At 38.8% G+C, this 72,089-nt stretch overlaps 2 protein-coding genes across 7 annotated transcripts in view; one reads left to right on the top strand and one right to left on the bottom strand.

The window, feature by feature from the left end:
* The window catches only part of LOC101172155 (protein FAM19A2), a 124,960-nt gene extending 119,350 nt beyond the window's left edge, over window positions 1–5,610 (top strand). The window contains exon 5 of one of the 2 annotated variants that reach the window (XM_004068798.3): window positions 3,337–5,610. In XM_004068798.3, coding sequence (XP_004068846.1) covers window positions 3,337–3,348 — 12 coding nt within the window. In that variant the 3' untranslated portion in view covers window positions 3,349–5,610. Of the gene's footprint in view, window positions 480–3,336 lie in introns of those variants that run through there. The other variant, XM_020703220.2, reaches the window with a different exon arrangement.
* A 29,017-nt stretch (window positions 5,611–34,627) lies between these two features.
* LOC111946275 lies at window positions 34,628–42,305 on the bottom strand. 5 transcript variants are annotated; one of them, XM_023954944.1, is made up of 6 exons: window positions 41,920–42,291; window positions 40,747–40,807; window positions 36,991–37,955; window positions 36,680–36,838; window positions 36,182–36,277; window positions 34,628–35,367 (listed from the first exon to the last, which is right to left on the bottom strand). In XM_023954944.1, the coding sequence occupies exons 3-6, from the start codon at window positions 37,504–37,506 to the stop codon at window positions 35,047–35,049; spliced, it is 1,092 nt and encodes a 363-aa protein (XP_023810712.1). In that variant the 5' UTR covers window positions 37,507–37,955; window positions 40,747–40,807; window positions 41,920–42,291; the 3' UTR covers window positions 34,628–35,046. The 5 variants fall into 5 exon arrangements, 3 of the variants coding, with proteins under 3 accessions (XP_023810712.1, XP_023810713.1, XP_023810711.1); XM_023954945.1 differs by having other exon boundaries at window positions 40,747–40,804; XM_023954943.1 differs by having other exon boundaries at window positions 36,991–40,807.
* Between the last annotated feature and the right edge of the window lie 29,784 nt (window positions 42,306–72,089).

The following is a 72,089-nucleotide window of genomic DNA, read 5'->3' as shown; positions in this document are numbered from 1 at the left end:
TTTATTAGGTATTTACTCTTTTTTGAGTGTATGTTAGTGATCATTGTGTGGATTTCTTTCAGTAACAGAGGGGTATTAGAAATTGTATCCATGTGTGAAAGTCTCCATGCAAAATCTGGAAGTTTGTATGATACATGAATCTGTATGCATATGTATTTTTCCATCATTAACATTTTCTTGACTCTGTCTTCTCTGGAAGACAGCCCTAATGAGTTTGTGTGGACCATGTCCCTCAATAAAATCTTTGGTGCACTTCTTTGCTTTTCGTTCTCAGTCAACATCAATCAACCACAATAAAAGGAAGGAAATGTTCTCAAGTTTTAATAAACGGATAACTGAAAAAGCAGAAAAATCATTCAAGTGGAAGAAACATTAAAGAAAAGCTATTTATTCAAATGTGTAAATTTTAAGAGTCTTCACTTCATCTAACAGGAAGCTAAAAAAAATATTCTGTGATCAATCATTGTAAATTGTTAAATGAATGAGTCTGTTGGAGTTCGATACACACTCATGTGCATGGGAAGGAACTGTCAGTCAGGTGTGATCTTTCATCTTGAAGAAATTTGAGCTTCAAAGGAAGGATTTGAGCTCTTATTCTGAAATTCCCTCTGTCCTGTAATCAACAGCGGATTTCAAAGTTCTAGCACTAAAAGAAACTTACTGCATGGGGAGGTGTTCCTGTTTGTTTTCAGTTATTCAATCAATTTTTCTATATTCTTTTAGATATAGTATACAATTGTGATGTTCCAGTTATCTAAGTCTGATAGACTACAAGAAAAAATCTTTTTTTCTAATTATGTGCATATTTTTCCAATAAGGAAAAGATGTAAAAAAATACTTTTTACCAAAATAAAAGCTGTAGATTGTTTCTTTCTACAAGAGCGACTATGCAAGAGAAACTTCTTAAAAAATGTACTTGTGAAATTTTATTATCATATAAATATGTTTCCGATGTCAGGTGACTGATCTCAAAATTTCTACAGTCAGAGCAGCAGGGAGATGAAATCATTCTCATATTGTCTGTCACATTGTGATTTCTGAAAATTGCCACCTGGAAGTGAAAATTAAAATGAGCCTCCCCAAGTGGCAATGACAGTGTCATCAGTTGCAGCTAAAAAAAAAATCCACACTTTTATAAAAAAAATTTTGATTGCATGCCTCAGAAAACTGTAAGTATGTGTCAATGACATGCAGATTCATCTGGCAAGACCCCACCAACTTAGGCTTGTGTGAAGAACAAAATACTGTAAAAACAGACTATTTTCACAGATGGAAGTGTTAATCATTTATTGTCATCAATCAACAAAATAGAAGTTAAAAAAAAAGAAAAACCTAAATCAGATTAATATTTGGTGTGACCACCTACTGCCTTTTAAAAGAACATAATTTCTTCAGAGTTTTTTTTTAAGGTACTCAGCTTGTAGGTTGTTCCAAATATCTTGGAGAACTAACCACAGATCTAGTGTGGCTGATGGCTTTCTCACATCCTTTTGTGTCTTCATGTCATCCCACACACACGGAATAATGTTGAGATCAAGGCTTTGTGGAGGCCATGCCATAAGTACTTCTTGTTCTTCCTCATAAAAAAATAGTTCTCATTGAGTTTGGCTGTATGTTTGGGCTTGTTGTTTTGGTGCAGAATACATTTGGGGCCATTCATCATGGTATTGCATGATGGAAACTAGGGGTGTAACGATTAATAGATGGTTTAATTTATGTTCATTAATTCCAACCAGATCAATCTGAGGCAAGTTGTTAATCAAATTAACCTATACCATTATAAAATATTTGCAAAATGAAACAGATAAAATAATCGATATTGGAAAAAACCATTTGGATTGAGACATGACAGGTTTATTTTACTACAATGTTAAAACTATGGCAGCAAAAATGATCAATCCATCATTACAGTCCAATGTGTGGAAACACTTTGAAATTTGCTAAGACATGTGACTATTGAGAATGCCATTTATCTTGACCCAATCTCCAACTCCATTTGTATTAATGGAGAGACCCCCAACAATGCTTCGCTGTTGCCTGCTGACACTATTATTGCACCGTTTACCAGCCCTCAGAAAAACAAACTTCCTTCTGCTTCAGCCAAATACTTCAAATTTGGACTCATCAGTCCAGAGCAGCTGCAGCCATTTTTTTCTATAATCTAGTCTCTTTGTTTTCGTTCATAATGGAGTCACTTGGTCTAGTTTCCACGTTGGAGGTTTGGCTTTGTAGCGGCATGTCTTCCATAAAAACCACTTCTGGACAGACTTCTCTAGACAGTAGAGAGCAGATAGGTGTAACTTTGATTATCATTAGCATCTGTTTGGTATTACTGGTTCATTACACACCAGATAATAATTCTACAAAATCTTGTGCCTGTAAGAATTGATACTGGTTTGAAGGCAAACGGTAAAAAAATCCAATAGTTTATTTTTTCATTAACTCAACTGAATTTTGTAAATTAATAACAATGAAAAATCATAATTTGTATTTCTGAAAGTAGGAGTATAACAGCAAGCATTTGTTTTCAATATTTGATATCATTTGTCATTATTTTATGTTATGAGACATTTCATGATTAAACATTTGTTCAATTTATTTATCTAGAGTACAAGAATATATTCTAAAACTTAACAAAAATGACAGGATTTTAGCCATAGAAGACCAGAAGTTTAGCAATTTAAAATTGTTTGTACAGGGAAGTTTGTTTATACATTTTTCTTTTGAGCAAGAGTAAAAAACACAGCATGGAAGTTAGTTGATCATTTTAAGATTTAATGCAACAGAAACAATAGTTGTTTTGTGGCATAATTTTATGTACAGTATGACAAACACAAATCAGTTGAAATGGGTGTGATCCTTTCGTTGTGATATTACAGAGGTAAGCCCTTCGTCCCTGAATTTTCCCCCAAATTAAAAAAAAATCGTAAGTGTTTTTTCCTTTCAAGGTGGTGCTAAGTTAATTGGGGTCCCGGACTGAACAGTGCATTGCAAATTAGCAACATATGCTGTGAAGGGGTTAAAATAATTGGGTTACTGCTTGGAAACGCTTTATAATCTAATCCAAACATACAAGTTCCACACATTTAAGCAAAAGACCACCAAAGCTATTTTTACTTATAATTGTAAATATCTTTGAACATAATATGTGTTGAGATGATTGCTACCGGTTTTAGGTTTTTATAGAAAAACACTAGACTTGACCACAGGGAAAAAAAGTTTATACTATAAGATGGTTACAATAAAAGATGGTTTTGAAGATAATAATGATTGTCATTGTTTTTATCCTTTTTTTCCAGCTTCTATAATGCATTTTTTTTCTTTTCTGGTTTTTAGGTCACCCGATAGTCGTGTATTTCAAGGACAACCTTTTGTGGACCAGAATGGAGTTTCTTGGGCCGACTCAGTGGGATATTGGGATGTGTGATTTTGTGTTTGGTGGAAACAAGGGACCAACGAGGACAGTAATCACAGACATTCCAGTGAACAAAAGGAGGAGCAGCACCATGGAGCTCCATTGGAAACTACATAACCAAACAGATTCCTAGCTTTTACTTTTATTTTCAACAGTAGCTGTGTCTAAGCTCTTCTGGCCATCAGATTTCTTATTGTAATATAGTTCTATTCCTGTGGACAAGAAGACTCAACCATGAAGTTATTTATTGACTTAAAGATCTTGGATTACCCTGAGGGGGCATAACAATCATTCATAAAGCAGAACCATGTGATGTGAAACTTTTGTGTCATTCTTATTTGCCCATATCCTCTTGGACTCCTGATGCAGAACTGTGTGGAAGATCTGGTGGGGTCATAAACATTTTTATTCACTTCATTCTTACGGAGAATAGATTTTTTGAACTTCTTTTGTTGGTTTGATACATTCCCTGGCTCATTTTTTTTTATCTTTAAGAGGACAACTCATTTTTAAAGACAAAAGACGATGCCACTAAGATTAAACACAAAGACCACAGGTTTTTAAGGGCGAACACAGCCAAGTTCTGTCTGAATGGATTGGTTCAATTTCTAATACCTGGAAACAATAATTCATTGCAAAATGTCAATATTACCTTAATAAACCTAACTCAGTAAATATTGCTGTTAAGTAAAATGTGGGATTTCTGTTTTAATCTGTGCTCCTTATTTGGTCAGTGTATCAAAAAAGTTGAAATAAAACAAATACAGGAGTGGGTCAGAGAAGGTCATCGGTCATCCAGGTCCTGATATCACAGAATTTAGATCTTTAGGGCAACTGGACTTTAAAGGTTGATCCAGAAGATGTTTTGCTTTTTATTCAAGTAGTTTCTTCAGTTTTATCTGCTGATGGGAAATTATGATTATTTATGTGGTGTTACTTTAGCGAAGTGGCAAAACGTTCCAAAACTAAATGTTGTGTGCAGATACAGAAGTGCTTATCAGAATGGTCAGGTAATGTCTTCTTACTTGATGGGACTCGAAGGTGATGTCACTCAGTGGTTGATTGTTATTGCGTGGCACCTAAGGGTCTCATTCACACCTGCTGCACACAAACAACAAACCCCTAATGACTGTCAATGAAACCTGAATTCCTTATCAGCAGTTTGAACTGAAAAAAACGACTTGAATGAGCAGCTCACTGTCTTCTAGATGTTTCTTTAAAGTCCAAATCCGTAATAAATATAATCCTGTGTAAAATTAAGGAGTGCATTTTGGTTGTATTGTTTTGGTGGAAACAAAAGAGTACAGATTTTATCTCACTTTATTTTTTTCATTTAAAGACCCACTCCAATCATCTTTTGAACTTATTTTAAAAGCGTTTCCAGTGGTCTTTTTTTGGCAAAATCATTTTTAAAAAAATTGTTTTTTTTAGGACATAGTTTCTGCAGACCAGCAGAAGTTCATTAAAAATTCATCTCTGAGTTGTAGGTGGGACTGTTGGAGTGGATTAAGACTGCACCCACTTCCCACCCTCTATTTACACTCTAGTTTACAGCCCCTAAAACCCCAACCTAAAATTACCGGTGCATAAAAAGGGCGAGCATTTCAGTCGTCTTTAAGGGGATGCATCAAAATGGAGTGGATCAGGGATTTTGTGGTCCACAGACTGTAGATTATACGTCACTCCTAAAGCTTTTTCACATGGCTTTTTTTTTGCCTGCCCCTGATTCAGAACGAATTTCTAAATTTTCTTTATATAAGTCTTCCATCAGAAGAAAAATGCCACAAGAGGATTTTAAAATTACCAAAAACACGATTTTCATTGGAGTGGGTTTTTACAGTTCAATACCATCAGGAACATGATCCTGTGAAGAAATAAAGGAGCTATTTGTGGTTGTTTTATTTTGGTAGATCCGAAAAAAGCATTTATTTTATCTCTCTTTTTTTCCTTTTAAAAAAATAAGCACTTTACAAGAATGCTTTTAGAACCAGTTTTTCCCTTTTCTAGATTCCATTTAAAGAAGGAAACCATCTACTCCAAGATAGGTGTGCTTTGTGAGTAACAAGAAAATGCATAAATGAAATGGGAACATTTAACTTGTGACCTTACCAACTATACAACTCAGAGGACTCCAAGGGCAACCAACATTTCTATCCACTCTGATATGTGTAATAAAGTCATTATCATTACCAGAATCAATGCGGAGCTCTATTTCCTTCTCTGCAGAAGCCAAGTAGGTTTAAAGTTGGAGTGACGAGAGGCAGGAAACAGCTGCAACATTTCTTTTGTATTTACCTGCATATGAGAAACCCTGTAGAGACAATACATTTTAGTGTGGAGCACAGCAAGCGCTCTTCTGACATGACAAAAGGAGGCATTTTGAAATGTAATTTCCATTGTCACGATTCTAGGATTAACATCAGTGTACCAACTGTTTTGGTCTGTCAGTCAAGAATTTTCTCTAAATGACCTATTGTTTTCTCTCAAAGCACAACATGTATAAATCCACAGAACATTTGATATGGGGGGGGGGGGGGGGGGGGTGAGAGGAAGGCAGAGGACTTTGGAAGGGGGACAAATGTAATGGAAGGCCATTACATATGAAAGAATCAAACTGTTGTTATTATTATTGAGTTTTCCAAACATAACAATTTCCTCTTGCCAAATAGGGAAATGGCATGGATTTTGGCTGAGGCCAGGGTGCTGGCCAGCATACACAATACAGGGAACTGGCAAGTAATTTGAGGGACTCTGGATTTCATTTAGAAATATCACGTTTTTTTGGTTATTTTTGCAAAGGAGATTTGCAGTAATAACTTCTTAGTCAATAATGATACTAATATCGGCTCAAAAATTGGGAGGTCAAGTCGCGGGGCAAATCTTTTTCCCCTCTTGTCCCCTCGTAGCCATGCCCCTGATCCACACATCGCAGCATGAAATTCTTATGAAGTTTTTGATGCGGGTGGTAGGGGGGGACATTGTGTGTCTTTTGTTGAGCTACCAAGTCCCACCCTAACCCACAATCAAGTCCCCACTCCTAAATCACATCGGATAAAAGTGTCTGCTAAATGAATGTAAATGTAGAGTAAGTCAATTTTAGCCTGTAATTGAAATGGTACATTCACAACAAGAATGCTTCCTATTCTAAACACAATTAATTAAGCCAAAATGGAGAAGGTTTGCTTCCAAAGATCAGACATGTGGGACTGATGCTGAAAGGAAGGAATGAGGGAGGTTGCTATGGTTAGCGATCTAGGTTGTGTTTTGTTTGGCGAGAAATCATTAAATTACAGTAATGACTAATTTCTCATTCCTGCATGCAATTCACCGGAGACCTCCATGAATTTAATAAAAAAGCTGGCGATGAATTACAAACAAACGAAAGGCAGTGGAATGGCTTGATGAATATAAAGAGCAATCCAAAAGTGTATTAATAAAACAATATAAAAACGTTGCTAAATCATTTGAGATAAAGGCTATTTGCATAATTCATTAAGATTAATCTGACTAGGCAATCTACGACGGTACTCCAAGGAGCTCAGGCGAAGACGTGTTTCAGTCCCCTGGAAAAACCCTTTCTATCTACAAACAATGATACAAATCTGTCCTTGGATCAGAGAATTAACCTCCTTGCACTTTGTAGCCCCTGCAGTGTTGAAACACAATCCTTCAGTCATTGCCCTTTATTGAAGCTAATATTCCATTAATAATGAAAATTCTCTTTATACTCGAACTCCTTTGGTGTTAGTCACTTTACCAAAAGCAAAAGTTCAGTGAAATTTGACCTACATGTTTGGAAGTCACAATGTGAATGCAAGGTGTTTAAATTTCTGTTCTACTTCTTCTGTGGGAAGTGAGTCTTGTACAAGTCAAAGACCTATGTCCGTCTGGATTGGTTTTCCACATCTGGTGGGATTTCCCTAATATGTGCCCACGGCTTCTACTTCTTGCCTTTTCAAAAACATGATACTACAATCCCTGCATTTATTTTTCTGGAAAGATGGCTGGAGCTGCTCATTAATCCGCTTTTCCTGCCCATTTCAAAATGGCTGCTTCCATGAAATCTGAAAAAACACTTTTTGCGGGTAACAGTTTAGCAAATTTTTTATGACTTTATGGTGACAAAAACTCATCTATTGTTATGCATTTTTAAATGAATACCTGCTGCATTTCTTTATAATACAGTTACTCCATGTCAGAAAATGTGTGGATCAAATTTGAGACAGTGGTAAAAAAAAGGTGCTTTTTTCCCCCTGAACACTCATGTCAATGTGTTTGCATCTTAAAATAACATAGCTGTGAGCAAAAACTCAGTAAATCACCCAACATATCGTAATTGATACTATCTGCATCTCATAAAAAAAAATATATGACTACAATTGCATTCTACTTTGATTTCTTTAGAAGGCAACATAGGTTTTCTCAATTTGTTGCAGCTTAACGACACAGAACGCATTTTATTCTTTTTAAAGGTTTGAGAAAAGACTTGGTGGATTTGTAACCTGCTAAGTGTTAGAGTGTCCTTTCTGAGTCTGGAAAATCATGAATTCCAATCCATAACTGGGAGGAGAAAAGGGTACCCTGCATGATACGAAGCATTAAATGTTGAATCAGTTTTCAAGCAAAACGTTAATCTTGTTAAGAGTGGAAAACAAACTTTACACACACTGCTGTGTGACAACTGGGAGGACTTTGACCTGGTCAAACTCTTGATCTGCAAACTTGGAGCATCATTAGCTTGTAGTAATTAGCAATTAAAAATAAAAAAGTAATACATATTCAGAATTGAATTGAATAACATTGAAAAAATAACAGTAAATAAATGGACATTTACTCAATTTTAGTCACAAACAAACCACTATTCATCATGGATTTTTAACCTACCCAAGTTGCATACTCATTATTTTATTTTATTTGACTTATTTGTTCTGATTTTAGTCCTTCAAGTCAATTCAGATGTTGACCAACATTTGTTTTGGTTTTTAAGTTCCAACATGCACTAAAATGTGGGTGACCAAGGCACAGATTGTTTTAATTTAACCATTTTGAGCAAAATCTGGACTTTAAGCATAGTTATGCTTACCAAACAAAAAAAAAAAACTTTTTTACCTTATGTAATATGTAAAATATGTAATGATGAATGTCAGAAGAAATTAAAGGGTATAATTTTCTTTAGTTGCTTTTCTATTTGTTTATTATCTTTCTTTTTTAACTGTTGGACATTGGCAATTCAAGTTAGGTAGTGCCCTCATTTAATTTTTGATCAATTCACCTTAGTAAAAATTTAAAATACACACTGAATGTTTTAGAGCCTTTCTGAGGCATGCTTTATCTTTTTATATGCTATGGTTTTGATTCAGAAGACCGTGCCTTGAAATGTCCCAGTAAACATTTGTTGCTGTAACACCTGAGGATGTGATACTTGAATTCAAAGCCTCACTGTTCACATCAAGCTTGGGTTTTTAACCACAGTTAGGAGAGCAGCAGAGCAGTAATGAAAGTAGAAATGTGTGTGTGTACGTATATATAGATACCCTGAAGGAAGAATAAGATGGCCAAAGGAAGATTTCCAGACCATGGATGTTAAGACATGAAAACTCCTCACCATACATGGAGGGTTCCATCCCAAATCCAGCACCCTGAGACTGTATGCTAGCCGCAAGGAAGGAGGCCGAGGACTAGTGAGTGTTGAAGCCACTATCCAGGATGAAACATCCAAGATGAATGAATACATCAAGCTCAAGGCCCCAAATGACAATGTGCTCAGTGAATGTCTCAGGCAATGGAGAGCAGAGGATACGGCACTGGATGACAGATCCTCAGGGGAGGACAAACCCCTCCATGGGATGTACCACCGGACCATAACTGAAGTGGCTGATATCAAGAAGTCCTACCAATGGCTAGAAAGGGCTGGCCTACAGGACAGCACTGAAGCGCTCATCCTGGCAGCTCAGGAACAAGCCCTGAGCACCAGAGCGATAGAGGCTCAGATCTACCACACCAGACAAGACTTTTTTAAAGCAGGACATTAAAAAAATTATAAGATTGTATGGTCATCATTCACTTGTGGGAACAAAACATTTAGTAGAATTTCCTACATAGAACATAATGAAAAAAGAAAAAAGTGAATGATTTCCACAGAGTCTTAAATGTTGTCACTAATTTAAGGTGGAATGTGGTGAGGAAAAAGTCTTTCCTGGCTTGTTGCCCAGCAACCAACCATCAACCGATGTATATTTTTGAATTGGTAAATGCCTGAACACTGTCAATAGCTGCAATTACATGTGCAAAATATCTTTGATTGGATCAAAGATTGGATCAAAATTGAACTGTCTACATGCTTCATCCGATTAAAACAAAAGTTCTAAAGCTGCTCCTCTGCTCGGAGACACAGTTCTCCCTGGAGACACGAGTTTGGCAGCTCACTCATGCAGAGTAGCTGCACGGACTGCGGTCCGAAGCCTGCTCTGGAGCGCACACTGTGACAAAGCACCCTCGCCTGCCCGCAAACACAAAGCTACGAGTCCGGCTGCTCTGCTCATGTTTTGCTCATGTGGAGCAGCTGGCCAGAGGATTCCTGGAGCGCCACGCCATTTACGCATGACCTAAACCAGCGCAGTGATGACCCACAATAGGAATAAACTGTTTTATGCACCACAATCGGATCAACAATCGGCATAACCCACCTATCTCGATCGGAAATAAATTTTGATCCGAATGAGTCTGATCGGGTCAGAGAATTCAGAACGGCGTGTTTACATTAACCATTTTTATTCTGATCAGGAGCTGATAAGATCTCTCAAACCTTTGGTTTTGCTGCTCATGGGTATTTCCAGCAGAAATTGTCTGTGCACATCTGAGCCTGGTCGGATAATAATGATAATTTGGTGGTCTTTGTATCCTTTGTGTTAATAATTTTAGCAAAGGTGAAGGGGAAGACCTGTGTTCTTTGCTATTGAAACTCAGTGGCATAGCTTTGACTATGTTTTTGAAAAAAAATCTTTACTGTTCTCACCTTCTGTGTTCATCTTCCTCTTTCCCCACTTCCCAACAAGCTGGGTCACGGCACTGCCATGACTGTTTGGTCTTGACTCTATTTTCGATTGTGTGGGTAAAGGTGTTGCTGTGTTTTGAGTCTCCCTGAATGCACCATTCCCTGTGTGCGTTGTTTACGTGTTACAGTTAACCTGTGCTCTCATCACTTGTGGCAACCTGTGACTTCAGGCTTGTGACGGATTGTCTGTTAAAACCCATCACTACCTCAAAGCCCTTGTTTTTCCTCTTGTACCAGTTTGACTGCGATGCACTTGACCTGTTTTCTGGATTTTACATTTAGGTTCTGCCTGCTCTCTCTTGGCCTATAAATTAATATGAATCAGTCCCTGTATTCGCCTTATTATACATATGTTTTCTTATGAAATATTTCGAAACGTTACAATAAGATGCAGAAATTATACTAACTGGCATATTTAGCCTAACCCTAGAACCCAAGGAAGTTGCAAGACAGACTCAATTCTTCTATTAACTAACTACTTTTATACATACAGACCCCCTTTGCAAAAAATAGAATATAATGGAAAATTGTATTCATTTTCACAATTCAATTTAAAAACATTACACTTTTACAGAATATAGGTTTAGGGCCCACTGTTTAATTGATTTCTTCTTCCACTTTCGGCTTCTCCCATCAGGGGTCGCCACAGCGAACAAGTCGCATGGTAAATTTGGCAATGTTTTACGCCGGATGCCCTTCCTGACGCAACCTTCTCAAACCGGGCTTGGAACCGGCAGAGGTAGAGAAGGGAACAGGGAGCAGCCCGGAGTCGAACCCGGGTTTCACGGACGGAAGGCGCCGCAAACCAGCACGAGCTAAACTGGCTCCCCCCACTGTTTAATTGATTTAAAATATTTATTTGTTAATCTTTACATTAATTGGGGTTCAGATCATAAAACCAATGAAAACAGGATTCCAAAAAATTAGAATACTGTGAAGAAATCTGCTCAAATTTATTATTGTTGTAAACTGAGTTCCAGCAACTAATCATCTACTAAACTCAAAGACTTGCACAGGTTCTCCACATGTCATTAGATTGGTTCAGTTTGGTTCAATTGTCTTAGTTTGGATCAATATGGGGGGGATATCAGACTTGACAACTAGCCAAAAGACCATTATTGATCCCCTCCATAGTCTGGAGTCAAGTTCCTAGCTAAGGAGGCTGGCTGAATGTTTATTCTATGGAAATGTTTTAATGGAATTATAGAAATGAACAAAATCTTCCCCGATATTTTAGTTTTTGGAAAAGGTGTAAGGCTCCCAATAAATGAGACGCAAAAGATAATACGTTTTTTTATTTTTTTTATTGTGGACCAAAATGGATCTAACTACTCTGCATCATTGCAGTTTAATACTTTTGAAATCAAAATTAATCCACTTTAAAATATTTTTTATTGATCCCTTATGAATCCTGGCTCATTTAAAATAAATCTTAGTATTCCTTTAGTTTGAGTATTAAATTCATTTAATTTGTAAAATGAATGCATTTTCCAGCTTACTTCTGGTTCTATTTAATCTAAAAATTGTTTGAAATTTAATTGAAAGGGGAAAAACTTCATGCAGAGTTGTACTACTTTGTTTTTGGATTGGAATTTTTAACTGTCTGTATTTCCCCGTCAATTATTCATTTGTATCTCAGCCTCTCCAATCACTAGGAATGTTGCTTCCTCCAGAAGTAGAATTAAAATAAATGTGCACATTAGACTTTTCCAATGCATGTCTGACTAATAGAACTCTTTGAGGTGTGTCATAGTCTGTAGGTTATTAGCCTATAGCTGGTTTCATTGCATTTTTCACAGACTGCTGCCTCTGAAGCTGTTGATTAAACTCCTCTCATAACTCCTCCCTGGTATAAACTCTCTAGTCGGCCATCTCAAGCAGAAAATAATATTAGTAAAATTGCATTTTCTAGCTGTGGTCACAGAGGGGCAGAGATCTCAGTGGAAGCTGTTGAAGCCGCCTCACCAATCCGGTTTTTATTGGAGAGCCAATATTAGATCAACATATCAGTCCAGTCTATCTTACAAATGCAGCTTTGTGTTTTCAATATTTTAGTTGAGCTAAATTTCAAACTAGTGATTAAAATAGGAGCACAACAATAAAAATGCTTGTAGACTTCCCCTTTACTGGCTAAAATGTGGCAGTTGCTAAAAATTGGAAAAAATGTGAAAAGAAAGTGAAAAAAGATCAGATTCATGGAATTAAGAGGAATCTGTTCAGTTTGTACCGGTAGTATATTTTTTCCAATAATAAAAGAAACATGATTCAAAATATTTGAATTAAACCTGAAACCAGGTAAAACACCACTTTAAAAAATATATAGTTTTTCTTGGCTGTATTGCTTTTCATTATATTTTCTGTCAGAAATATTTATTTTTCTTGGTAACTTAAGCTGCTATCTTGGTTGGAGCTTTATATGATGTTTGATCACTGCTTCAAGTATTTCAATCAACTGTAACCTCTTGATTTTAAAGCATTTTCTTTCTTTTCGTTTGTTCACTGCCGTGACCTGAGGAATAATGGGATTATCCTGCTTAAGGAAAGGCGTTGACGGCTTGAATTTTAATATCAAAGTATTTGTGGCTGTGCCTGACATGTGCTTTTCTCCATTTCTCATGCCTAACTGGAACGTGAGGTGATTAGTCTGTGATTCACAGCGCAGTAAACAAGCTGCTCCAGGTCATTCACACATTTTCCAACAGCTTCTTGTATTTTTTGGTTTTCATTTGTAGAAAAGAACAAACTCTGCTTTTATTTACACCTCCACCTAGTGATGTAACTATTGGTAAAAATACTGTGAAGGATTCTGGCTTTTGCATTTTTAAGCGTATAGTTGACAAGACAATAGTGCTGGCTGATGCATTTGCTTTAGTCTCTCATCAGAGATGCTCTCCACTCCCACACTGCATTATCACAAAGCCCTCGGGTCAGTGAAAGGGCCAGCTGTAATTTGAAAAGGAAATAGTTTCGTGGAACCTCCTCAGCGGACCAAAGGCAGGCAGATGAGAGGATGGGGAGGGAAAGAAGGTCAACAGACTGGAGGAGTTGATGGAAAAGGTGAAAATTTCAACTTCCTGTGAACAAGTTGATGGAAATGAGGTTTCTAAAAGGCTGTCATCTCTGTGGATGGAAGAGAAAGAGATGAAGACCCACAAACGAGATTCTGATGCATTTCTAATGGCCTTTTTTCCTTCTTAGCCCCATCTTGCAAAATGTAACTGTACAAGTAATACACAAATGTTTTCATTTATTTGTTTACCTACCTCATTTCGTGACCCTTCCTGCAATCTATTTCCTTACTAATGGTCAGGTCATATTGCACCAGGAGCAGGGGCATCTCTGCTGCCAGCAACTGACAAGAGAAATTAAGCCATATTCAGTCTTGTGAGATTTTTTAATAAATACAGCAACTGAAGTCTCACTGTGAAAAAGTTTCTAATCTTTAAAAATAATTATTAACCCCTTTTTCCATCATCTGTTAGCATGAACATCTCCTCATTTAAAGCTTTCTGTTTCTGTTAAATAAAACAGAAAAATGTTAATTCAACTGTTGGTAACACTTTATTTATATTAAGATTCCTTAACAAGCTTTGTTAACATATTAACAAGCACTATAATAGAATCTTTAGGGAGACATTTATTAGTACAGTAAGTCTAATAAGGTTTTATTAAATTACTTAGTTAACACATTTAAAAGCATTATTATTAGGATGTTTTTAAGATTCTAATGATTCATTTATTGGCATTAAAGATACCTAACAAATGTGTCAGTGTTAATAAGCTTAATAAGATTTATTAACAACCTTTGTTAACAAATTAAGAAGTATTATTTTGTTTGGGGTTCTAGTAAGACATTTATTAGTATTATAGATGGCTCACACAAACTTATTAGCTTAATGAGTTTTATTAACTATCTTAACAAATTAATAGGCTTTATTAATGTGTCAGATGCTAGTAAGATATTTATTAGCATTATAGATGTATTGCAAATACCTAAAAGTGTTAATAAGATTCATTAACATCTAAAGTCAGACCATTGTCTTCAAAGTCCATATTACTAAACTGCTTATAAGCTTAACAAATGTATTAATTAACTTTGTTAACAGTTTATTAAATGTTTTGCAGCACCTCATCTATAGTGAGGAAGGTTTTTACCACAAATAACCACAAAGCATAAAGCTTCTAAAAAGAACTTTATAACATTAAAACAGTCCAAACATACAAAATCTTTAAAAAAAACGAAGTCAAAGAAAAAACCTAGGGGCAGATGGAGAATATCAGGTCACAGTAATTGACCATAGTAGGATGACCAATAAAAAAAGGACAATTTTAAGAGGTTTTTTGGCCAGTGCTTGTTTTGGGACATTCACTGCTACCACATAAGAAGCTGTCATAACTGCTTGGCAATTTTCAGGTCTGAACATTGTGACATTCTCAGCCAAATATCTAATCCACCAGATGATCCTCCTCTAAACAATTGGAATCATTAAGCTGTATTGTAAAAAATCTGAACAACGGTATGTTTTAATCCTTCACCAACTTCTTCAACCCCTTTTTTCTCCCCTTTCTTTTGTGCCCTTGTCCCCCATCTCTGACATCCTTCTCTCTGCTTCTCTCTTCTTTTTTTCTGTCCGGTCCAACAAGAAATGCATACAATTATTATTAAAAAAAAGTTTAGCCTCAAATACAAAAGGGATTTATACAAATATACACTTCTTGTCAGAAGATTCATGACCCCACTGTTACAGTAAAATCTGTCAAACACAAGAGGCCTGTTTTCTCAGTTGCTGGACAGGACAAGTAAAAAAAAAAAAAGAAGGCAGGTGAGTTGGGTGCGGGCAATTTCAGTGGTAAAAAATCTGCCGTTTAAAATCCGGGGGTCATTTCAAATTAGTTTACAATGAAAAAAAAGTTGTTTCTGTTGTCTAATAATCTGTGGTTTATGGTACAAAAACTCTGCCCATCTAAAGGGCGATTTAACTTGAAAGTTTAAAACAATTCTCAAAGTAAAGCAAACTTCTAACTTTAACTATGTTATGTTTAAGTAATTGGTCTAGTTTCTCAGCACAGTGTGGTTAATTAAAGTTCAAATGCAGTACAAACACAAGCGGAAGTGTAACGGTTGCCTCAACGGTTAATAATTTATCAAATTAAATAGCTTGAGCTGCTCATTCTCTATTGCAAACCAAAGAATGATTTAAGATTTACGGCCCGAGAGACGCAGCGGAACTTCCTCCAACAGATGTCTCGGACTAATTATCTATTGTAACACAGATCCCACAATCCCTCACTTCCTCTGCTGTCTTCCGGTGGGAGCTTGGTCATCCTTGTTTCATATTCTAGGTTTGGTCTCTCCCTACCTGGGGCGGTTCCCTCCATATGTGGAGGGATCCAGGAAAACTGGCCTGCCAGCATTAAAAAGCTCAGCACACTCCCACACCTTTCTCTGTTATGTCGACATGCAAACATCCTTCTATGCTGCTGTTTTAGCATCACAGTGCAGCAGTTTCAGTAAAGGGCAGTGCAGAGGTGGGAGGTGACAAAATACAGAATATATGGAAAAGCATCCCTGCATGTGTTTATGAGGAAGCCACCTAAAAGCTGTTTTTTTTATGACCGACCATAAGTGATATTTCAACAGAAGCTGATTTAAACAGGAAGTAGAAAGATATGTACACATTTCAGTGAAATACTTCACCCTAAAGGCGGGGCGAATATTCGCCAGCGTTTTTCGCCACGTTTTTTGTGTTCACACCCAGGCGATTTTCGCTGACGATGAGCCAAGTGAATATGCAATTTCATTCCCTGACATTAGATGGCGCTTAATGTAAAACAGAAATACTCCTGTACACAAGGTGGCGCTGCGCAACTTTACGCTTCTTAAAGTCGCTTTTCACTCAGAAGAAGAGAGCAAGTATTTACGCGCTTGTCAGAATCATACAAAGAAAACATGAATATTTCAAGCACCAGTTGCTCCAACTGGTGATTGGTTCGGGGGTATTTTAGAATGTCCGTCATTATTTCTTCGTGGCAGTGTAGACGCTACTTGGCGTCTATCTTCTTCGCTGGTATATGTGCTCAGAAAGGCAGTTGGATGTTTGAGCGCCCCCAAGTTGTGTTTTACTGTAACTTCAGAAGCTCCAGACACGTGTGCAAAGGCGCCGTTCTCATTGGTCTTATAGTTTTCGACGCGACGCGTCAAACCAAAAAAACGAACCCGAGGCGTTTTTTAAAAAGTGACGCTTTGACGCGTGGCGTTTTTTCGTGTCGATGTGCACACTCACATTGGTGCCCTTTGTTTAGTCACGAGGCGTTAAACGTCTGCGAATATCGCGGGCGAAATTCGTCCCGGTGTGAACAGGCCCTAAACCTTTAACAGCAGTCTACACATAAATGCAATATGGAATCTTACTGCAAAGAAAATTTGTTTTCTGTCTTTAACTGTTTTTCCCCAATATGAATATGTTGGCATATTTATCCCCGTTGAATTATTTAGCTCATGTGCATTTACATGGGAAGAAAGCAGCCCTTACAAAACACAGCCTGAATATTTCAGGGGGAAAGGTCAGAGAAAATTGTCTGTTTCAGTTGAGTAACACAAAATGACAGAAACGCTCTGCTTCACTCATCCATCTGAGTCTCAGCTCTTTCCAGTATCTTCTTCTTCTTGGGCCAGTGGACCAGCAGGTTTGGAAAATCCTTTTTATCTATGAAGACAACTCCACCTGCATCCACAGCCAAAGCCAAAGCAGAGATAGAATGGATTACGATATACTTTTCACAGATCCATCAATGAGTGTCTCTGTTGCACAGATCAGAGAGACGTAGAAAGGTCAGTGCTGCTGGGAAAAGAGGGCAGTGAAAACACTGTCCTGACAAGATGGAGAGTGACTCGCAACCCAGAGCCCAGGTTTCAGTTGAAACCACGATGGAACGGGAGAAATCAGAGGAGGTGTTAGGGAGGAATTTGAAGGCTGTTAATGCTGCCACCTTTAAATAATTAGTCCTATCGTTGAAACTATTAAGCAGAAACAAAAAAGAAAAAGAAAAGCCAGGAAGTGTGCCATATCACGTTTGCTAAACATCCTACCTGTTTAATCTCTTGGCATTTTGTAAACTTGTGTCACCGAAAAGTGACCAAACTTTTTTTGTTTGGCTACTTTTTCTTCCTCTAGGTTACTGAGTTTCAAAAACCTTTTAAAATGAGCATATTTTCTATTTATGATATTATGTTTAGTGAAATATCCTTCTTTGAGACCTGCAGTAACTTATTATGTATTTTAAAAATCACATGAAAGTCGTTATTAAGTTGTATCAATAAATTATGAACAATTTAAACAATGATTTATGCTATTAAATTGTAATCAAAATTAAATTACATACATTTCAATTTAACCCCTTAATGCGTTTTTATGTAAATATGCTTCAAACTACTTCTGCTCCAGACGTACCTTAATTTTGCATTTACACGAAAGCAAAAAAACTATTTTTTTTGTCTTAGCTGAAGATAAATTCAGGTGACAAGGGATTACACTCTAAAAATGAATACAAAAAATAATTGCCAAATTGTTGTCAGCATTAACCTTTGTTGTGTCAACAAACAAATTAACCTCATGTAAAAAACAAATTAGTAGTTTATTAGGATAAATTTTATCTTATATTTTTTCTGTTGGATTGCAGATTTTCTTTTATTATAGACAGCATGAAGAATAGAAACATTCCTGCACAGTAAATTTTTTATTGTCTTGTAACAATGTTTCTAGGCAGAAACCTATGCTGTTGGATTTTCTGTTTATCATTTGCGGGATGAGAAGCAGAGATGAGTGTATATCATGTTTCTGTGTTCCAGAAGCTAAAGACAAGAGTCCATAGCTGCAGTAATATAGGCTGTTTAGTATTAGACAGAGAATATTTGGCTATTTTTTTATAGGGGTAACCCACATACTTGGCTCTGCAGTTCATTCCACATATTGATGTTCAGTTATTTTCTCTGCATGCACACCTTCATCTGTTCTGGTTTCTATCTTGGAAAGCGGGCAGACTACGTAAATACCTTGTGTTGTGACCAAGGACAATTCTTGATCAAATGATAGTTTATTACCTAGAACTACATTTCCTCAAAAAAATCTGTATTTTGTCTGTTACTGTCACTAGAACGGGCAGATGGCTAATTCCAGTTGCAGCTGGTTTTATAGGCACAGCTAAAAGTAAACAAAGCTAAATCAGGGTCTGGCAGAGGTCAATAACGAGCATGGGAGCATCAGAGAATAAACAGCAGTAGTCAGGATCCAGGCAAGATTTTGGGCAGGCGACAGGCAAACGGAGTCAGAGACAAAACAGGGTTACGAAAATAGAAGATCAGGTCTGTATACACTTGGTATTGCAGGCAGAGTGGCACAAATTACAAAATAATTTTTCTATTTTTGCACATTTTGAACACCCTTCACTTTTGCACATTGCTGTCATTCTTCTCTGCTTTTTGAACTGCTGTAGCAATTGAATTTCCCCAATGTGGGATCAATAAAGAATCTCTATCTCTTAAAACAACACTTCACACTGAGTGAGGCTCAGTGCAGTGCTAAAGTGTACTGTGGACTATTACAAAGATTACAGTTTTTTTTTTTTTCAACCGTTCTTTTTCTCCACACTTGCCCTTCTATTTTTAAGGTAAGGTGCCTGAGACAGCGGAGCATCCAAGCAACTGAGATGTCTGTCTGTAGTTTATGAACATTCACTTTGAAGTCTTGAGTGAAGCATTTAGAAGTGCCGTCCTCATCTTTTTGATGTCTGAAGTGACCACATTTGAACAGACGGGGGGACAGTAATCCCCATAACCTGTCTGAAAATAAGTCACTTTGAAATTTAAAATATATTTATACAAGTGGGTCAGACTGAAAGTCTGTTCATCACAAAAATATAGGCATTTTTTTAAGGCCAAAATGCTGCAAAGTTGTTTACCTCATAGACTCACAATACCTCATTTCTATAGTAAAAAGATTTTGTTAACTAAACAATGACACACAGTTTTGGTTGATTCAGCAAGTTCACATATGGATGACACATGTCCTTAAGTGAAGTAGCTCAGAAGATCACACTTTTGACCTAAAAGAATTTACGCTGTTGGAAATCAGAAGGCCCTTCTAATCCTTATTTAAAATTCTCTGGCCAGTAAGCTGAAATATTAAAAAAGGGATTTTTTTCCAGAAGCGTTCACCCTTCAGTGGTGTGGCAAACACAACTACTGCACACTTGGCAAGGTGGTACGAATTGTTTTGGTGATAGAACACATTCTGTGAGAAAACTGAAACTTTGTGGGGACTTTAATAATATGCTCCACTTGGTTTTACATTCTGATCTGGCACAAATGGCAAATATTGGGCATCTACTACGGTCCTTTCAGTCAATTTCACAGGCGTGTCTGAACGATGCGAGAGGAACATTAATGAAAAAGTGTTCAAACGGTAGGAGACACGTGATGCTGTAGTATCGCGAGAGCCGACGAGAGGAGTGTGGTGAGTTTACTTGGCGGCGCGTAAGTTGTGAACAAACATTTTTGATTTATTTTACTACACCGCCATATTTAAATAATCCAGAAAGTTAAAAAATAAAAAAATCTGAAAAAGTTTGTCAAGCATTTGCCAGCCTGGATGACCTGGAGGACCTGGAGGATCTGGAGAATTACATCGACGAGTGTTTCAATACCTGCCTCATGAAGAAATCCAACACCGCCACTCCGTCCACCAAACGCAACCGTCCCGAAGACTCCCCGGGGGCTGCCTCCTCCCCAGGCAGCAACATGAGTGATATCCTGGATTCAATTGATAAAAGGCTCTCCAGCCTTGATTGCCGTTTAAATCTGCTGGAGATCCTCCATAAGGAATTCCAGGGTCTGCGAGAGTCTCTGGAGTTCAGCCAACAGCAGGTGCAGGAGCTCGCAGCGGAGAACCAGGCCCTCAGAGAGACCGTCAAGATCATGGCCAACGACACCGCCCGTCTCTCTGAGGAAAACCGATCCATCAAAGAAAACCTCCTGGATCTTCAGGCGAGGAGCATGAGGGACAATCTAGTGTTCGCAGGGATTCCAGAAGAGGCAGGAGAAGTCCCGGAGAACATTGTTAAGTCCTTTATAGAGGTCCACCTGAAACTCCCCAAGGAAGAAGTCCAGAAGATCTCCTTCCACAGGGTTCACCGGCTCGGAGGAAAGAGGCCGGACAATCAGCGTCCCCGTCCTATTGTTGCTAAATTTGAACATTATAAACAAAAAATGCAGGTAAAAAGCAGAGGGCGAGAGCTAAAAGACACACATTATAGCGTGAATGATCAGTTTCCAGGCGAGATCCTCCGCCGGCGGAAAATCCTCTTCCCGCTGAGGAGGAAGCACCTGTCTGCTGGAGCACGCGCGGTGGTTGCTGTTGATAAACTTTTTGTGAATGGCAAGCTGTTCCGGGACCCAGAGGTAACACCCTGGCTGTGCTGAAGGCTTTCAGAGGCGCACTGACATCTGCGCTGCCCAGAAGAAACCCGCAAACTTATTTAACTAGGAAATAATCGGATCATCAATAATCCACACCTCTCAGGAAAAGTGTTTTTTCTTTCTCTCACATTCATGTTTCTGTTGTTGTTTCGTTGTTTTTGTTTTTTGTTCTTTCTCTTTTCCTCTCTCTTTTCTCTTGTCCCCCCCCCTTCCCATTTCCTCATATGTGAATCAGGTAAAGTCAACGCAACCACGGTAAGTATTTATTTATGCACGGAACGGGCGCGCGCGCATACTAGCGCGCATAAGAGCATGCACACGCGATCCCGCACACACACGTTGATAAACTGCAAAAAGCTCACTTAGGCTCACACAGGACGCACGCAACATGCAGCTCACAGCCAAGGCACGTTCACCCACAACGCATAGCGCTTGTCAGTGTAGCAGAAACGCACAGCGTGCACGCGCACACGGACGGGCACACGCACTATTTAGCCTTGCACTCTCCCAGTTAGAACAGCTATGAACAGTCTTAACATAGTTAGCTGGAATGTGCGTGGACTTGGTTCTGGGCCAAAGAGATTGAAAGTGTTAAATCACCTGAATGATCTTAAAGCAGATATAGCTCTGCTGCAGGAGACCCATTTATCTTTATCAGCTGGTCATCTCCTGTGCTGTTCCCAGTATCCAGCTATGTATTCTGCCAGTTTCAACTCCAAACAAAGAGGGGTTGCAGTTTTGATTAATAAAAATGTTACATTTACTCATAAGGATACAGTTACTGACCCAGAAGGCAGATTTGTAATCATTAATATATCCAGTCAGAATAAAGACTTTTGCATCGCCAGCATCTATGGCCCTAATGTTGACGACTCTTCCTTCTTTCACAGATTCTTCACCTCACTCTCAGCTCACTCTGACTCCACAATCATTATAGGAGGAGACGTCAACCTGGTTTTGGACCCTGAACTTGACAGACTCAGCACAGCAGCAAATCAGCGTACATGGCAGTCTGCAAGTATTCTAAAGCAGTACATGAATGATCTGGGTCTCTGCGACGCGTGGCGCTCATGTCATCCAAGCACTAAGGGGTTCACCTTTTTTTCTCCAGTTCATCATTCACACTCTCGTTTAGATTATTTATTAGTCAGTAATTCCCTTTTGAAAGAAATTAAAAGTTCCAACATTCATCCAATTATTATCAGTGACCATGCACCAGTTTCTGTTACTATTTCAAGGGAAGTACCCAGACCCTCGGGTTCAACCTGGAGGTTTAATACATCTCTGTTAAAAGACCAGGAATTTATTGAATTCTTTAAAAAAGAGTGGGCAACCTTCTTAGAATTCAACAATACTTCTGAAATATCACCAAGTATTCTTTGGGAAGCAGCAAAAGCAGTCATGAGAGGGAAAATCATCTCTTATTCAACGCATAAAAAACGCAAAGAGAAAGCAGATTTATTAGAATTAGAAAATAAAATAAAAACTCTGGAGACTGCTTATGCTGCTTCTGCACAGGAACACATACTGGGAGATCTGAAAAATTTAAAGCTGCAGTTAAATGACATCATCAATAAACAAACACAATTCCAGATACAAAGGCTTCGACTGGAAAGATACGAAAACTCAAATAAATCTGGCAAATTTCTAGCTAATCAGCTTAAAATTAATAAAGAAAAATCAACAATCACTTCTATTATGGACCAAACAGGGAATGTCACCCATGACCCGGTAAAAATTAATAATGCGTTTAAAGACTTTTATCAAAACTTATACACTCCACAGATCAATCCATCAGAACAAAGAATCAACTCATTTCTCAACAATATAAACCTGCCCAAGTTAAACGAAGATCAAACCACAAATTTAGACTCTCCGCTCTCGCTGTCTGAGCTTCATGAAGCTCTGTTACTTATGCCTAACAGCAAAGCACCAGGACCCGACGGCTTTCCTGCAGAGTTTTATAAGGAATTCTGGGAACAACTGGCACCAACGTTTTATAAAACGGTAAAATTTATCAATGAAAGCCAATCTCTACCACCTAACATGAACTCTGCCAACATTATCCTTCTTCTAAAACCAGACAAAGACCCCACGAGTCCTTCAAGCTATCGCCCCATTTCTTTAATTAATGCAGATGTAAAAATTATCTGCAAAGCACTAGCACAGAGAATAGAAAAAGTCACTCCTCACATAATTGACTTTGATCAAACTGGATTCATCAAAGGCAGACACTCGGATGATAATGTCCGCAGACTCGTTAACATAATAGACTTTGCCACCATCAAAAACCAGGAAATGACTATACTATCACTGGATGCTGAAAAAGCCTTTGATAGAGTAAACTGGAAGTTCCTCATTGCTGCCCTCCATAAGTTTGGGTTTGGAGAATCATTCATCAATTGGATCAAAATATTATATCACAACCCCAATGCATCAGTTAGAACTAATAAACAGACTTCCAACAGGTTTTTTCTTGGAAGAGGAACTAGACAGGGTTGCCCACTCTCCCCCTCTCTTTTTGCAATATTTATCGAGCCTCTAGCTGCAGCAATAAGACAGAATGAGAGTATTAAAGGAATTAAAACCAAACACAGCCATCATAAAATTAGTCTCTATGCAGATGACATATTACTGTTTTTAAGTAATATACATTCTGTAAATGAAACGGCAACAATCATTAATGAATTCTCTTCTATATCAGACTATTCCATTAATTGGAATAAATCTGTTTTATTACCACTGAACAGTAATGCGGAGCAAGGACTCACAATACCAGTTAAAACAGGAAATATCAAATATCTAGGTATTTATTTTTCCCCCAAAATATCAGAACTGGTGCAGCTAAACTACACCCCATTACTGAAAAACATACAGGACGATCTAACACGCTGGACCAACCTGCCTCTGTCCCTTATGGGCAAGGTAGCCACGGTAAAAATGAAAATCTTACCCAAAGTTAATTATCTCTTCTCAATGATTCCCACACAACCGCCATTAAAATGGTTCAAAACATTAGACTCATCCATATCAAGCTTTCTATGGAACAATAAACCTGCAAGAATTAGTCTAAAAACTTTAAAATCTGCAAAAAGCTGTGGAGGATTAGAATTACCTAACTTCCACAATTACTTTCTTGCAAATAGATTACAATATATCCTAAAATGGTTAAAAAATAATCCAGAAACTAACTCATGGTTAGACTTGGAACAGGCGTTATGTGGAAAGATCAACCTGTCAGATCTTCCATTTATTAGCCAAATAGTTAAAAAACAGGATTGTTTCAAAAGTATTAATATAAATGCCACTTTAACAGCCTGGTGGGAATTTCTCAAAATATCAAAATCATCAATTCAACCGTGCAAAATGACACCCATCTGGAACAACCCAGACATCCTCATAAACAAAAAAATTATCCACTTCCCAGCTTGGCAAGCAGGGGGCATAAAACAACTAGAGCACATAATTATTGATAGAAGATTCATAACTCCCCAGGAACTTCAAGACAAACATGGAATATATAACTTCTTGGAATATCAGCAACTTAAATCAATTATTACTAAAAAGTTTAAATACAGAGACAACGATTTAAAGCTACCAGATGTAGTTACCACTCTGATCAATTTCTCAATGAATAAAACTCTCTCCAAAATATACAAACTTTTATGCAATTTAGATAACAATATTTCACTTCCGACAACAAAATGGGATGCGGATTTAAGCATCAGCACAGATGAAAGTTTTTGGTCAGAACTTTGTCTAAACACCTTTAAAATGACAAAAAGTCCAAATCTGCAGCTAATCCATTTCAAAACTCTTCACAGAATTTACTACACTGGACAGAGGATGTTCAAGATGGGTCTCAGTAACTCAGACATTTGTCAGCACTGTGACAGTAATCTACCCGACAATTACATGCATGCACTATGGTTCTGCACGCCTGTCCAGGCTCTCTGGCAGCAGGTATGTGCCGATTTATCAGTCTGGCTTAAGGTTCCAATCACAGCTTCACCGTCACTTTGTGTGCTTGGTGACATGAGTGCCATCGATGTAGAAGGAGGATTAGCATCTATCATTTTCATAACTCTTTGCATTGCTAAAAAAACTATTTTAATAAATTGGAAAAGCAAAAAAAATATAAATATAAGTCAACACAGAAATCTGCTGCTTGATCATATCAGCTTGGAAAAAATGTCAGCCCAAAGTTCAAGTAACTTCGAAAGAATTCGGTCTCTCTGGTCTCCCATAGCTAACTCCGTGACTTAGGGGGTGGGGGGGGCCTGGTCGTCGCTGCTCCTTGCCCTTCTGCCGTGGGCTGGGGTGGGGGTCGGGGCCTCCGGTGCCTGGCGGGGGTTGTTGGGGGCTCCGTTGGTCGGGGGGTCGGGTCCGGCGCCTGGGTGGGGCGGGCTGGGGCGCTGCGTGGTCCTTTGGGCTTGGGTGTGGGGGTGCGTGGTGGGGGGGTGGGGTGGTGGTCTGGCCTGGCTTGGGGGGGTGGTCCCTTTGCCTGTGCTGGGGGGGGTCGGCGGGGGGCGCTGCTCGGGGGGGGGGGCCCAGCGGCACTGGATGGGCTTCCCATCTACGCCTGGGGCTGGGATCGGCCCTTCCCTGGCTCTGGGGCGGGACGGGACAACCCTCTTGGGGCCCCCGGTCGCTCTGGGTGTCCTCCGCTTCGGCTGCGGGGTCTGGGGGTGGGGTGGGGTGGGGGGTCTTGTCGGCCCTGACCTGTGGGGGGGCATTCTGGGGGAGGGGGGGGGTCCACTATTGGTACGGGGCAGGGGGGTTTGACGGGTCGGGGTCTCCGCTGAGGCCATCGGCGGTTTCCCCGGCCGGTTGGCTGCCTCGGTCCCGTCGAGGCCTGACCAGAGCTCTTCTAGGGCCGGCGTTTGGGGGTGGGGGCCTGGGCTTGCTCCGGGGGGGGCCGGCGCTTTCTGGCTCCTCTCTCTCTGTGTGGGGGGGGTGGTGCTGGGCCTGGGGTGTCGGCGCCTCCGGGGGTGGGGCCCCTGGGCTGGGTGGGCCTGGCCCCCTTGCTGGGGGGGGGGCGGGGGACAGCTGTTTGACCACCGGGGGACAGTCTATCAGCTGTCCCCAACTTACCCCCTTCCTCATATAACCTCATAATAGGGTGAGGGGGTGGGGGGCTTAGCCTGCGATGAGCCTTGGGGGGGGGTTTACTAGGCAGTGGCCCCCCTCCTATGGTTGCCGTATGGAGTGGGCCCCCCCTCTTTCGGTTTTATTTGCACCTTAGACATGTAGGGCCCTTGGTAGGGGGGGTGCTTGGACATCACTGCCAGCAAGCAGCGGATGTCCTCCTGGCACCCTACCCGCCAATTTTAACCGCACCTTAGACATTTAGGGCCCCTTGGTGGGGAGGGTGAGGGGACGTCACTGTGAGTAATCAGGAGATGTCCCCTTAGTGCCCTACCCGCCAATTTTAACTGCACCCCCCTTAGTACACACACCCCTCCCCCCTCAATATATACATCCCAACATAAACACACACACATGCACACACACACCATCTCAAACACACATACACGCACACACAATTTGCAAGGAAGGTGGGACCTGGGTCCATCTGTCCCCTGCCTCTTCCCTGGTGGGGGGTGCGGGGCCCCCTTTGCAACGGTGGCCGTGTCCCCGGGGTGCCGGCTTCCTGGGCCCGGCGGTGCTCTCTCCCCGCGGGGGGGGAGTTCACATTACATCTGAGCCGGGGGTGTCTGGTTCCTGGGGGGCGGGTTCTGGTCCTTGCTCCTGAGTGCTGGGCCCCGCCAAATTTCCAACTGTGGCCGAGCCTGGTCGGGCCATATTTATAACACCCCTTGTGGGCCCTCTTTTTTTTCCCCGGGGTTCCCCCCTCCTGGGCGGGGGCGGCGGGCCCCCTGCCTCGCTCCTCCCTGGACCAACCGTGGGCCGGGCGGATGGTTGCCTGGAGTGCGGAGCGGGTCTCCCTTGGGGGGTCCTGGCTCGTACCTGGGGTTGGGGCGGGGGGATGCCCGGAACTCCTGGGTGGTGGTGGGGTGCTCGTTTGGGGCTGTGGGCGTCCTTCTCCGGTGGGGCTCTGCGTTGGGTTCTCCCGGCGCGGCGGGGGGGCTGCTCTCCTGGTTGGGCTGGGGCGGCGCTCTCTTTCCCTCCGTGCTTCCCTGGCCTCTGGCTCTGGGGGCCTTGCGGCGGCCCTGCTGGCCCTGGCCTGGGTGGCGGGCTTGGTCGCCCGGGCGGCGGTTGTTCCCTGCCGGTTCCCGTGTGGCGTTGGGGGGATTCCGGCTGCCGCTGCTGCTGCGGTGGGGGTCTTGGGGTGGGGATGGCTGGGCACTCTCCCTCCTTCTTTTCACGTTCCACCATCCATTTTAGAAGAACATAAAACCTCACCTGAGCACTGGTGTTAGCTCACCTTTGCACTAATAGCTTGCATGACTGAATGACTGAAATATTTCACACTAGTTGGTTATCAGGCATAAGTATGCGTGTGAACACTATCTGTTTTGTGTACATGTCGACAGGTGGACATTTTTGCAGCTAGCAGGTGTGTTTATAACATTTGAGTGTGTGTGTGGACAGGCCCCGCCCTTTTTGTACTGCATTTGAACCTTACCATAATGATTAACAACCAGTAAACTTGTTGCTGTATGCTGCTTCATGGTCTTATCCCCCTTCCCCTCCTATTATCACCCCCTACACCCCCCTCTCTCTAGCGTCCCTCTCTCTTCTTCCCCTCTTTCCTTTTCCGTCCGGTCCAACACCAAAGATTTTCAGACATGATTGAAATTAATAAAGTTTGGCCTCAATTACAAAAGGGGTTTATTCAGACATACCTTTGGTTTGTCAGAAGATTAATAACCCCTCTTGTTAAAGCAAAATATGTCCAACACAAGAGGCCCTCAGCTCTCGTCTGTCTGCCCAGCTGTTGGACAGGACAAGTTAAAAAAAAAAAAAAAAAGATCATTATTCGCTTTCATTTTCTGACATTTGATTAATTATTCTGTTCATTTTCTTTTCTTTTTTTGGTGTTGGACACCAGTGCATCACTGGAAAAACTGCCCATTTTTTCCCCTACAGATTTAAATCTGACTAAAATAAATATTAGAGGAGCTCAAACACTGCATAGCTGTGCGTTATTTACTGACACACAACTGCAATCAGGAACTTGATGCAGAATTTCACTCCGGCCTAATCAGAATGCGCACGCTGCTGCATTAGTCATTATCACATAAATAAACATGACAATTTATCTATTAAATTGCTTTTACTTGAAGGGACAGAAAGAGAGAAAATTCAAAAAGGCAAATAGTGATTAGGATTTGGAAGAAGGCTGCAATTAGGAGAAAAAAGGAATCCAAACAAGAAGAGTCAACAACTTTTATTTAGACAGTGCTGTTTTTTCTTGTTTTTTTTTCCCTTCTCAGTATGTTTTCCAGATAATCGGTCTGATTTTACCAACAACTCCTGAGCTTTAATTTAAAAACGCTGCGTTTATTTAAGCCATTTGGGGAAGAAGCAGAAACCTAAAAACGCTCTAAAAAGTGAGATGCAGCAAAGCATCCAGGGAAAAGGTGAAGGGATTCGGCCTCGATATCAAGAGTCGTGATTAGTTAAGGATTAGAGACGGAACAGGCTGTGGATTTACGGTGAAACGCCCAAAAGGAGCAAACATACATCTTTGACCAGAGCCGGTTTGATTGTAGAGTTCTGCAAAGCGATGAGTCAGAGTCCCACTTCACCCCATTTTAATATCTGTGCTACACCACACCCTAACCCCTAAAACAGTGGTCCCCCAGTGAGTGGGACAGTTTGTAAACACCACCAACGTTGTCACCGTTTTCTTTATTAACAGATTCTAAAAGAAGATTTATTTTGAAAAACAGACTCGTTCTTGATGCACGGTCGGGTGAGAAATATACATCTGCTACGGTCGTAAGACGGACGCGCCGACCACAAAACTGAAACCTCCAAGCTAGCAAATTTATCAAAACAAAAGAGCCAATGAGGAAACAAGAGCCTTCAATTTCAAAATAAAAGAAAGCTGCATTTAACAGACAAAAACCAGGAGTCTTTCCTCCACAAAAAGAGAGAAGAAAGAAAAAGAGAAAAGAAAAAAAGAAAAAAAAAAAAAAAAAAAACAAGAAAAAAAAAAGAAGAAAAAAAAAAAAAAAAAAAAAAAAAAAAAAAAAAAAAAAAAGTGTTCAAACGGCTCAAAGCCATCACTTAAATAGACAGATGAAAGCATTAATGTTAAGAATCTCATGTCTGGAAAAGGCTGATGTTTACTCAGTGTGGTGAAAAGTGATGCTCACGGCTCTCCTCCGCATTTATCTTTGATGCCATAGACCGCTGAAAAAAAGATGGCATTATGTGATGGCACTGGAGTGAGAAATATTTGATACCTCACCTGGAACATCCCTCATTATTGAAGGCGGTTGAGGGGTGATGGAGGCTAAGAAATGACATTTGACATTTTAGAAATATGGGAACTGTTAATTTTAGTATATTGCAGGTAGACTAATGCAAAATGATTCTGGATTCATTGTAAACAGTTTACAGTAGTAAACAAATGTTCTCTTTTTTTACTTTTGCCAGAAGGAATTTCCTTTGGTAAAGTTTTGTTGGATATGGCACACTGGCTGACGGCAGATTTTGAATTCCCACATCTTTATTGCTCATTAGACCTTCTGCTTATGGGACCATCATTCATGAATGACCCCTCCCCCACCCCCTCGAATCATTTCATTGCTTTGGCACTCCAGGCGAGGTTCTGGCACGGTTTAGGAAAGACATCAGCAACACTCTCCATTAGTTTGGCCGATTCCTTGTGATTAGCCATTTTTAATTACCCATTAGACCCACAAAAGCTCCATTCATGCGCTCTCTCAGGTAACTCATTAATTTGCTGCAATGCATGCGAGGTGGCAAATGAGGACCTCTTGCCAAGAGTTGTTAAGGTTTTTTGTTTTATTTTTTTTGCACAAAAGAAGAACAGAGCAGAGCAGATGGTTTCATCAGAGACTGATAGTTCTGACACAATGCAGACCGTGAGTACATTTGTGCAAGTGAATGTGATGCTAACAATTCACCACTTCCTGCTTTGGAGGAGAATGAATTGGCACAAATGCAGAGAATGAAGCAGAATTTAAATTGTAAGGAGCACATCAAATCCAGAAGTGTTTTCACCAGAAAAGATAGTGCTTGTTCATTGTGATGGCCTGTGGGGTTCAAAGAAGTAAAGCTAAGACAGCCTGATTCTTTCTTGCTGAAGGACTTCACTTTTTTTGTTATAAATTTCGGCCACAATTTCACATGCTTATCCTCTTTTCTGTATATGCATTTTTTTCATTTTTCTCTTTTCAGATGTACGGAGCCTGATATCTGACATGGTTACAATAAATAAACCCTTCCCACTAAATAATATTTAGTTCCCACAAAATAATTAAAGTGTTTCCTCGAGATAATATTCTGATATACATCCTGTTGTATTTGAATGCACCACTGTTACGGGGACACGTTGACTGGTCGAGATGCAATATGGGATATGTGTGATGCATGATGGGATACGTAGCATGGAGCCTTTTGATGTAAAGTGACTACTAATGAGTATGTTAATAAAAGGCAAGTCACCTCAGCACATCCTGAATATTATTATTCCTGTTCGACCCTAAAGTACAGCATCCCATACCGCAGCTGCCCGAATGTTGGCATGACAAGCAAAAGAGCTTCGGCAGCAGGCTTTAGCGGCAGGACGGAGAGCGTACCAGGATGTGAATGAACCCAGACATGGAGACGTGGTTATTGATGCTTTTGAAGAGCTTTTTAAAATAAATAAATCCGATCTCTAAACATCCTTCGTGTCTTCCACGCATTGTAATGAAATAGACACTGACAGAAATGTGAAGGTATCTGCTATAAATCCAAGTATTGCTCACTTCCATGTTTATAAATGACTTATCATGTGAATTGATATTTAGTTCCCATGAATTAATTATTTAATGGTAAAAAAATTCATTCGTTCGTGGGAACTAAATATTATTTTGAGGCAACGATTTATTTATTTTATCCATGTCAGATCCCGGGTGCCGTACAGATGTCTCTAATGTAGCACGTAAATGCAAAGAGAAGACAGTGAAAGGTAAACAAAGTTTAACAGCTGTAAACTTAGTGGTACAATTTCCAATCTCGGATTTAAAATCAACAAAATTACAAAGGGTTTTAAAAAAATGGAAGGCATTCCTTCTTGCTCTTTCCAAGTTTCTCAGAGTACACCTCCCTGTTAAGATGGACACAACAACAAATGCACACTTAGGTGTCATATTTGTTTGTAAAAGTTTGTTGTTTAACCCTTTCACACCAGAAATGCCAGCGACACCCAAACAACACACACTCTTACACATACTGTAACTCCTCGACCATTGATGTGGTGAACTTGAATCATCTGATTCTGAAGCGGAGAAAAGCTTTTGTGTCAGCTTTGCACCAATATGCAACACATTACTAACTTAAAGTGTTGCATACCGGCGTAAAGCAGCTTTTCTCTGCAACAGAATCAGCTGATTTTTGTGGGTTATATAAGCACCTCACTGTTGTGCGGTGCTGCATAACACAAAGCTGCTTTCCTCTGCTTTAGAATCTGCTGGAATTACATTAGGTGCATAAACGAAAGGGTGAACTTGTTTTTGTCAACAAATTAGCTGCTTCACCAGACATTTGTTCAACTTTATAATGTCACATCAAGCTTCACCAAGCCTGGTCTCCACCACCAGTTCCTGACAGAATGACCTGACCACCTTGGACCCAGCAGGAGAATTTTTGCTGCAGTAGCAGGGCTTTTTCTTTGCAACTGCAGTCCACGCCATGTTAGATGGGTTTTTCTGCAGCCACAAGTCATGCCAATCCACACCCAACTAATCTGTTCCTGAGGAGGACCATCCTTCAAGTTTCAAGTGTCCTGTGGAGGGTCACCGGGGCCGCTCCTCTTCATGTGTGTTCCTGAGGAGGGTTGCTGGGACCACACTTCATGTCCCCTATCCCTGAGGATGGTGACCATTCATTCCCCCTTGGCTATGTCTCCTGGTCCAGAAGAGGGTCACCAGTGCTGCTCCCCTTCATGGTTCCTGTCCCTGGGGAGAGTAATTGGGACTGCTCCGCCTGTTCCTGAGGAGGGGTTTGCCATGTCACCCCCTCACTTCTGCTAGGCTGCAGGAACCCAAACTGTGTTCTGGACTTGTGTTTTTCTTTTCCTGTTCCTCCAGGTCCCCTTCTGTTTGTTTGGGCATCTGGCATCTGCCCCTTTTGGGGAGGGGTACTGTAAGGATTCTGTGGTTTTGTTCTTGGTCATGTTTTTGGTTTTCATTTAGTCAGTCACTCCAGTTTTCAGGTTCATGATCCAAAGCTGTCTTCAGTTCAGTTAATCACCCTCAGCCTATTTAAGTGTCTTGGTTTCTGGTCATCCTTGTCAGGTCATCTGCTCTGTTGTATCACCTTTTTGTTTTGCCCCATAGTTTTGTCATGTTTCAGTTTGTTTATTAAATGTTTTATTTCCTGTCACCTACCCTGGTCTCCTGCATTTTGGGTCATCCACCACCAGTTCCTGACACCGATAAACGTGTGGGTGGCCGTGGTGCAGCGGTAGGGCGGTCAACCCATGATCGTAAGATTGCAGGTTCAATTCCCGCCTTGCACGCCCATGAGTCGAAGTGTCCTTGGGCAAGACACTGAACCCCACCTTGCCTCTGGTGGTTGGCGGGTGCCTGTGTTTGGCAGCGGAGTGGCCACCAGTGTGTGAATGTGTGTGTGACTGGGTGAATGGGTCTGTGACTGTAAAGCGCTTTGTCCTTGTAGGAAGAAAGGCGCTATATAAATATACGCCATTTACCATAAACAGACAACTTTGGTGTAGCGGGTTAAATCTATTTCAACTTCAATCTCGACATTTCGCCCTTTTTTCCTGTTAGTGAGGAACAAAACAAACAAAATTATCCTCCATAATTTTTTTCTCACCTTGGCCCTAAAACTACGTTGTACTAAACTATTGAAAAGACAAAAAAAAATTTACTCAATTAAATGAGTGACTCAGTTGAGATTTCTTGTCCTTCAATGTTTGTCCACAAACATTTGAGACATTTTTGGTAGAAAATGCCAGCTTCTGCATGTGAACAAGGATGTATTGCTAAATTCTCACTGATTTTTACAGTGTTCATATTTATAAAACAAATCTATCAGTATTGGACAGTGTTTTAAGTCAAGCGCATGTTAAAAATTATGATAGTCTAGGTATCAGTGAGAAAAACACATTTGTATTCCTGCTAACCACTCAATTAGTGAGTGATCATATAGATCAGCGGTCCCCAACCTTTATTGCACCACGGACCAGTTTGATGTCTGGCACAATTCTCACAGACCGGTATGTTATCTGTGGTGGACACACGCTGCAGAAACGCTGCAATAAAGGCAGAGACACGTGATAAGATGTACTCTGCACTTTTATTTTGACACGTAAAACATTGTACATCGCACAGGTGTCATCATCCTCTGGTGTTAAAAAGAAGTAAACACAACAGGAAGAAATAACTAAGGGTGAAACAACATGACTGCCAGATGAAAGGACCTGTAGGCACAAAGAAACACCCATGCTCAACCCTACTTTGACCAAAGCAGGCAAAGGGGATTGATTTAATTACCTGTGATGCCAGCTCCGACAGTAACCCCTGCAGCCTGCGGAACTCCGACAGCAGACCAAACGTGCACGTGACCGACACTACAGTACAACAAAATAACATGACTTGCATGAAAACTGTGGTATTTTCTAAACATAACAATAAACACGAATTATGACATGAGCAACGTTCTCTCTGCCCGCAACACTCCTTGGTCTCTATTATTATAACATTTAAACATTCCTTCAAAATAAGTGCATGGAAAATCCAACTCACCACAATGCTGAATGGTTCGAGGGAATCTCCCGTTGGGATAAATCCGTATTTTAAGCAGGACTCCTGATACTGTCTATTAAATGTAGCTTTCTTTTTTGGAAGACGAAGGCTCCTCTTCTGTCTCCTAGCTCAGCCTTTTCCACTTGGCAAAGAAACTTTCCAAAAACTTTTTTTTTTTTTTCATTTTGATAGTTCCTGCACTGTAAAATCCAATAAGTAAACCTTACTTAAAAAAAGCATGCAAACCGATTGCCTTGAAAAAACCAAGTAAGGTGAAATAGGAATAGTATGTAGAACTTACAATTGCCTGTCTAGTATTGTACACTTACAAGAGAGTTCCAGTAACTTAAAACAAATTTGTATGGTCTACTTAATCATTTACTTTAGATGTACTTGTCTTAGTATAGACTACTCAGAATTACTATTTTAAACAACTAAATAATTTCAAGTAAAATTCACTTCGTGAGTATTCCTAACTTATTTATGCAAGTTGTACTAAGTTGATGTATTCTGCAGACAACTTGGAATTACCGAGTTTACTTTACTTCAAAGGCAATCCAGTTTACTTGTTAAAACCATGCAAACCGATTGCCTTAAAAAAACCAAGCAAGCGTTACTCAAATAACTTAAGTGCTAACAATCATCTATTATAAATCACAGAGAATAGTTTCTCAATTTTTCAAATATAAATTTTGCAACTGGACAAATAAATTAAAGGCAATGATACAATTCAAAGGTAAATATATTTATTTTTCTTAACAACTGACACAAGGATGGTACACACGCACTGGGGTAAAAATTAATGCAAATAGTCAGGTTTTTAAAATGTTTAAAACAAAAATATTTTACAGTACAAAAATCTAAATAAATGTATATAAAATCTAAGTAAATGGGCCATACCTTGAATCTTAACAACTTTAAATCAACAACATTTCAGAGACCAAACTTGATTTAACCAACGAGTTGACGAGTGCCAAAAGCAATGTCTCTGACAAACATCGATTACACTGGCAGCCTCATAACTTGCTCAAGAACCAATGGGCTGACAATTTTAAACAAGTGACTTAGTTTTCCTTTTTTTTCTTCTATCAACTACTCTTATTCCACTGTCAGAACTTTTTTTTTTAATCAAAGAACATTTTTTCTTAAATCAAATGTCAATTTTCACTCTTTCACATTTGATTACATCTCAGCTCAACAGGAGATTTTTCAGAGATTGTAGTTTTGGTGGCAGTTTGTTCTGTCCCAAACCAAGCATCACTTTCTGAATGAAGTTGAAAGTGTTGATCATGCCTTTTGGGTACTCCAAATTTAAAGCATAAGACAGACCAAACAAGATGCAAATTGCCTGAGGCAGATTCTGCAGATTATCCAGTACTATACCTCCCTCCACAATGACTGCAGTAGACACTGGGTCAAGGTACAGTTTATTTGGAATGAGAGGTTCTTCTTCATCAATAACAGTCAGCACCCCAATGGACACTTGTGGCCAGCCATCAACCTCACATGCCTGAATAAAACCAAACAGTACAAATATTACAACAGGGAAACGTGAAAATCCACAGTTTTACATCATATCTATCTATCTATCTTGTTATTTATTTAAGTTTATTATAAAGTTGATAATAATTACCTTGCATTTTCCTAGAATTTGTCCTTTTTTCATCATTTTATTTGATCATTTGTGCTGCAATGCTGCATGAATGCTATTTTGTCCTTCTATTTAACAGTCTTAAATTAATTGCTGGAGGTTTGTGAATTTGCAAATGCTTTAACACCATAGACCAAGACCCACTGTGTTCTACTACTGGTCACAATTGTTACCAGACATAAGATCAATTGTTTCATGGACTTTTCAATATTTTATTTTTTACTTAATTGACATTGATTGTTTAATATCCTTACAAATATAATACACATTTACACACAAATACTTTATTAAAATCTTGTTAACATTAGTTAATGCACTGTGAACTTACTTTTATATTGTATAAATGCTATGAAAATAAAGGTAAAGTTTTCCTGATTTATATTCTCTGATCACCCTTCTAGCTTACACTGAATTGCCACATTTTGAAGCCTTTGTCTTTTTACTTCACTCATAGGATGTAATCAAGATTAATCTTAAGTGTTGTCTCAGTAAAAGTGCAGCAAATAAACTACCAGTCAAAAGTTAGTAAAAGGGTACCTTTATTATTTTTTTAAAGAAATGCTGTATAATTTTTTGGTCAAACAACTCTCGGAGCCCAGAAGTGCAATTGATGACGATTTTTATTTTTTGGAAGAAGTAACCCTTTTAAATTTTTTTTACAATGAGAACTTACATTGCAGGTATTGTAGAAGTTACTGGCATCATCACCAAGCAGGATAGGTAAGCCCCGGAGCACAAGAGTGCGCATTGCTGTCACATCTGCTTCTTTCTAGAAGTACATGAAAAAAAAAAAGAGATCAAGTTCAAGATCATGAAACTTTACAGCTACAATAAAAATAAATTAGCTTACTTCACCCAAAGATTTAAATTCTGTCATTATTTATATTAATTCTGTCACAGAATCTTCTTCCACTTTCGGCTTCTCCCATCAGGGGTCGCCACAGCGAACGAGTCGCATGGTAGATTTGGCAATGTTTTACGCCGGATGCCCTTCCTGACGCAACCTTCTCAAACCGGGCTTGGAACCGGCAGAGGTAGAGAAGGGAAGAGGGAGCAGCCCGGAGTCGAACCCTGGTTTCACGGACGGAAGGCGCCGCAAACCAGCACGAGCTAAACCGGCTCTAATTCTGTCACAGAATAATAAACAAAATTAAGGCTGCAGTAAACTCACCCCTGTATTCATTTGCTGCATAAGCTCATCCAATTTCTCTCCAACGGTCCCTTTCTTGGACTTGAAGATTGTGACAAAGCGTGGTGTGTAGCGATCCACAGCACCATAAAAGTTACAATGCAGATCTGTGGTGACTATCCTGTTAAACTCTGCAAACACCTACACATGCAACAAAAAAAGAAAAAAATTGAGGGTTGAGACAGTGTGGACATTTGTTAATGTTTGGTCAGGGCTACAGGTCAATTCTAAAGACAAACCTAAACAGAATGCAGTTTCTCATGGTCAAAAAAGGAATATGAATAAGTACTTACTTGTCTCTCAGTAAAAAGTGCTGGCCACCGCTCCATCAATGTTTTCACTGGAGTTTCTGCATCCACAATCTCATGTCTTCGCATTGAGAAGGTCAGGTCCATCTTTGATGCAATGAAAGTTCCACTAGGGTTCACTTTCCTCATTTCTTCAACCAGAAGCTGTCTCACAGCCTCTAGGCTGTCTCCATTCTGTCCCTCAGGGTGTTCTGGTAAGTAATTTACCTCAGACCTTTTTGGCCTTTTCAGTCCTTTTGCTGCCATTCCCGGGCCACCTGTTTTGCCTCCGTTTACACCAACCTCCACACATCCTGCTTTTCTTAGTTTAGTCCGATAGTTTCCCATTTTGAATTTTAAGCTGTGCTTCCAGCTAGAGCACCCATCCGGTGAACCTTGCTCCTTAAGGCAGGGATGTTTGTTAATGAGTGCTAGTGCCACAGAATTAATACGCTCATTATTCGGATACGCATCAAACTTGTAAATAGTTTCAGCAAGCTTTTCTAAAATGCTATGCTTCATGTCTCTTGTTACACTGAGGTACGTCTGGTCTCGTAGATATTGAAGATTAGACTGTCTGAGTCTGAATTCTACATCGACAGAAAAATCTGGAAATTTAAAAAATCTCTGGCCATGGATTGTGTCTTGTAGATGAGCTGTCTGTGGGCATAATCACTGTATCGTTGGAAACACAGGAGTCATCAGACATGCTGGTGGTTGAGGCGGTAACCAACAATGGGATTACCTTCACTGTAGCTCTTGAAGCTGGTAGGTCACCTATGTCTTCAAGGTTGCAGAAGGCATTGTCAAAGTCTGAATCTTCATACATCACATTGAAATCATACTGCAGATCACATTTTTCTTTGATTTTTATCTTCAGCTCCTCAACATTTTTGGGTTTTGCATCCAGTGACAACTTCCTTATGTCCTGTTCAGTTAGGATGAGTCTTACTTTATAGCTTTCCATTGTTCTTAAAAAATATAAGAAAAAAAAGAAATTCTCTTTAGTGGCCATTTGATACATTTTCATTCAGCACAGAATGAAACGTTTCAGGGTCACATACACATTGCCTTTTACTTGGTAGGCAGATAAGGGGAAAACATCATTAAGCTCAGACAGATGGGTCACTGTAAGACACCCTGCCCCACCATAGCACAATTCATAAGAACGCAAATGTTCAATGTACCAGGAGCTCAAAATCCTGCAGACCAACATAATTTCTGTGTTGATAACCACAATGTGTGTTATTTGTCTAAACTCTGGAAGACCTGAGCAACTGCCAACAGAGACAATCATATCTGCACAGTATTTTACACCATGAACACATGCAGATGATGCAACCAGCACTGCAGATTGCTTGCCATTTTGCTGATGCAGTGAGCTCTGAACATTCTCAGGGAAAGATGTGACCATAACTGATCTCACTTTATCAATTTCCAAAAGAGGCTTGAAGAATGTTGAGGAATCCAAATGGAAGGCCATCATTTTCTGGTGTCTTACAGCTAAGCTATGTGCTACATTCTTGAAATTGCATGTGTCATGCACAACTTTCTTGAAAAATTTGTGCTTCCCTTCAAACCTCATTGTCCACACATCTACTAGAGGGCCAAAGATTTGTATCATTTGAGGATAGTGTTCAATGAAATGATGTTTGGGACGAAGTCTGTAGTTTGGAAAAGTTTTCTGAACTAACTCACGATGTTCTGAGATTTTGCAGTCCAAGATGTGTATTAACTCTTCCGTAAAGTGTGCTGACATTACCAACTCCAGTGTATCTTTAAGAAGCATCAGTATCTCCCATGATTGGTCTCCTTCAGGGATGTTATGGCCTATCATCAATGGAAGCAGCCTCAGCAGAGACCAATTTTCATGACCATTTCCCCCAGTAGTTCCCCTAGAGAAGGAAGTTTTTGGAATGATCTGTGGTTTGTCAGCTTTATCAGAAAATGTGTAAGGGAACTGCCTAATAGCCCTATTCAAAGACTCCAAAGAAATATATTTTTTGGCAATCAAATCCTTAAGGCACAGTGACAATTCTACTGGTACTAAACCCTCCAAAAAATCATGAAGAATGTCAGGTGGGAAACCGTTCACCACGTGAAAGTGTGTCAATTTTTCAGATAGTGGACATCCTCTTTTTACGCCATGATGTTTTGCCATAAGATGGTCACGGGAAACCTCGTGCACATGTTTTTCATGGTTCTCTCTTGTCCTTGGCTGAAGTAGACCAGATCTGACCTCCTTATCCTGAATGTCATGTTGTTTACACATACAAAACCGACAAAAATAATCTGCTGCAAAACTCTCATGGAATCCTGCCAAAGAGTGAGCCCCCAAGTTGTCCGCTGCCACATAAAGTACAGTGCCTTTAACACTTTCTGCTAATCGTTCAACATACACACCACTTTCCTCAAGAGTTGCAATGTCCTGAATGAGAGGACGAAGAACTTCATGATAGCTATGCTCTTTTACAGTGTGAACTTTGCACAAAAGTGCAAGTTGGATGGAGTGAAGAGCCGACCGATACTTGGAATCAAGATTTGCAAGTACCCAATATATGGCACATAGTTTGTGTTTTTTCTTGGAGGTTCCAATTGGATTAGCAACTTCAAAGTCATCAATGTATAGACCAAGGGCAATCCTACATTCTTCTACATTCAAAAGAATATTTTCTTTGAAATGAGAGCCGTCTCTGAATGAGTGGTATCCTTCGGGTGAAATCCCCTCTGCGTGCAGCACCTTATCCAAAATGTCCTTATTGTTGAGCAATGTCTTCAACATTTTCAGTATGGGGACATAAACAAATGAGTGATCTTTATCAAGAGCAAACTCAACTGGCATGACGACTGGAAATTCTCGCAGCATATAAGATGCTCTTCTGCTAGCTGTTGACAGGGATCCTTCTGCACTGGTAAATTTCAGCAGGACATTACTTTGTGACACTACACTAACAATGTCACTTACTATGGAATTATCCACATCACTACAGTGATGACTGATAATTTTCTGGACAGCATTTTGTAGTAATGGCTCTGAAAGCATTTGAATCTGATTAATCTGCTGGATTACTTCTTGTGCAGCGCTTTCAGATATATGCAGGATTGCTTGCATTTTCAAAAATAATGAAGCCAGGTTACGTTCTAACTGAATATCTAAGTCCTGCATGTCATCTACAGACTCATTTACACAATTGTCATCCTGTAAAGGCACCTCTTCAGCCACTTCAGTCAGTTGATCTAATTGTTCAATGTTTGAAAGTATTGGACCTTTAAATTGGGTTGTAGAACTCCCACTGTGTACTCTGCTTTTGTGAGCATTAAATGTTGAATATATATTACTCTCAAACTGACAGCCTTCATATGGGCATGAAACACTTTGTTTAAGTTTTAAATGACTGCGTAAATGAGTGAAAAACTCAGATTCAGTGCAGGGACGCACATACTCGCATAACTGGCAGTGAAACGCAACTTTGGGTTCACTTGTTTGTCTGTCTGATTGAGAGTGCCAAAAAGATAAGTGCACTTTGAGTGCGTTAAAAGACTTGAAAGAGCATAAGCAATCCATATGAAGACATGGTATTGGCTGTTGTCGAGTGAAGCCTCCATGTTTTAGACGATAATGTTTTAACAAAAGTCCTCTTTTGTTTGCAGAAAAAACACAGTGCTTACAGTTCCACTGCATCTGCAAGAGATTATGTGAGGTGGACAAATATTTTAAGTTGGTTTAGTCAACAAAATATTAACAAAATATAAAGTCCTCACCAGTGTATCAAGACCTGTTTGTTGAAGACCAATCAGGAGGCAGCTGCCAGAAGGACTTCTTCTAAAAAAAAAAGAACAAAATTTAATTAACAGGTTCTGCTTTACAAAATTAAAGACACATTCCTTGATATGTACATATTTTGCAAGCATTACAGAAAATATACCTTTAAATACACAGTTCTATAAATATGCATGTGTGACTTCAGTACAGATCATTTTGAAACAGGGTTTCCTCTGATAACTTTCAGTAATGTTGTGCCAGTACAAACAAATATCGTAAAAGAAAACTTTCATGTGATATTAACATTTCTTAGTTTAACTCACTTTTAACATTACTATGTTTCTTATTTTAGAAGACGGCTCAGTATATCAAACATTTTACAGTGCTTGTATTATATTCTTAATTTACTGAATTTAAAACAATAGTATAATGTTAATGTTAAATCACAAAAAATATCAAAAATAATCACAAACGTCATCTCTGCATAAACTGGTACATATAACAGTAAATGTCGCCATTTCAACAGCTTTGTAACGTTAATCATTTATAAACCAATGCCAACAGATGGGAATGCATCAGGGAAAATGGTAAAATAGAAAACCATAATTGTATTTGGAACAATTAAAACAAATTTTTAATCAATCCAGGAACCGTTGTGGTACCTGATAGTTTTATATGTTAAAAAAAAAAAAAAAAAGGTAAAATGGTAAATGGCGTATTATAGCGCTTTCTACCCTCTTTCGAAGGCCCAAAGCGCTCAGTCACAGTCCCATTCACCCATGCACACACACATTCACACACTGTTGGCGGCTCCGCTGCCGAAAACTGGCGCCAACCTCCCACCAGAGGCCAGGTGGGGTTCAGTGTCTTGCCCAATGACACTTCGACACATGGGCGTGCAAGGCGGGAATCGTACCTGCAATCTTACAATGGCCGCCCTACCGCTGCACCACGACCGCTGCACGAACGGCCGCCCCGCCGTGGTGCAGCGCCATGGTGTAGCGTATTTTTTTAAATGAAAATTAAAAAAAAGCCCAAACCATCTTCTTCAAGATCTGAATAAAATCAAAATTATTTGGTAACTGTTACACATTAAGGAGCTCAGCAACAATTAGCAACAGACAGTAATAGTAAAAAACATTCACTCAAATGTTGTATGCTTGATTACTTACCTTATTATTATTCTTTTTCTTTCAAAAAAGTAACGAAGCTCCGGATAAAAACGTAGGTGGCCTGTCAACGTCTTTCCACATCTGGAGAATTGGCGCCGAGATAGTACGCATGCTCTTGCAGTGCCGCTTCTTTTTCTTCGTTTTTTTTCTGCACATTAGGTACGCTTTATTGCACTGCTGCCTCTCACTGGTGTGATAACGTCATTGCATCCTTTGTTGGTACTTGCTTGTTTCAAGTAAGCGGCACTCAAACAATTAAGTAAATTGTTATTTTCAACCTGCAATTGACTGTAACTCAACAAAACCTAGTAAGAAGTATGTATTTTATATTAATGAGTAAAGTTAACTAAGTATATGTGAGTCAGGAAAGCTATTACAATTTACAGTGTGGGTTTTATTTTAGCGGTATCCTATCATGTGACCGAGACGAGCGAATTGGCCTGCGTCAAGAGTAACATAGACTAATGTAACAGAGAATCGGACAATTTTTCAAAATAAAACATCTTTAAGATTCCGAAATAAATAAAACGGAAGTCATGTAAGTTATTTTAATTTTTCTGTGCGGCCCGGTACCAAATGACCCACGGACCGGTACCGGTCTGTGGCCCGGGGTTTGGGGACCACTGATATAGATGACACTGAAATTTTTACTAATTCATTATTTATTTTTTGGAAGAATTTTAGGATTTTACTTGGCCGACATTGATTTATAATCTACACCCACCCTAGTATAAAGTACATTTTTCAAGCTTGTCATACATCAGCCATGATCAAAATTACAGATGAGAATGGGAGAAGGAGCCTTCGTGAACAAACCTCCAAGGCGCTGGAGACGTTGCTTCAGAAACTATTGACTTGTGTTTCTTTAGACGTCATCAATTGTAGCAAAATAATGATGTTTCACTGTTGTTTGGACTCGTTGATAGCAAAGGCAATTTATTCTTTGTGACATGAGGCTTGCGAGGGACATTTCAGCCGATGTGTACCAAAGATTAAGAGGGTGGCGAGTTCAGAACCAAAAAGAAGAAAACAGCGGAACCAAGCTAAGATCATTACTATGTTCTCTGGCCTCTTAAGAAATGAGCATCACCTAAGAATGACCTTTTTTCAGTTCTAAGCATTAAAATACACTGATCTGATTCTATGTGACAGAAGTAAGACTTCCTATCTTGTAATGGCATGGCATTCTATTGGGAGAACTGTCTCCTGAAATTTACATGTTTACGACATCTGCAATCCACTCAGACATTTTTTAAGACGATAAGACAAATGTCAGAAGTGTCTGAGTGAAAAGGGAGTACAGTTGGAGCTGTAAAAATGTGCTCACATGCTTTTTTAATAAATGTTTTGCTTCATAGGCAATAATAATAGAAGAATAGTTTCTTAAGTCTTTTGATAGACAGGCGTAAAATATAATAATAAATGTGAAATGTTGTTTACTGGACTTTAAGCCTTTTTAAACCTCTAACTGTTAATACTGCTTGTAAAAATGGACCAATCTAATTAAACCCTAGCCTTAGCCCGGGTTGCAAACCTTAATTTGAAGAACCTAAAATGTAAAAAAAACTCCTCTTATACACTTACACATCTGTATTTTGCTGTGACACAGACAAATGGGACAATTGGGGAGAGCAGAAAAAGTACTCCAAGTCCCCTCGCTTGTTCACTGAAAACGATCCGTCAGACACCAGCCAACCCTTCTTCCTGTGGTTCTGCCTTGTCTCCAGTTCGCTTAAATCCCAATCCCAATTCCACCCACACATCCATTCTCACTTTACTGCAGCATTTTTTCATCAGTGGCAGACCTTGGTCACAAGAGGCAGTAATCCCTCTACTGGGGGAGATTCTAGATCAGCTGAGGCTGAGAGATAGTGGACTAGCCACTGAGCGGAAAAAATTTCAACCACATTTCTGACATGACTTTTTCCCAATATATTTTTTTTACACGTGTTTTCCTATAGTTTACTGCAATATATAGATTAAATTGTAATCTACATGAAAGGAAAAATATTTTTTTGCAATCTCCAAAAGAAGAATCTGACTTTTCTTTCCCTGCATATGTTTTGTTTCTACCAAAAATTATATTTACAAATTTCTAAATCTTTTCCAGTAATGTAAAAAAATCCCAGGTTAAAATTAAGATAGAAGAAATCAGTATGACTTACATGCTTTAAAAGTATAGGTAAACTTCATCAGAAATTTTAACTAATTATTCAATAAAAATTATGTATGGTTGGCTTTTAAAGATAAACATGTGCCTTTACATTTATTATCCTTTTTGTTTTTTATAATTTCCCTTTTTGGACAAACAGGTGTTTCAACATAAATATCAAACTGAATATAAAACTTTTCTAAAGTCAGTAACAAATGATGTTTTGGCATAAATCCACCCCCTAAACACTTATTTCCTTCTAAAGGTCACAATGTGATGAAGTAGGACAGAAAAAAAGGTTTATTTGTCTTAAAGACAAACGGTGACATGTGCATGATTGTGAAAAATTGCCATTATCATTTCTTTGATGCAGAAAATTAGACATTTTTGGACAATTCAGTGCACCTGCCTGCCTTCTAGAAACTACGAAATACAGTGCAGGTGACTCTATTCAATGATAGTCACTTTTAATTAAATCTGTCGACTGTGATAATTAGGACCAAGCCCAGCCCATGTCACATTTTCCATTCTAAGACTGTAGATGTTGCCCTTAAAACAGCCTGAGGTTAAAGTAGCAGACACTCAGACTCTCACACCTTGTGTACTTGTGAAGTCTGCTTCCAGCCTATTTCTGTATCCTGAATCACAGGCTGTCATGTGTAATTAAACCACTATCACATCACAACGCTTCTTTCAAAAAGAAAACATTAATTTACAACTACAAATGTGGACTTTGTGTGACTTGCCAGACTCTTTAGGTAACATGTCATCTCATATATTACACCTAATAAAGTCGTACCTAAAGTGTTTCATATATTATATTGCCATTCATTTTTATCCGATAAGCACAGAGAGTAACAGTTGAACGTATTTTGATGTTCCTAATTTAAATTTGTAAGAAACTGTGCAGAAGCATTTATTTGTTGAGAATACCTGATGAGACAATCTCATGAAAAAAACAAAGGAAAGCGAAAGAGTACATGATGCAGAGATAGAGAGAAAATAGGTTGTTAACTTTGTTGCCATTTGAGCAATTATTAATCTGGGAAAAGCCACACCTTTTTAGCATGATGAGCCTATTTTGTAAAAAACTAGAAAAAAATGCTGCATCAAGAATTTGTCAGAGCTGTTTGACAGAAGAGTTTGCAGAGAGAAAAGGATCCACAGATTTCCCATTCTCTGTTCATAGATCCATGTTCCCAATAAGAAAAACCCTAACAGTCTTCCTTTCAAGCTGATTTTTTGACCATACCCTTTAAAAGATTCATTCAAATCCCATTAAAGTGTGTCTACTTCAGTGTGAATGTTTTTCCATGATTATGTTATTATTGGCAGAAACACAGAATTAGGTCAGCCTCATTTGTTTAGCTGTTAGCGCCAATGCAATATCAAGACGGATTTTGACATTTTGTCTTCATAATTAGAATAATCCAATCCTTGTTTACTTATCTATGCACAGAAAATATCAATTTTAATTGGAAGATATTAAGTAAGCTCACAGCAAGTTAATGAAAATTGAACAAAGGGTTGTGTTTGAGTCATTAGTTGCACAATGACAGTTCATATGCTCCATGTTGAGCCTGTGAACATCATCATCTCGCACATGCATATTTATTACTTTGGCTAATAATCAATTCATAAATATGGAAGTCAAAACAAGACTGAATGAGAGGCCTTTAAACAGCACTAGTAACAACATGTAGGGTTGTTGCAGCACTTTTCATTAAGTTAGAGAGCAAACAGAGCAAATAGAGTGCAAATATGTATATATTTAATTCAGCTTAAAACCGCCTTTCTGAGTATTTCTTTATTAAAATTGATGAGAATCAGGAGCAGATGAAAAGATGCCACTTAAAAACGCTTAAAGCTGTGATGGAGAAGCTACAAGGCTACAAGCTCCCTGCTTCCCTCCATTCTTATGCATCCACTTGCAGACAACCAGATCCATGTACGTATATGTTTTCCTCGTCCTGGCTGGCATCTGGCTCACAACTATACGGCCAAATAACTCTAACATTGCTCTCCATTTTTGTTGCATTGATAATGTTAGGTTGGGGTTGTGAGGGCCCTAAGCTAGTGGGAGAGAGAATCAGATGGATTATGAGAAATATGATCAGAGTAGGATTTTAAGGGTTTTTGTATGTGCTACTATGTTTTAACTGGTGATGGCCACATCCCAAGACCCCCCCCAACTTTTTTTTTTTTTTTGCTGAATCATGTTTCAGTTTGTCTTTTCTAATTTTTCTATTGCGTTGTCCTCTCTATTGGAGTCCTCTAAACCACTGACCTTAGCATAAGATAGGAGAGGATTCCATCTCTACTTTTCTGCTCTTAAGCCTACCAGCAGTGAACTGGCATCCTCTGTCTTCTGCTGGAGCCACTTCCATTCCACCAACAGGGCACCAATCCCAGCTGTACCCAGACCCCCCCCCCATTTCTTTACAACTGCCATTAATCCACTCTTTCTGCAGACACAATCCATCTCCCCTTGGCACCTGTTTGACAGAGGGTAAAAACAGGGATGAGATAGTGGGGCGCAGATCAATCCCTTCGATCCCACTCTCCTGGCAGATGAATGACTCTGTAGCCTGTCATCTGCTGCTGGATGTTGTGGTTCTCGTTGTTTGATTTTCATCACGGAGTAGTGTGCATTTAAACGGATGCCCGAGATATGAAATGTTGTTTTTGCAACTTCTGTGAGTAAAATACAATGGATGTGAATATACTTTTATTCTGTGCACTTACTTGCAAAAGGTAAAATGATCCAAAAGTTTTTTTTGTTTTCCTTTTTTTCAAGGTGTAAAATCCTTTTCACATTTAATTTAGTTTTGAAGTAGCTTAAATGATTAACTTTTTAATAACTGCAGTTCGTACGGAAATCTAATTTGTTTTGTTTAAATGAAGTGAAAAACTTTTACAGCGTTTTATGCTGCTCGATAAAATATACACTCAATAACTCCAGAAACAAAAACGACAAAGTAAAAACCAAACACTGGTTTCAAATAAGGAAAATAATGTTCACATTTGCATTCTTTCTTCATTCACAAAAATAAGATGAATGCAGTGAAAAGGAAAAAATTCATTTTCTAAAAAAAGATATAAGGAAAGGGGGTTTAACGTTACCTAACCTTTAATTCTAAAACTTTAGTAAATAAACATAAATTTGTACCTAAATGTGAGCAGATTTGCAGATTATTACCCTATCACTGTTCCAGAGCCACTTTTTATTTAAAATATTTTTATTTAACAAAGACAGCGTTAGGTTTCTGTTGGATTCAGGAACAACTATGTTTGATAATGAGAATTTTTGGATGATCAGGGAAACACTCAGGGAAAAATACATGTTTTTGAAAAGACATTTGAATAAATATAATATTTGGGGCAGCTCCATAAGTGCCACATTATGTGGAACACTTATACGGAGTGTCACAGCAGTTGCTAAGGACTTCGGGGTGAAGTTGGGGAACTCTTTAAACCCAGGAGTGTCAAACTCCAGACCTTGAGAGCCAGCCTCCTGCTGGTTTTCAGGAAATTCTGCCTTATCTGCTGCTGATTACCTGGATCAGGTGTTTTTGGCTGAAAAGGAGCTTCAATGGCAGGTTGGTTGGAGAACATGTTGGACAACGGCCCTCAAGCCCTGGATTATAACACCCCTGCTTTAGACAATTTATCATTCTATTGCAAGGCTAAACACTCCCACCTAAGGGACAACCAATGAAGCATGTTTTAAGCCTGCAAGAGAGAGCCTGGAGAAAACTCATCCCCACAGGGAGAAAATGCAAACTTCACACAGAAAGGACTCAGCAGGGATTTGAGCCAGCACCTTCTCTCCATGAAGTGAGGTTGGTAACCACCACACCACTGTGCAGCCCTGAGCACCTGTGCTGGCTTTCAATCACTACAATAAACTTCCATTCATCCATTTTCAGAACTCTTTGTATCTCTTTCTGGGTCATGGGGTTGCTGGAGCCAACCCAGCTACTGTTGGGTGAAGGCAGGGTACAGCCTGAACAGGTCGAAATGATGCAGGGTCCTGCAATCGCACATTAACACCTAAGGACGATTATGAAATATCCCTTAATCTGTGAAGCATGTGAAGCAGGAAACGGGAGTGCCCGGAGAAAACCCACACATTTTGGAGCCAGCACCTTCTTTTTGTGTTAGGTGAAGTGAAGTGCTAACCAGCACACCACCGCCCTGAACCCTGATCACAACAGCTGTTTAACATTGACACATTTCTGTAAACTTGAAATTCATGACTCAAGCCTACAGTTTTTCCAGTTCTTCTTAAGCAACTGCAGAAAAGCTCTTGCAAGATGTAAAACAAGCTTCCAAGTTTGTCCCTTTTTACGTTCTCTCCCAGTTCAAAAAAACTTAATTCATTCATGGCTCTTTTAAACCAAACAGACATTAACTGCTGGATGTGTTAGAGATGTGTGTTTGCAGTAACCTATATTATCTAATATTGTCCCTGTCACACACTCCAAACCCTTATTGGGGGCCTCAGCTTGGTGTTTTATTCTATGTTTGCCCCCACTAACCCAGCTTTAAATGCGTTGGTGGCCCAATGAAGGGTGGGACAGCAACTCTCCTTCAACCAACCGGCTGATGGACCAAATCAACCCAATCGTCAGCACTTTTAATACACAGTAGCACAATAAAATTTAAAAACAGACCCCACACTGCTCACAACTCCCACACCCCTCGTGCCCTTTTAGCACGAGTTAAACATTAGGCTGAGCAGAGAAAAGAAAATTCAGTTAGGAGGAAGGACTAACTGTTATACCCTCTTCATCTGGCAGTAGCTGTAGGGCTGGTCTACAACCCAGCAACCCAGGGAGGAAACCAGCAAGGCAGCGAGCTGGGTCTCTTGCTAGAGCTACAGCTGTGGAACACCAGCTGACCCTGAAGGAGATAATTCTAACAGATGAAACACTGGAAAAAGATTACCCTAAAACAATGAAAACAATTAATTAAACATCAGCCTATAATAACATGACATCAAGAAAATGAAACATCTTTTTTAATAATACTATGAAAAAAAATAAAGCCAGAAGAAAAAACAATTAGTATTAGTTGAAAGCCTGAAGAGAAGATGTGGGTCTTAGATCTATTCTTAAAAATCCCCATGCTCTTTTCTGCCTTCAGATTGTCCAACAATATGTTCCATAAACAAGGACAAAAGGACTAAAATGATTCCTCTCCATGCTCACAGGTATAATAATGAACAGATCTGTGCTGAAAGATCTCAGGGTTCACAAGATAAGAAGGTGCAAGACTACTATCAGTACTATCAGAAGTACTTTCACGAGGAAAGAATGTTTGAGTTTGGTTACTCAGTTGGGTTCTTGGTTCTTGTCATGTTCTCTTTACGGTTTTCCCTCTGTCAGTCAAGCCAGGTTTAGGCTGCCAATTATCCACAGGTGTCTTGATTTGTGTTAATGGCTTTGGGTTTTTCATTGTTAGGTCATCTACTTTGTCATCTTTTTTTCTTTCTCCATGGATTTTTTTCATGTTCAAGTTTATTTATTAAATGTTTACGTTTTTGCCACCAAGCGGGGTCTCCTGCATATTGGATTTATTATATTTGGAATTCATATTTTCAATCATTTTTTATTAGCAGATTTTAATCTTTGTTTGTTTTTATTGTTTTATTCTTTTTTAGAGTTTATTTTTATTGTTTTTTTCCAGATCTTGTGGCTGTGAATGCAAACAGCTGGCCGCTTTTAAATTTCTTTCGAGATTATTAAAGCTTCTAATCTATTCTATTCCTTCAGCACTAGTTCTTGACAACCTGAGTCAAGCTTGAAGCCCACTAGGAACCATTGGAAGATTCTTAATATTGGTCTAAACAAGGCTACCTTCTGGTTTTACAAAGATTGCGTACAGCGGGATTCTGGAGAAGCCGGAGGATGTTAATGTAACATTTGGAAGACTATAAAAATGGGGACTTTATATCATTCTACTCAAAATAAAATAATAAAATTAGCTTCACCCTGTCAACAAAAGAAAGAAACAGGATGGATTTTAGCAAAATTTTTAAGATAATAAAAACTAGATTTGACCACCTACCCAGTATGAGAGATAAAAGTTAAAGGAATAGATGACAAGCAGATTTTCTACTTTATTAGGATAACTCAGCAAAAGGGTTTAACAACCCTCATGGCTTTAATGTAAAGGATCTATACCATGCTATTCTGAAGCCTTTTATAGTAAACAATCTCCATATATATATATTGTGGTGGCGGCCATGTGCATGTTGGGTCTGCTAGCAGCAGGGGATTGTGGGATGCGGCCCCTGATCAAAATTTGTGCTCAGCATGAGCGTTTCTTTTCACCCATGTTCTTTTCAAATTGCGATTTTGTTGTTCCACCTTAGTTTATTCTTCCTGTTATATTTGTTTCTTATTGTTGCACCATGAGTGTGGGAGAGGCAGAGGGTGATGACGACTGTGCAATGTTCAATGTTGTGTATGTTCAAAAATAAATGGACTTATGCTCTCAGCATCTTGTTTGGCCTCCTCCTTTCTGGGCCTGTTCGGAGTCGTGTGGTGAATGGGACAGCTCTCCAGTGCAGCCAGTTGATTGACAGCTGAACTGGTTGACAGCTTGGCTCTCATATTTCCCGCTACCAGTGACGCACCAGCTGGACGTTAAAATATGATAATGTATTACCTTTGTCACAGTAAAGAACAGTTTTTATAATAAAATTAGTTATTTTCCTGAGTTCTTTTCCAACCCAGAAGTAAGACGACTTGATCTCTGAGGCACTGGCTTTCGCTCTGTGTGGGTGCCGCCCATTTCATGACATCAACCTAGAATCTCCCTCTTCAGCGTGTCAGTGTTTTGCCCACGAAAACAAACAACATCCAAACTTTTGCAAAGATGGATGTACATATTGTGTGTATAAAATGAAAGCGTTTTGGCCAAAAATACTAGCTCTGTGGAGAAATGTGTGTGTGTGTGTGTGTGTGTGTTAGCCTGGGGACAGTGCTGACAGCGCAGACTCTTCCTGGAAGAGGATGTTCCTTAGTCACATCAGCTCGTGAAAACCCACTCATTTTTGTGGGTTGGGAGGGGCCGGTGGTCAGAGCGCAGGTTTTTAGAGGAATACTTAGAAATGCGTGAATGGAGCAAAATCCCGCTTTGAGTTTTTTTTTAGTGAATAATGAACATTTTAACAAACTTATACATATACATTATAATATTCTCAAAAATTTATTTTGCATGGTATAGACTTAAATTGGAAATGGCGTATACTTATGGTGCTTTCTACCCTCTTTCAAAGCCCCAAAGCGCTTTACAGTCACAGTTCCATTCACCCAGTCACACACTGATGGCGGCTCCGCTGCCAAACACTGGCGCCAACCTCCCACCAGAGGCAAGGTGGGGTTCAGTGTCTTGCCCAAGGACACTTCGACATATGGGCGTGCAAGGCGGGAATCGAACCTGCAATCTGACGAACATGGGTCGACTGCCCTACCGCTGGACCGCTGGAAATGGTCTTACAACTGATAAAACGGTTTATTGTCAGTCTAGCAAGGAAAAATAATTGTGTATCTTCTGTTGAAATTCCTAAACAGAAGCATGTATGTGTTAGAAGGATTCTTAGGACAAAACCTTAAGGCACACCACGTTCAATTTGATGCACGCCCGAAAAGTGCAATTACATAATTATCTTAAAGTTTCTGTTTATGAGAAAGAAATTGATGCACTGAGAACAGTGCCAGCAAGGTGGCAGTTGTCATATTTGACAGTAACCTTTTTTATGGTTATGCTGTATGTATGATTTTTTTTGTTGTGTTTCCTGATCTCAAAATGATTTTCTGTTGTACAGCGGGTGGTCAAAAATATCTGTCCCCTTTGTGGGTCAGCTATATGACAAGTGGTTTAAACTTCAAAAAATGCAAACTGAGAAGTTAAATATTAGGCTTACTCTTAATCCATAAGTATAAGTAGAAAATGTGTTCACTTTAAAGGAAAAAATTGAAGGGAATTAAAAACAAAGGGTCCAAAGGATAAGTAGTGGTCTAAAGAATTCATTTTCATGCTGCAAGAGTTGGAACATAAATGCAGTGCCACTTCCATTCCTTGTCTTCTGGTTGAAAAGAAAAAAACAAATTATTGGTGGGGAGGTTTCTGTTATAACTGTGGGTGCATCTGTGCCTAGCTGTGATATGATATGGAATAATTAGGTATGTTAGGCATTATGTTAAACATTGACAAATGCCATAATAAAAAAGATGCTGCAGTGTTGATTGTTGTAATTGTTGCCTGGTTTTTTGTGCTGCCATTTGTGGGCGTTTGTATTTGGGTTCAAGGTCTAAACTCAGGCATTGTCTATGGATAGTCTATGTTACTGCCCAAATTACTGTGCTGGATTCCATCAATAAAAAATGTCTGGATTCAGAACAGCTTAAAACTGTCCCTAAAAGAATACCTCTTAAGACTGGAGGTGAACTGAAGCTCAGCAGTCTGCTGCTGAAGCAGCCCTGACTATAAAAAACGGTAGGAAGTGGTCCTGAAATAGAGGCAGTCAGTTGACATATCTGGAGAAACCCATAGAATTTATAAACATTCTTAATCATGAAGACCCAAATTCTTGCTGCCTCTGGAAGAGCAGAGGAGAAGGAAAGGCACCATTTGCACCAGAACACATCTGGACAACACAACCCCATCTTGCTGTTGCTGATATGTTGATGCAGCTGAGACTTTTCAGTGGTCTTCCTCAGGGCTGGAGCTGGGTTACTCCATCCTGCAATCCTTGTTCTGTAGGGCTGTTTGAAGCATCTCCACAGAGCTAAATAAATAAATGGATAATCCCAGGTCTGGTGGGGTTTTGGGCCGTTGTGACTTTAGCAGAGGGGGCTGAGAATCTTTAGCCAGTGCTGCACAGAAATTTGAAAGACTCAGTGAAGGGGGTTTTGGAGTCTCACTGGAACTCCTCCTGGGTAATCGGACAACAACTGTCTAATCCGCTGATCTCTGTTTGGGAGTCGACCATGAAGAAGGCTGTGGACAGTGTCATGGGTGCGTTAGAGCTGTGTCCTGAAGCGTGGCGCCGGGCTAAGCTAAAAGCTTACACAGGCCAAAGGAGACATCTCTACATTTGGAAAAGAAGGAATCATTCATTTCCAGTTCAACCTTGAGGGCACGGTTGTCTTCCCTAAGGTCATTGATGATTCTAGCAGCTTTGTTTTAAAAGTTCTAAGACAGAGCCACTGTTAGTGTTTCCTGCCATCTACCACATCCTTAAGGTGAGAGGAAATAGGATTATTTAGAAATACACAATTAGATCCATAAAGATCCTCATCCAATGCTAATATTTGGATTTTTAATCCAGTGAAATGTTATAAAACCAACCAATATCAAATATGATGATAATTTAAAGTATTTAAAAATAAAGTGATTTACAAAACACAATTTGGGTGTTTTTTGGAAATGAGAATTAAATGTGCAGCTGTAACCGAATATACTCTTGGCTAGGGCACTGGACGTTGATGGTGGGAGTACTGAGTTTAGGAAAGTAATGACTTAAGGTACAAGGAGTGAGAGTTTATAAGATTTGTTTTCTTCTTACTCCCTTTTGGACTTTGTGCTTATAATTTAGTATTGTTTTATATTTTTTCTTGTTTTATATCATTTTGTCTGTCTTATTTTATTATTCTGCATTCGTTTTCACTTGTCCAAAATAAATATTTTTGAACTTGAACTTGAACAAAAATAAACACAAAGTGAGATACTTATTTTTTCAATGCAGTGTTTTAAGTCACTGTTATTCCTAAGACCAAACATATTCGTGGTCTCTCCCTGCCTTTAGGGACTCTCTGTCTTACATCTTAAAATGACAGATGAAGCTTAAGAACATGCCGGCCAAACAAACAAAAACCAAAAAAAGAAATGAAGGAAAGATCAAAATTTATAAAAAGCCATGAATTCAACCCTCAGGGAGCAGAGTGTGCTGTTTGTGCCACACTTGGCAACAGAGGAAGTCTGAAACATCTTAATGATCCAGAGGACCATTCAGTCATGAAAAGCAACAGGCATGCTGCACATCAGCAAACAGTAAAAGCCTCTGCTAAGGCTTGATAATTCCTGATCGCAAATAAATAAAAAAAGTGAACTTCAGAGAAAATTCTTATGAAGCATTTACAAAAGCAGCTGTGAGAACATGGTTTATTGGATATTTCTACAGCCAAAAAAGTAGTAAAATGCATTATTTTGTATCCTTTTTCTCCATAAATAAGGAACAAAATCTTTATCCCTTCAAACTAAAATTTCTATCAAGCTAAATTTGAACAAAAATGAAAACACCTTTGAGAAAAAGAAAATAAAAACTCTGCATTTTCATTTTTCAACTGAATTATATTATAGACAATTATAGACAAACTTAAACAATCAAACCAAGCAAAAATCATGCCATGGTATGGAAAAAAGAAATGTCAAGGTCACAATTCTTTGTTCATGAGCTTAGATTTATTTTGTGCAGTGGGACTGTCACAAGAACAGGCAGACGGCTGGATCCAAATGCAGCAGGTTTATTAGCTCAGCTTAAAGTTCACAAAGCTAAATCAGGCTCAGGCAGGCAGGCAGGAGTCGATTACAGACATAAGTTCATCAGAGGAGAGACAGGATGGTCAAAATACAGGCGAGGCAGGCGGCAGGTAAACAGCTCAGCTCAGTGCAGTGCTTAAGTATGCTGTGGTTGATTGAGTCAAATGAGAGTCAGGTGTGCAGCATCCAGGAAGTGCGGTTAGAACTCAGGAGATGGTTCCCGATGGTGACATGGTTAGTGGGAGACAGACGTCTGACAGGTACATTCCACTATAAATTGAAATGTTGCTGTTGGCATTGATCTTTTGAATATTACGGCTTCAATGTTAGAAAACTGTTGAAGAAAAAGGTTTTACTGGTTAGAATGTATTATATATCATTTATATTGATATCAGTGTTAACACAGCTCATAAACATTTTTGAAAATCTAAATTTTCAACATTCAATTAAAGAATGCCCAAATAACATGTCTTTGTCTATGTCTGTTCTGGTTGTAAGAGATTATCCATAAATTAATAATAATAAAAAAATCCATCATGTTGTTTATGAGTCTTGGTACTTGGAACCCAATGTTTTGTATATTTTACAAGACATTGTTTGAGTGATGAACTCACAGTTTCAGTGTCTTGCCCAAAGAACACTTCAACTCCTGGGCGGGAAATGCGGGAATCGTACCTGCAATATTACAATTGGGGTTGCAAGTCGACCGCCTTACCACATTTTATTACAGATATTTATTTTATTACTTTGAATAAATTTGATTTTTTTCTTAGAAAAAAAAATCAGTTGTTACAAAATAGTTTACTATAAGGATAGAGATGTGATTTTGCACTGTAGGTAGATGGATTTATTTGAATTATTTTTGATTTGGACTGAGACTGTTGATCTCCACACACAGCTCTTTGGGAAGAATGTTATGGTAAGGATGGAACCTTTGGGAAAACTTGTGAAAGCCTTCACCTCCTGATTTCAGTTGGTTAGCTGTCACTTTTGAAGCGTATTCTACTTGAGTGTGTCTGCTGTGACTGAAGTCTGACTTTTCCCTGTGAAACTCAGCCCCATAAATCTGTGCAGCAGGGAGAGAAGATACACACTTATGAAATGAAAAAGATTTATGAAGCAGCTCGGAGTGGAAACATTCTGGCTACAAAGACTGTGCAGACCAAAAATCTTAACATATCGAAATGTTTGAAAATAATTTTTGAATAAACGGCCTGTTTTTCTCAAGTTGGTATGAAATCCTGATTAGTACCACCATCTAAAACTAGAACATAATACGTCAAAGGAACAGCATTCAAGAGAATAAAAACATTTTACTTTGCATTTAACCCGGGGGGGGGGTTGAAGGCGAAACTGAAGGAGAACAGGAAGCTGGAGTTGTCCTTAACATTCAATTTAGTTTTATATGCCTCCCCCCCTTAGTGTGATCTGTGTTATTATATATTTTATATTTATTTCAATGTTTTGTAATGTATGTAGCCTTTTTTAATCAATAGGTATTTTAAATTATTTTAATTGATCACTCAACTACAAAGACCATCAGGACACATTTCCCATAATTCATTGTTTGGAGTCAGTGGGCAGCTTGCGGTCAGCACAGTACTAAATTTCCAGCTGCGTTCGCGTAGGTTTGAGTTTTGCTCCCGCCCCTTTCTCATGATATTGTTGTGATGAGTGACAGGTAATGTTGGAGCAAAAACAAAAACATCCGTCACACACCAGGTGATCTGCGCAGCGTTACGTCCCCCTGGGTGATCTCAAACACGCTCATTGGGCATCTTGGCTGCACTTATTTGGTGTTGCCAACATACATTGCCATCCGTTTTGGAGCCTTTCTTTGACCTCAGGTATCTGTAACGATTGTTCTGATCTCCAGTAAACAGCGCCCGTTCTTTTATTAACCACAGTTTGAATTCAGAATGAAAATATAGGAGTGGCTGACCGGCTCCTCTAAAATAACTCGTGATCAGGGTTTAAATCTGCAGAAATTCATACGCAAGAAAATCCAAAAATGAATTTTGTTTCTCCTTTACTGATTTGTGGTTTAAAGAGACCCCTGCCGTAAAGCTTTCTGTACGAGGTTCAGTTTCTGAAGCACTCCAGGCAAAAATGTCTCTTTCACCAATCTCAGGTAATTGACACCCTTGCTGCCTGAGTTTTAAAATATATACATTTTCCAACCTGGGAAGTTAAATGTGGACAGGAAAAGGATGAGTAGGAGACTGTTGAGGTGGGCTTGTGTCTTCTTGCAGCGTGATGGATGAATTTTTGTTTATCTCCTCATAGAGATACCAGCGCCTTTGGTCAATCACAACTAAATAAATTCCTTCCAGATGCTGAATGACTGCATGGCGTCATTTATTAATATTTTCAGATCCAGGTGTCTGACTGAAAGACTTATTGCACAAGATAGTGTGTTGCTGAAGCCTTGGACAGAATGTTTGTGACTCGAGGCCCTCCTGCCTCAAATGTTTACCTGCTTTAATACCTGTAATAATTATCTGTGCTGCCTTATACTTAGTGTAGTTTAGTAGTGTAGTTAGTTTCCTACAGTTGTGTACTTGTAGTATCTATTTTATGTAAGCTAAATCCCTGGTGTCTGAGATGCTCGCATGTGTCTGAGTGGTCTATCATCACACTATGGTTTGATGTGCCGGCTTTCACAGTGTACTGAGAATAAGGTGAGAAAAGCTCGGATGTGTTGTCATATACTATGCAGAGTTAGTTGAAATGGCTGCTTTGAGGAAAGAGATGACTAAGATGACAGAAGCAGTGAAAGTGTTTTACTCCATTAAATTTGAAGTTCTGAGGAAAACAGATAGCCTAAGAGCTTTAAATTTAAAATAGGAACTTTTAGGGGTTTGAACAGCTGGCTATTCCTTCTTTTTGACTGGGATGTGGGAAGCAAATGTAATTTTCTGAAGTAAAATCAATTAATTTTCATTCTTTAGAGGGTCAATCTAAGTAGAAGTAACTTTTTTTTAAAGCTTCGCTTGCAAAATCGAGAAATTGTGAAAAAATAGCAATAAAGGTCACTTATGACATCTATTATTTTAACTTTTTGCATGAAAGACTCTGATATGAGGGGCTCTAGGTTTGAAAGGTAAAATACAAAGACAAAAAAAAAAATCTAACATCAAGATATTTCCTGCCTATTTACATTCACATCCAATCATTGACATTGCTTTTATTCAATAAAAAGAGTTACCTAATAGTAAAAAAGAAGTTGATTCCCTCCTTAACCCTTGTGCTATCTTAGATGACCCCACCCTTACATTGACGTGTTCTCCCTACCATGACAAAGGTGGATAAAGGTGGAAAGATTTCATGTAATCCATGGACACCAGTGAAGAACACAAATCATTGAAGAAAAAAGGTTCAGCGCACTGTCTAGTGGGTCTAGATGACCCAACCCCAATAGTAAAGTGCCTAGGATAGCACAAGGGTTACGGCCTCTATGTCAAAGCACATACAGTAGTGGACAAAAATGTTGGTACCCCTCAGTTAAAGAAATAAAGTCCACAATGCTCACTGAAATGACTTGAAACGTTCAAAAGTAACAATAAATGAAAATTTATTGAAAATTAAATAATCAAAATCAGCCATTACGTTTGAGTTGTCGATCCACCACTGTATCCATGGCAATGCAATTTATTGTGTAAAATAGATAAAAAAATCTGTGCAAGTGTAAAAGAAATGCAGTATAGTACCTCATGTAACGTGTGTATCTAAAGTAATCTAAAGTAACCGCCTTACCCGTCTTACGTAACATAAAACAGAGTCCAGTAGAAACACATCTATCTTGCAGACCTGTTAAATAAATCAGTGAACAAAAAATATGTTGACTGTCATTGTAATCAGATTTTCATGGTTAATTTGCAGATAGCTGTTTATTCCTATCTATTTTGTGGGCTTGCAAACAGCCTCACTTTCTAAAAATTTGAAACTTGCTGAGGTGGTCAGTATTCAGTGTCATTTGGTATGGATCATTATAATCTATCGAGAAATGTTTGAGAAATGTTTTGCCAAATTTTAATAATAATTTCAGTCTTGCTTAAGAAGTGAATGCCTGGTCTCTGTCAGGAGAAATGACTTAGTTGGTTCAGTATCTGAAGAGCCTAAGAAAGTTTAACAGTTTGTTTTAAGCAAAAGTTTTCCCTTTAAAAAACATTTATGTTTTAGTTCTTCTTAAGGAGGTCCCATTCTCTTAAATTGTGGCGCTCTATTTTTAATTTTAAGTTTTCCGTACAGGAGTATTAAGAGTTTCAATGCAAAAAAAATGGTAAATGTTTTTAATCAAAGGTTTATTTTTGTGAAACTAATTATTTGATGAAAATTGATCTGCAGAGCCAGTTTCCTCTGATTAACTAGTCTTTACACACGGAGCCAATCTGGTTTTCTCAGAGTAAGTAAATTTGATTATTCTGTGGTTCACTGGCTCTTAAGGTCAAAGTCAAAAGAAGCACTTCCTAAAAGAGAAAGAGAGACAGATGGGAAGAGACGAGGCTGGGCATGCAGCTGGGAATGGAAAATGAAAATATGAACAGAACCCAAGGACTGTGAGAGGAAAAACCAGATGAAACATGTCACGGGCAGTCACAGTCAGGAGAAAAATCATCACCTCACCTCAGTCTTTGATGTGAAGCACCGGTGCTTATGGGGAATGTAATATGCAGACTTGATAACTGGCTCAGTACAAATGACATCAAAAGCAGTTGTAAATAAAACATAAGTTAATGTTCTGCATTATTTTTCCTTTAATAAGAAGCAGCAGTACACTGTACAGGAAAGCTATGTTCACACCAACCTTGGCAATGCACATTCCAATAAATAGTCTATATAAACACGTGTTTTAGGCTTCCACTTTCAAAATTCTCGCATTCATCCATTGCTATGCAAGATTTACGACCATTTTTGGGCTCTACGTACACAACACATGGCCATTGAACACGCGTTACAAGTTAAACCAGGTCGAACTTGACCAGCCAGGGTCTCGTGATTGGTAGTGATGTATGGATGGCATCACTTTTAATTCACTGAAGTGCAACTGATTGAAAATTGATCATGAAGGAGAAATTAATCATTTTGGTTTGTGCCTGGCTGAAATTAAATTGGAATGACAGAAATTCTTTTTTACTATCGGAATGGAGCTTTGAAAGGAAAAGCCTGGAGCAAGATTTGCCAGATTTGCGTCACTTCTGCATTTCCCACCAAGCCTATTCCAACTGTTGATGGTGAACATGTGCCAGTAAACAGTAGAAAAAGAAAGAAGAAGCCCTTCCCTGCTTGTCCAATGTGAACACCATGGGCTAAATGTGCATTCAAGACCCTGTGCTAAGTGCGTTCTTGAACGAGTGTCACATGCCCGGTGTGAACATAGCATAACACGAAAATTCCACTGGTTTTTTTCAGTTTGGAGTTCCAGCAAATTCGACAAGGGTGAAGGGTTAATGCAAAAATACTCTCAAGTTCTCCACAGTGGGTTTAGGAACAAAACTCCCCCACTCAATTCTTTTCAGTAATCAGCACTGTCTCATTTGACCCATTTACTGCAACATTATGCTGACACAGCTTCCATGACTCTAGACTCTTTCTCCCTTCCCTGCTATTTTCCATAAAACAAACTATCCTGATGAGAGATTTAAGTGCTGATGAACAGGAAGGTTAGTACAAAAAAAGAAGTTTATCTTAAGCATTCAGAACATTATGGCTCTCCTCTAATTCCCTGCTATTCTCCCAGTGAAGATGCCAGAGCTCTGGTTTGTGATGCAGCAGCTGCAGCAGCAAGCTGCGTCTGATCTGTGTGACCTCCACAGAGGGATCCAGAGACCTGGCTGGCGGTGAAGAATACAGATCAACCCCCTACATGTACTGAACCCTGCCCTTTCCACTCATTACTGTTCACACTCAACTTCTAGAGACTGGTGGTGAATGAACCTCCTGTTCAGCATGCTTGGTGGGATGTAGATGGAAATGGTGCACACTGCTTTGGATAAGATACATATAGCAATCAGCTGCTCCAGGGCCATTTCTTTTTTTTTTTTTTTTACTTTTGGCAGTTTTTTAACTTCTTTATTTTTAGGAGTAACCTTTAAAAGCAGCTGCAAGCTGTTGTTTTGTGTGTTTGGGAGGTGGCAAAGACTTGACCAAGAATTCAGCTTTTGTTTAAATCTCCTACGTAAAAAGGTTACATTTAAGAAGAGCAAACAAATACATTGGAATAACATGTTCAAATAATCAAACCAAAATATGAGTGATCAGCATCATCAGGGAATCCCAAAAAAGAAGTTCAAAGATGTGCAGCTATTTCCATCTTTTATGCCTGATAAAACCATCAAAAGCAGAAACCAGGATGACTGTGATCAGATTGTTGAGGTTAATTTCCGACAGATTAATTCTACTTTAATAGTGAATCTCAGAAATGTGGGACTTTTTTTATTGGTTCCAAAGAAACGTTACTTTCTTTACCTAAAACGTATTTTATTTCTTTATCTTATTGGTTTAACTTTATGATAGTCAGACTCACTGAGGTAGAAAGACCAAAATCTTCAGCTTGACGAAGGAAGCAATGACAGAAAGATTTGACAGAGTGGACAGAAGGATCTGTCAAATCTAACTGAAGGCCCAAAACACTCATGGATGATGAGAGTCAAAGAACAGATGTAGAGACTGAAATAGAAACCAGGTGTGAACAATTAACGGTGGAGTGGGCAGAAAATGAAGTAAATCTCACTGAACTGTGCATAACAGAAACTAAGTTAGGGATAAAATCAACATGAAGAACTTTGAGACATAAAAAATATGAAAACACTCTTTATAAATATGTTCATGTGGATGTTTTAACATCTGCTTTAAAATACAATATTAATAGTTTTTCACGTAACACTAAACTTTAAAAAAGATATTTTTTGATTAAAATATTTTGCTTAGATAAATGGCAGCTCACATGTATTGATTTTTGTCCAATTCTTTAATTTTTCCTTCATTTATCCTTCTTACACTGAACAGAACAGCATGGTGGCTTAGCTTTTTCTAAATCACGCAATTTTTAAACACAGACTGCCTGATATCTGTTTGTTTGACGAAATTTATACTGTTTGCTGCCTCTATCCTGCTGTCAGGAGTAACACTTGGCCATATCCCACCCTGTGTGTGTATATTGCTCATCTGAGCTCTTCTGAGCAAATACACTCAGTGGAAATGTAGGGAATCCTCTAAGATGCCTCACATTTCATCCAGAACATTTTCAGCAAACAGTGATACAGATTGTTCTGGCTTAAAGTAAACGCATGTTTGTATAGAAAAAAACAATTGGATATTTGTATCTTATGAATAAGCAATTTTTTTTAGTATTACTAAGATTGACTAAAACATGGTATAAATGAAGCCTATTTTGTGGAATTGTGCAAGTTTGGCTTTTGACTACTTCACTACCTTGAGTACATCCAGGCTTGTCTGATTCTGGCTGCTAAGGTCTGATAATTCCTTATGCTACGTTCACACAGGGCATGTGAAACTTGTCTAACATATGGTGTACACACTGGATGAGCAGAGAGGGTCTTCATCTCTTTCTTTTGCCGCTATTTACTAGCGTATGTCTGGCACCTACAGTTGGAAGAGGATTGGTGTGAAATGTTCAAGCGGTGCAAATCTTGCTCCAGGCTTTTCTTTCATAGCTCTATCAACTTTCAAATGTTTGGCACTCCCGTGAATTAAAAAAGATGCCATCCATACGTCGCTCAAAAAATCAGAGTCTCTGATTGGTCAAAGTTTAACCTCATTTAACGTTCAGTGCACATTAAATGGCCACCCAAAAACAGTCTTAAAAAATATGCGTAGCTACGTGCGAACGCGACAGTTTTGAATGCGTGGGCCTGAAATGCGCAGATACGCACGTTTACATTAAAAGTAGTCGCTTGAACGTTTGTTGCCATGGGTTAATGTATCTTTGGATGAGAGACTGTCATACCCGGTCCTGTAAGTTATCCTAGTTTTATGGGGTTGCAATGTTCCAATGTGCCAGTCCCAAGTCTGGTTAAATGCAGAATGTTGTGTTAAAGCTATCCTAACTGTTCCAAGCTGAATTGCAGTTGAGAAGAGTGTCCATTTACTGAGGTTTTCAAAGCAATGACATGCTTGCTTTTCTGGGCACTGAGTGAGTCCAAATTCCCTCAAGTCTCACTTGTTTCCTAAACATTTAATTACAGAAAGCAGTGAGTGACAACAAAGCCCTTCTGTTAGATTGGCTTTGACCAATAGCTTTGTCGGTTTAAACAAAAAAATGATTCTAAACTGCAGCAGACTTACACATGCAGCGGTGGATTTAGTCTGCAGCCAAACTGTCCAGCTGTGCAAACTCAAACAAAGGCCACTTCATCATAAGAGAGCTCTGTCACATTGGATTGAAGGCCCTTGTAATGAATAATTATGGCACTGAAAAGAACATGGCAGAATACAAAACACGGAGTGAGTGTGAGAAGAGGGCAGCTATTGAGCAGACAGGTGTGTACAATGAATTATACATCTGGAGAAATGCCGCCATGCTTCAGACAAATACATTTCAAGCTGTCTTCCATTTATTTATGTTTGCAGTGAAAGACTGTTGCATATTGTCTCTTAAACCAAAACAAGGGGAACACAAAAAAACAGGGTAAAAAAGACTCAAAGCAGCTTTCTAAGAACGTGACATATTTTTTAGTTACTACACTGATGCAATCCACCTTCGGGGTATTTAGTTAATTATGCTATAAAGATATTAATTAGACAGGACACATGCCTCACAAGCACATGTGGCCAAGCCTGTGCAAAACACTGTCCATTAATTATCCACAAACACAAGCTACAAGTACACCAACACACACACACACACAGCTCTCTCTGGTGTCCTTGCTCAAAGCTACATGCGCCGCACTGTTGGTCACAGAGGTGGAAGCAACAAGCCGTGAAGCGGGGACTTCCAACTCAATAGTTCTGGTGGCCCCTGACATCCTCCTCTGGCCCTCAAGGTAAAGCAGCCTCTCTTGCAAAATGATTTGCTTGAAATTATAAAACAGTAATCATTTCAATGAATTTGTGTGCCCTACTAGTTTGTTTAATGAAAAAATAATCACAACATGTCAAAACCTTTGCTGTATGAAGCCCTTTTCAGTTTTGTGTTTCCTTTGATTTTTTTTAAACCAATTGAAAGTGGATATGTTACTGCCTAGACACCCCTAAATGCATATCTATTTGTTATTTTTACTATTTTGTTTAATCAGTCACCTGTATTTTTATGCAGATTATATGATATTATTAAAATATTCTGTCAGACAATAGCACGACTTGTGCATCAATTTTGTTCTATGTGCATGTATATACAAACACAGGGGATCTCAATGCAATGCTTGCTTATAAATTAATCCAAGCATAGTATTTCACGGTGTGCAACAGATTGATACAAGTTCTGAACAGTCTCAAGCAAAAGTCCTGGATTCTAATTTTCTTTTGCTTCAATCCAAAGGAGGTTTTGATATGTGGATGTCTTAAATAAGGCTCAAGAGAGACTGCAGAATACAAAACAAAGGGAATGCTCACACTGTTCTCAGTAACTGCTGGTTCAGGGGTTTCTGGAGAAAACCCACGCATGCACCGGGGGGACATCCAAACTCCACACAGAAAACACCCAGCCAGGATTTTTTCAACTTTTAATTTGACCTTTATTTTACCAGAAAATACTATTGAGATAAAATGTTTTTTCAAGGGAGACCTGGGCCGAAAGGCAACAAGAGCGCAAACCACCATTAGCCACCATGCAGCCCCAACTCCCAGCCAGTAACATGAAAAGAAAAAGGGCTTTAACTCTCTCGCTTCACTCCAAACGCAAATCGTGCACTGAATTTGCATCTGCAGCCTCTGTTTTGATGCGTGGTTGAATTCAGCGCAAAACACTTGTTCCAAAATGTGTTCATAAACCTGACTCTCTTGTGTGGGAGCGGCTATTGTCCAAAGTTTTCAGCCTCACCCCTACATGGAAGACACAGAAAATGATGAGAGATCAGATCTATTTACTGTGTCTGTTGTGAATGCAGCTTAAGATTGCAATCTTTCTTTGGAAAACAAAAAACTGTTTGTAATTGTAGCTGTAAAAACCTGTTATAAATGTGTCTATGGTTTGTCTTTTACAGCACAATGTGATTCCCAGTTTACAGTATATTGCAGCTCATCTGAACAATTTTGAATGAGGAAAAACAAGGAGTGCAGAAAAATTGATGTTATAGCTTAGGAGAATAGTGTTCCAGCATGTTTAAAAATACCAGCAGGTCAAATTTTTGAATTGCTTTGACCTGCAGTTTGATCGTTGTAGTCAAGCTAATGACTATATATGGAGAGAAATTAGACTCAGTCGGATTTGTTTGCTAAACTGGGCCAGAGCAAAGAACAGAACAAACCCACCAAAAAGGAACATAGGAAGTTAGGAATCAAGAGAGTATTACGCAAGCTTTGTAAAATAAAATGTATGAATCATGTAAGTCACTTTTAGCAGAGACAATAAAATTAGTCTCCAGCAACAAAGATTTTCCTTTAATTTAAGCAGAAATTCAGTTATTTTGTGCAAAAGTCATTGGGATTCTTAATAAAAATAAGTGTTGATTTAATTATTTCATTTCCATTTTGTGATAGTGTTATAAGTCAGTAAGCTGCACCTCTTTGCAGTATTGTCAGTTTACATTTTATACTTTCAGTAAACTTTTAGATTTGAGCACCAAGAAAGATTAAGCTAAAATATGCAGATGGCAGTTTGCTCTGCAAACCACACAAAAAGCAGACTTTCAACAATTATCAGACAAACACTTGGAACCTTTATAATATCATTTTTGTTCAATTACTGTTACTTTTTAAGCATGCATGTCTGTGTTAGTAAAGATAATTATATTTCAGGACTTATTAAGCCTGGGATGATGAAGCTCTCTACCTTTGACTCTAGAACGTTGTTAATAAATCTTGTCATGAAGTGAAAAACAGGACTTGGAATTGGCTTTTAGCAGCAATACTATATCTAAAACATTGTGTTAATTAGTAGCACATAAGTGTGATGCAAAGCCACATCAATTAAATGTGACAGGCTGATGTGCCTGCTGGAGGCGGCTGGACAAACTCAGCGGACAGCTGTGTGTAGGAGCACACAGATTCATAATTCTGCTGTTAATGAAACCTGGAGTGTCTCAGTTAACTATATATATATATATATATATATATATATATATATATATATATATATATATATATATATATATATATATATATATATATATATATATATATATATGTAGGATCAACTACTTAAGTCCCCTCATGTAACAGCACAGGGTTTCCAGTGGGGAAGTAAGTAATCCATTTTTGTTGTTGAATTGTGGAGTTGTGGAGGAATTTGCGTGTGTGTATTTGCATGCGTGTGTGTGTATCAACACTGTGCACCTTTAAAGCCCATCACACTGTTTAAGGCTGCACCCTGCTTTATACCTCCACCATCCCCTGCTTGTCCTTGACAGATCACATAGATATTAGCTGCTTAAGAAATAACACCTCCCATCAAGTTGACGGAGGAGCTCCGAGGAGGCACCATCTCTTCTTCTCTCCTCTGGGATGTTTACATCCAGTCCACCAGGTTGCCATCTCAGCAGTGATCATGTATTCAGTGGGGATTTCAGAGGGTTGGAGGTAGATGGGATGTAAGTGCTCTTAAGGGAAACAAGGGTCACATCCTTAATCTACGACAAAGGCAAAGGGATCTTTCCAGCTCCTATAGGATGTATTGTTGTTCTGCATGTTTGATGGCCTTTCTGAGCGGTTAATTGGAATGGGTGTAATTGGAATATTACTCCAAGTATATTTTTTGTTGATTGAATGAATAATGATGAAAATTATAGACTCCCTATTGACTGTTTTGGCTGATTGAATTTGTTGAAAGTAAAACTTCCTTCATATGTTCCGATGATGACAAAAGCTTCAATATCTATATATATATAAAAAAAATATATATATATATATATATATATATATATATATATATATATATATATATATATATATATATATATATATATATATATATATTTTACTATGGTTAAATATTTTCAGAAAAAAACAAACTTATTAGCTGGAGAAAATCAAACACTGGGAAATCAAAGCATCTGATTCTTTTTTTTTTTTTTTTTTTTTTTACTTTCCAAATTATTTTACAGTGAGCTTCTGAAAGATAAGGCAATGCCCAGAGTAAGGTCCTAGATCCGTCCAGTTCAAAAAGGATATGTCCTATATGTAGGGCATAGTTAGGACAGCTGAAGTTTAAATAATTTCTTCATGATCGTGAACGTGACTTTCATTGAAAACGAAATAGAAAAGACTTAAAGAAAATACTATAGCTTGCTGGATACAGCAGAACAACTTCAGAAAATGATACATTTGGTTTTATACTTAGAGTTTGCTGCAGGAATGTCATATAGAAGGCAACATCTATTTTTCTGGTTATTAGACAACACACAAAAACAACCCAGATTCCAGAAAAAGTTGGACAAAAGTGACAATTTTCTTATTTTGTGGATAAAAGTGTAGAATCTCTTAGTTTATACCTTCATCATGTCATCAACATTTTGTTGAAAGCAAAATAGTAACTGATCTGAAAACCTTTGTTTTCATTCAACGAAACGTATAAATTAAACTTTTTTTTACCATTTGGGTTGAAGAGAGCAGACCTTAGCAGGAGTTTTTGTGTAGCAAAAAACACAACATTTCAGAATGCCAGGACATTTCTGCATTAAAATACCATGTAGGGATTTCTCTTGATGTCAAGCTGTGTAGTTTGCAGTCTAAAGATACATTGCCTCATTAATCAACATTTTTCTCACAATTCCTTTTTTAAAGAGAACACTGGAAAAAATAATGAGTGATAGTGCATTGTCCTGTTTATGCCCTAAATAACATTTTAAGAAATATAAATCTGTAACCTGTCTGTGTAAAACTGGTTGTCACACATTGAACATATCTAAACATTTCAGGTTCAGCATTTGATCGCTTTCTTTAATTGTTGAGACAAATTTGGAATCCTGTCTTTATTGAACAGAGTAGAATGTGGAACCAAAGAAATGTGTTAATAAAATACAAACACGCCAAAAATGTATTTGTTTAAAAACTAAAATTTAATGATTTTTTTTATCTAGTGTATTTTATTTAATGTGTTTGAAAATGTATCTGCACATATGTAGCATCAAAAACACCCCTGCGACAGACTGGTGACCTGTCCAGGGTGTACCTCACCATCGACCAACAGTAGCCGGGACGGGCGACCCAATGAGCCCGAAAAGGATTTAGCGGATAAAGAAAAACGATGGATGGAACATCAAAAACAGAAAAAGCAATAAAAAAAACATGTTTTTTTTTTCTGCTTTATATCCCTCAATTGTTGCATTATGAAAACTGAGACACTAAACAACAAAAAAACATCCATTCATCCATCCATGCATCCATCCATGCATCCATCCATGCATCCATCCATCCATCCATCCATCCATCCATCCATCCATCCATCCATCCATCCATCCATCCATCCATCCATCCATCCATGCATCCATCCATCCATCCATCCATCCATCCATCCATCCATCCATCCATCCATCCATCCATCCATCCATCCATTCATCCATCCATCCATCCATCCATCCATCCATGCATCCATCCATCCATCCATCCATCCATCCATCCATCCATCCATCCATCCATCCATTCATCCATCCATCCATCCATCCATCCATCCATCTTCCTCCGCTTCCGCCGGGGCAGCAGTCTAGGCAAAAATGCAGACTTCCCTCAAAAAAAACAATAAAAAACAAATAATGTACACCATATCCCAATTCACATATACTAGTTTTATTGCCATAGTTTTAGGTACAGTTCCACCTTCCCAGCTAAGTAGACCCCAGCATTTTTTTTCCATCTGTTGGAGACTGGTTGAGACAAAATGCACCTGAGCAAAGTAATAAACTTGAAGTTTTTTTCATTGAGTACACTTGAGTATAAGTATGGCAATTTTACTATTAACCACACGCATGTAGAGTAGGATTGTACTAAAGTAATACTTTTTCAGACTAAATTGGAACATTTTAAACACCCATACCAAGGAAAATAATGTTTTTGTTTAGATATTTTCCCTAAATTCCCAAAAAGAACATAAAATGATACTATCTTGTGTTTGTAAAATGCAAAACATATATTAAAAACCCCAAACGTACATAGGCCTATTTCCTTCATGATTATATCATATAATGCAGCCAATGCATGTGTTAATCAGCTCAAAGAAAGAACAACACGGTGGATTCATTTCATTGGAATGATAATTTAGGCTCCTGAAACATAAGATTTGTTTCCTGATGCAAACTTTCAGTAGTTTGTTTTGGGAAAGCGTTAGATAATGTTTGTTTAGATTCTTAACTATAGTCATTTTAAATTACCACACAATTATCATTTGTGTTTATGAGATCAATTACTTTACATTAGATGTTGGTATATAGAAAAGTAGTTATGAAAACAGCTATGTTTTGGGTGACTTTACGTTCTTACAGAGGATCATATATGGTACTGCGCTACCAGTGGCCTTATGAAGTCTCACTTACGGAACATTTGCATGGTTATTTCTGACTTCATTCCCTGAGCTGCTTTGGCAGCTTTAGTGTGAAATCCTTTGGGAGTTGTTTCTACAAGAGTCACCAGCTTTTTAGGGTCGACACTCTTAATTATGCTGGGTGTAAATGAGAGGACTAAAGTGAGAGCTGGCGTGGCCAGCCGGAGGCCCCATGTGGGGGTGACAAAGATTATACTGTAGCAGCACAGAGGCTCTCTCAGCCTAAGGCTCCGCACAGATGAAAGGAGGACGGAGAAAAAGACAGAACATAAGGCATTTATGCTAATGTGTCAACTCAGTAAGCTGGCAAGAAGATGAATAAAGCTGCTTCATCTCTTGCACTGAGCAGGAAAGCTGATTCAGTGAAACTGTAAGATTTTACTAATTAAGGCCTGTATGCTTTTGGGTTTATGAGTGTCACCGATATTGTTCAGGAAGCTTTCATTTTTTGAGTCTTAGCTGATATAAAAATTGGGGATTCATCAAGTGGCATACGTCATGGCAGGTTGACCCAACCTCACTGGGTCTCTCTTTCTGATAATCTAATCCTTAATCAGGAAATTGTGGTGGATGAGACTGATGGGCAAAAATAAAGTTGAAGTCCAGTTGTCATATCATCAGTAAAACAAATTCTAAAAGGATTGTTGTTACATAATTATAGTTTTACAGAACATTAAGTTTTCCCATTTTTTTTTTTTTTTACTGAACATTGGACAACTTATTCAGTATGCATTGGCAAATCGGTAGAGCAAAAATTTGGTAATACATTTGAAGAGTCTTTTAGGGAAAAAGTCAGTGGCCTCTAAATCGTCTAACAGAGTAAAAAAAAAACCCTTCTATTTCATCTGAAGTTTAAACTCAAAATTAACGCTCCATGTCCATTAAAGACTTACTCAGATTAAAATATTTTTTTTTGTGTTTTTAAAATGTTTGTGTGGCATTTTTCAGATTTAAGAGGACACATACAGAAAATGAAGCTTAAAAATTCTAAGTATTTCTTTATTTGAATTGTTGTGAACCGAGGCTAGGAATAGATCAAAAGATGATTGGAGTGGCCATTTAAACTAATGTCTTGTTTTAAGACATGACATGGGCCCACACTGGTCAATTGGTATGCAGAAAAACATCCTTTCTGAGAGACTTATTGTTTGTTTAACAGTTGCTTTACAAGTTAAAGATCTCAGATTTATCTACTTTTTCATTGCTGACTTTAAGATTTATTTCTTCTGATAACATACTGCTGCCTAGTGTAATGTCATTTTCAGGAATATTATACAAAATGGATTTGTCCAATGATACTGCCAAATGATTTTTGTTTAAACTATGTTAGTAGATAAAATTCCTCCATTATTTTTTTTAAGAGTTAGCCTGTATTAGCTAAAAGTAAGCTCTTAAACCGTCTTAAACACCTTCTTTACTCTTGTGTATGTGTTTGGAGTCAATCACAAAATCAGGTCAACTGTAACATGTCAGCTTGAACATGTGCTGGCTTACAGTTAAGGAAGTAAGTATTTGATCCCTTGCTGATTTTAAAGGTTTGCCCACCTAAAATAAAATTGACAGTGTCATCCAAATGGTAGGTTTATTTGAATAGTGAGAAATAGAAAATGGCAAAGTAAATCTAGAAATTCACTTTGAAGAATTTAAATAAAAATTTGCATGACATGAACATCAATTGATCTAGGTCTGGGGCTCCAAACACAATCTTAACTCGCAGGCTTTCCATGATTATGAGAACAGGGAACCTCCTTCCCCCACCTGGATACTTCAAATGGGTCATGGATGGGTCTTTCCATGATATAATGCCCTAAACATACAGCCAAGGCAACCAAGGAATGGGTGAAGAAGAAGCATATCAAGGTCATGGAGTGTTGACAAAAGAAGGCATCTGTCGATTGACAGCCTCCAAAAGAAGTTGGCTAATTTTGACCGAAAATTATGATAAAAATCGTGATTGAAATTCATTAGAAAAGACAATTTATATTATTAATTACATCACCACTGAATTATCCAACTGAGTAGTTTTGTGGTGTTACAGACAAAGTAGTCTCGCTCATGATACTAGTTCTGATGGTTGAATGTCATTATCATTTATTTGACTGTAAAATTTTTACAGATCTATATATGTTATGATTCAACAAAAAAAAGTTAATTAACAAACCCAAGAGGACTGTTTGAGTTCATCTGGGAAACAACAGGGGTTGCATTTGATATGGATTTTCCCCAGCAGCTATTTCAACTTTACTAAAATAACGCTCCTTTTCTTTGATTGACGTCAATCTCTAAAAGGAAATATTTAATTTTGAAATGTAATGAAAGTTTATTTAGGTCTTAAAATCAACAAAAGACGGAGGTTTGTTGTATGTCGTTGCACATACCAAGGATCCGGCCAAAGCAAAGCAGGTCCACCGCTAACTGCTAAAAGCTGTTTCGGGGAGGTTTTTTAAGACGTTTCCCTGTCATGCTGTCCTGCATCTTGTAATGATTGCTCAGCTGAAGATTTGTTTGTCCAGAGACAGGGGCTCCTTTAAGCTGAGTGAAAGTCCCAGGAGACCACAGGAGACTGAGGAAGTTTGGGTTTTCTCCAAAGATCCTTAAAAACCTCTACAACAGCGTTGTTAAATCCATACTAACCAGCTGCATTCCAGTGTGGTACGGCAGTGGTAAAGACCGCATCGAGGATCACCAGGCTGCAGAGCATCTACAAGAGCAGAGTCAACAGGAGAGCTGCTTCCACCACCAAGAACCCCATCCCCAACGAGGTCTGTTCACTCTCCTCACCTTGGACCGGAGGTACAGGCGTATGAAGTG

The sequence above is a fragment of the Oryzias latipes genome, chromosome 5, assembly GCF_002234675.1.
Source record: "Oryzias latipes chromosome 5, ASM223467v1".
NCBI lineage: Eukaryota > Metazoa > Chordata > Actinopteri > Beloniformes > Adrianichthyidae > Oryzias > Oryzias latipes.
The sequence above is the reverse complement of the archived record's forward strand: the minus strand, read 5'-3'. Positions and strand labels throughout refer to the sequence as shown.

Bases quoted from the DNA above. Each gene is read 5' to 3' on its own strand.
- LOC111946275 (XM_023954943.1), bottom strand. From the start codon at position 37,506: ATGAAGCATAGCATTTTAGAAAAGCTTGCTGAAACTATTTACAAGTTT. The intron at 36,839-36,990 runs GTAAGTACTTAT...TTGCATGTGTAG, and splicing joins CACTTTTTACTGAGAGACAA to GTGTTTGCAGAGTTTAACAG. The intron at 36,278-36,679 runs GTGAGTTTACTG...ATGTACTTCTAG, and splicing joins TGCAGCAAATGAATACAGGG to AAAGAAGCAGATGTGACAGC.